The sequence below is a fragment of the Symphalangus syndactylus genome, chromosome 1, assembly GCF_028878055.3.
Source record: "Symphalangus syndactylus isolate Jambi chromosome 1, NHGRI_mSymSyn1-v2.1_pri, whole genome shotgun sequence".
Taxonomy (NCBI): domain Eukaryota; kingdom Metazoa; phylum Chordata; class Mammalia; order Primates; family Hylobatidae; genus Symphalangus; species Symphalangus syndactylus.
In genome coordinates, this window is record NC_072423.2 from 98,200,175 (window position 1) to 98,270,208 (window position 70,034).

Below are 70,034 nucleotides of genomic sequence, written 5' to 3' on the forward strand. Positions count from 1 at the left end.
CACTGCTCAATGGTCCCTGTTTAATTGGGAAAACCCACCGAACTCCATTATCATCTAGCCCAGAGATGCTATCAAGAATCACATGCCCTGCCGAGGTCAAACCGGAAAGTATATTTAGTGCTAGATGTTTGTGTATCTTTGCTAACCTTTAGAAAGAGGAAGAAGCTGGAGCCTGGTTCCCCATCAATGGTATCAGCTCAGCTAACTGACCCCTGATTTGATCTTAAAGTTAGGACAAGGAATTTGCACTGTATAAACTCATTCATGTCTTATTCATTCTTATATTCTGTTGGTTTGGTTGCCTTCAATTTCCTAGGACGCATTTCTGTTTGAAAGTTTCCAGTCTTCTCCCAGCCAAATGGAGGGGCAGCAGGAATTCAGCCCATATTGGTCACAACGGGTTGGGAGGAGTTGAACCAAAGAAGCATCAGTACAAAATCAGAGCCTCAAAGACTCCACGGACACCAATGTGTAGCATATGCTCGCAAAGACACTGTGCTGAATGCGAGCCCAGGGGTACCCTGCAGGAGCAGAGAGAGGGTAGGAAGCCTCGGCTGTGGATATTATTTATCCCTCCCCTACCCCACCCCACTACTCCATCCCTCCCTCCCTCACCCTATCCTGCTTCCACCCCACCCCTCCTGGTTTTCCACATCACACACACACACACACACACACACACACACACACACGAGTTTGTCTTCTCAGTAGCCTTCTGATCTCGATGATTTAGGAATCCAGAAAAATGCACAAAAGCAGTCATTAGCCAAAAAGAACCCATGTGTTCCTGGTAACATTCAAATGACCCTGGTACTCAGGAAGGTTTCTTGGGGCCATCACTCTACCTGGAATGGCCATCACTCTTCAAGCCCAAACAGGTTTTTAAACACTTTTGTCCATTCATTCCTTCATTCCTTGCTCCAACACATCTGTGCAAAGCTCCTACAGTGGACAGTACCCCAGGACACACGTGGTTTCCCTCCTGCCTCAAAACGTTTATAGTCTAGGGCAAGCCTGTCCAACCCACGGCCCACAGGCCTCATGTGGCCCAGGACGGCTTTGAATGTGACCCAACACAAATTCGTAAACTTTCTTCAAACATTATGAGATGTTTTGGGGATTTTTTTTAGCTCATCAGCTATGTTAATGTTAGTGCATTTTATATGTGACCCAAGACAATTCTTCTTCCGAAGAGGCCCAGGGAAGCCAAAGAATGAGACACCCCTGGTCTAGGGCATGGATAATATCAAACACTGCTATCTAGCAAATATGAAACTCAATAGCAGGGTGCATTTAGAACTAGAAGATAGCCAGGCGCGGTGGCTCATGCCTGTAATCCCAGCACTTTGGGAGGCCAAGGCAGGTGGATCACCTGAGGTCAGGAGTTCGAGACCAGCCTGGCCAACCTGGTGAAACCCTGTCTCTACTAAAAACACAAAAATTAGCTGGGTGCGGTGGCGGGTGCCTATAATCTCAGCTACTTGGGAGGCTGAAGCAGAAGAATCGCTTGAACCCAGGAGGCGGAGGTTGCAGTGAGCCAAGATCACGCCATTCCACTCCAGCCTGGGTGACAAAGCAAGACTCCATCTCAGAAAATAAAAAAGAACTAGATGATAAACATGACCAGTGACTTTTATCTCCAAACTCCCAACACCAGCCATAAAAGGGCTCTTCCCAGCTGCCTTCCAGAGCGCCACCTTCCTGGCCCTTCCCAGCCTCAGGAGTGTTTGCAGCATGCCTTTAATGATGGCTCGTGGTGACCATGCCCTTCGGTCACAAGCAGAGGTTTGCAAGGTTATCACATTAACTGTGCCTGATCCCTTGCACCCAAATTACAGGCTGAAGCCACAAAATTGTCTCCCAATCAGAGGCCTCTTGCCGAACGCCCCCCCACACACCAAGGCCCCTTAATCAGAGTTGAGAGGATGTGCCGGTGAACTCTGCAACAGAGAGAACGCTGATTTTTCCAATTGTGCAAAATACCTCAGCAGTCTCCCTCTAATTTTCCTTTTCATGTTCTTTTGAGGAGGTTTGTGTATTGCCAGTCAAGGTTCTATGGCAAAACAAAAAACAAAACACACAAAAAAGCCCACAACAGCGAAAACAACGACGACTAAATACAGAAAGCAGCAGAGAGCTGCCTGCTGAGCCTCCGCCTGGGCTGAGGCTCCCTGGGAGTCCGGCTCCATCCAGCCGTGGTGCTCCAGTTGGGCATCTTAGCATGAGAAGCTGGAAGTACATGATCTCGGTGTTTTCATGACTTGTCACGAGCTGCCTTTGCAGACAGACCCCCTACCTCCTGGCACTCCATGCCTGCTTCAAATCTCAAGCCAGTCCACCTTCTCCAAGGAGAAGCCACGTGGGATCCCTCCCTCTCCTGAGCTCCTAGAGAGCCCAGGATTGCAGTGGGAGGGAATGGGTGGTCACTGACTCTAGAGGAAGTCACTGTTCTGTAGAGCAACACATATGGTGCCTGAGACACGTGGGCAGCTGTGGGTGGCAGCTGTGTGCAGCTGGCTGCGATGTGGCGAGGTGGGACCGTGGTGGGGTCTTGTGTTGAAGGTCCAGGTGCTGTGCACTTGGGGGCAGGGGCACCACTACAAGAACAGCTGAGTCCCATGGGCTGGAAAAGAGGTGTGATAGGCCCCCGGGGGTGGGGAAAAGTTGACTTGGGTGAAGAGGGTCTTGGAACGCCAGGTAGTGATTTTAGAACACCTTCAGGGCCCCCGGGGAGCCACTGAGGGTGCCTGAGTGCAGAGTAGCATCATGAGACAAGTCCTCGGGTGTAGCCTGCCAGGCAGGTGGGCAAAGGGAGTGGTGACATACAGCAAGCTTCACAGGCCCGATGTCAAGCTGTGTGATGAGCGTTAACAGCAGCTGACACCTTCTTCAGCACCAGCTGTGTGCAGGGCCTGGGTCGGGGCACTTTACAGGAATTGACTTGTTAAGTCCCCCATTGTTATCGCCCCATTTTACAGGGAAGTAAAACAAGGCACATGGAGAAAGCAACTCAACTAAGACCATGCAGCCAGCAAGCAGCGGAGCTGAGACTGGAAGCCGGGGGTCTGGCCCCAGAACCACACATGTCATCACTGCACAGCCTTGCTTGGCTGGGCTGTAATCCATCAGCAGACCCGGGAGGCAAAGAGGAGGACAGGCCTGTATGCTTGCTTAGAAATGAAAGGACTGAATCAGGAGCTGGAAACATGCCTCTCCTTTTGTATTAGTTATTCACTGCTGTGTAACAAGCTGCTCCAAAATGTTGTTTAAAACAATGCCCGATTGCACCACTGCACACTCCGGCCTGGGCGAAAGAGTGAGACTCCGTCTCAAAGAAAAAAAAAAAAAAACAATGCCCATTTGTTATTACCTAGGTGATGTGGGTCAGGAATCGGCGTGGGGCTTACCTTGGTCCCCTGGCTCAAGGTCTCTCACAAGCTGCAATAAAGGGCTCTTGGGGGGCTGGAGCCATCTCAAGGGTGGACTCTCAGGCTCACGCCTGTGGCTGTCAGCAGCCTGCAAGGCCTCGCTGGCTGTGGGTTGGAGACTGCAGTTCCTGGCCATGTGGACCACCCAGAGGACAACTCACAACATAGCAGCTGGCTTCTCCATGGGCAAGGGCTCCAAGACCGCCAGCAAGGCAGACAGCACAGCCTTTTCAGAACCCGGTCTCGGAAGGGATGTCTCATCACGTTGCCTTGGAAGTCACAGGCCTCATCCACACTCAAGGAGCAGGGGATTGCACAAGGGCACAAGTGTCAGGAGACAGGACTATTGAGTGCCATTCTAGAGACCATCTGCCACAACTTTTAAAATCAGAGCTTATTTTATAGTTCTCTTTTGCTATTAAAAAAAAATTCATGATCAGCATTGAAAAACACAAAAATTTCATGATCAGCACTGAAAAATGCAAAAAAGTGTAAAATAAAAACTCTCCAGCTTTTCTGTCTGCTCTTTCGTCATTAGCCCTCGTTGGACCTCCTTTGTCCCTTGCCACTGCTGTGGCTCAGGCTGGGTCCCACTTCATCCCCCAGAACTGGGACTCTTCTCCTTGTCTGGGTACTTTGTCCTCATGCACCCCACACCCCCAGAAGCCCCCCATCCCTGCATTTATGACCACTGACTCTCCTGTCTCTTCCATGAATGCAGACAAACCATCCATGTTCCCAGGCAGAGCCAGCTCTCTGCCTGTGCACCGGGCCCCGCCCCACAGCCTCCTGAAGGACTTTGCAATGTTTGCCTCTCCCCTGCATCATTTTCCCTTTCTCCTGGAATGTTCCCATCAACAAACAAGTCTGCTGCTATTTCTCCCATTGAAAAGAAAATAACCCCCCCGCCCCCCCGTGACCCATTCTCCTCTCCAACTTCCTTCCCTTTCCAGCAAAGCTGATTTCTCCCCTGGCAGCTCTGCTCTCAGACTTCCTGCTCCTCCCCACAAATCCTGACCCCACTAAGGGCCACCCCTACTTTGCCATTGACTGTGTATCTGTGGCATCACTGTTGTTGCTTCTTATTCTTCATGGCAGAGGACAGGCTTCACTGAGGGCTAGGGGACCTAAGGGAATCATAATGTGGAAGGAAACAGGTTAAGTTCCACAATTTGAGTCACTGCCCATCATTCCTGGGAAGCACCACAGGAAGTTCAGCCCTGCACAGGGCCCCCTCATCCCTGTCCCTGTGCCCTAAGACCCAGTGTGGGCAATTCCAAGTCTCTTCCTCTCATCTAGAGCACTGCCCCCTTCAAGCCTCTTGCCCTTCCAATCTCTGCCGGTCTTTAAGGAAACCACTCCCACTGCCAATATCACGAATACAAAGTGGCTGAAATAAGGTATAATATATTTTTTCCTCTCATGTACAAAACTTGATACGCTGGCACTACTCTATAATTGAGTAAAGGGCCCTCATCAATGTGACATTCCTCATCCACATCATTCAAGAAAAGTCACTGCCATGTTTGCACCTAATCAGGAAGAGGAAAAGGAGAAGGGGATGGCATGCCCCTGCCTTTTAATGCCCCAACCCAGAAGTTTCAATCAGCAGTTGCTCTCACAGCCAATTGGCTAGGACTTAGTCACATGGCCATCCCCTGCTGCAAGGGATGCTGGGAAATTGAGTCTTTAGCTGAGTAGTAGGTTCCCAGTTAAAAACTCTATTGCTATGGAAGAAGGAGAGTATCAAAGATATCAAAGGGCACTGAGCAATGCCTGCCAACCCAGAACCCTATCCCACAGCACTACCTTTTCGAATCTGTGTATACAATGCTCCTGGGAGGAACTGAGGGAGACTCTGGCGGTCTAGCAGCCTTCAAAGTGTCCTGATTTGCCCTATTAGACAGCAGGCTGCTGCTGTATCAGACACACATGTGTCTCCCAAGGACCTCATCAATTCTTAGAGGTAGTGTGGTCAAAGTTCATGCTAAGGAAAACACAGTTGCCTTACTGCTTCTTACTCAGCAGCCACCCCACCAGCCCTGTGCCAAAAGCATTGTACATTAATGCTATAACTATCATTTCTCTTTCCATTTCCTCCTGCTTTCGGCCCATGCCCTGCATCTTAGGAGGCAGAATCCAGGCCTCCTGTGTTCCTAAGTTGTCATCATCCAGTGACACGAAGGCCTGCCTTTGTATTTACATGCAGCATCTGCCCTGGGACCAGACCAATTAAACTCTACCTGAAACCCAGCCTCCCATTCCACTGCCTGCTGGAAAGGAGGTCATAGGGAATTTAGGATCCTCCTGAGCCTGGTAACTGGGGGCTGCGCAAGGGGCTTCTCCCTCCATGACGGAGAGAATCCCATGTAGCTACTGCCCAATAAACCACAAGGGATTTGGCTCAGGTGTTCCCAGGAAAGCCAGGGAGCCTGGGGCCTGGAAAATACCTGGGTGTCTTTTGAAGTTGTTTCTGGTTGGATTCTTTTCTCTACTATAAAGGTAGTATTTGTTCATAATAGAATACAGTATGTGAAAGTACATAACAGAGTATAGAAAAGGAAAAAATTGGCCGGGTATGGTGGTTCATGCCTGTAATCCCAGCACTTTGGGAGGCCGAGGCGGGCGGATCACCTGAGGTCAGGAGTTCGAGACCAGCCTGGCCAACATGGTGAAACCCGTCTCTACTAAAAATACAAAAAAAAAAAAAGAAAGAAAAATAGCTGGGCATGGTAGCGCGTGCCTGTAATCCCAGCTACTCGGGAGGCTGAGGCAGGAGAATCGTTTGAACCCAGGAGGTGGAGTTTGCAGTGAGCTGAGACTGCGCCACTGCACTCCAGCCTGGGCAACAGAGCGAGCCTCTGTCTCAACAACAACAACAACAAAAAAAAAAAAAAAAGGGAAAAATCACTCTGATCATCCCAAGTCTCAGCTCCTATTCTTTTGCTAAATGTCCTTCAAACCAGCTATGTATTTATTTTGCTGAATTGATGCTGGTTTTATCTTTTGTATCTTGCTTTTTTCATTTAATGTTCTTCCATCCAGTGAGCACACCCTAATTTACCATTCCCTTCTTCTTGAACATGAGATTGTTTCTGGGGTATCTCTTGCAAATACAATAATTGTCAATGATGTAACAGGTCTCTATGCAACTTGCAAAAGTGATCAATCTTGGTGTCCTCCTCATCCTAGTTTTTGGTTCCAAGCAACAGAAACCAATGCTGGCAGATTTCAGCAGAAAAGGAAAATCAGATGCAGAAGATAGGCAGAACAAGGGAGGCAAGACAGCATGAATCACAATGGAAGCATGCTGCAGATCTTCTCTGATGAGAAGCCAGGGCCACCCCTCCCCACCCCAACACCAGACCCTCCAGTAAAACTGCAGCGGTCCACACCTTGTCACCAGAGCCCATGGCTCTATGATGGGCACCACAGATACCGCTGCTCATAAACCTGGATGCCTCACCCAGTTCTACACTAGAAGACATTTCCTACCTTTTCTGATTCTTCCCACCACCAGCTCCCAATTCAAAATCTTGATCAAAAAAGATGAAATGTATAAATAATACTATTTATAATGACATCAAAATATCAAGTACTTAGGAAGAAATCTAATAAAAGATGTGCAACACCCAACACACACACACACACACACACACACCTGCAATGAAATTAAGGACAATCTAAATAAACAGAGGTCTATATCATGCCCATGAATTGAATAACTGTTAGTAAAAGTGTCAATTCCCTCAAAATTGATCTATAGATCCAATACAATCCCAATCAGAATTCCAGCATCGTGTGTGTGCACACGTGTAAGTTGATTGTGAAATGTTTATGGAGCCCTAAGGGCCAGGAGTAGCCAGGACAATTGTAAAAGAGAAGTGGGTTGGAGGATTTAGCCCGCCAGATATCAAGAATTCGTAGTGTACAGCTTCCATGATGCTTCTGGGGTAAGGGCTGAAAAAGAGACCAGTGGAACCGGATAGAATGTCATTTCACAAAAAAAAGTAACTGTGAGATGACAGGTATGTTAAACTGATTCACTATGGTAACCATTTTACTATGTATATGTATCTTATAACATCATGCTGTCAAGTTTATTTCAAAAATAAATTTTAAATAAAATCTTAGCAGCGTTATTCATAATAGCCAAAAAGTGGAAAAATTCTATTTTTTTTAAAGTACAGAAACTTTATTCCTCAAAGGGGAAATAGGTTAATAATAATAAGAAGAATAATTAAGGCCAGGTACGGTAGCTCATGCCTGTAATCCCAGCACATTGGGAGGCCAAGGCCAGAGGATTACTTGAGCCCAGGAGTTTGAGACCAGCCTGGGCAACATAGTGAGACCCCATGTCTACAAAAATTAAAAAATTAGCTGGGTGAGGTGACAAGTGCCTGTAGTCCCAGCTACTTGGGAGGCGAAGGCAGGAGGATTGCTTGAAACCAGGAGGTCAAGGCTACAGTAAGGTATGATCGTGCCACTGCACTCCAGCCTGGGCAACAGAGCAAGACCCTGTATCTAGAGGGAAAAAATGATGAGCCTTGTGAAAGAGAAATGAAAACAGCATCCGCACATAAACTTGTACCTCTATGTTCATTGGCAGCATTGTCCACAGTAACCAAAGGTAGAAACCATCCTAAGGCCCATCGACTGATGAATGGATAAACAAAATGTGGTCTATCAACACAATTGATAGTATTCAACCATAAACAGGAATGAATGAACCATGGACACATGCCACATGTGGGCCTTGAAAAGGTGATGCTAAGTGGAAAAAGCCAGATGCAAGAGGCCACAGAGCATACGATTCCATCTGTTGGAAATGTCCAGAAAAGGCAGATCCACAGAGAAAGCAGGTTAGTGGTTGCCAGGGGCTGGGGAAAAGGGTGAAGAAAAGGGTGAATAACTACAAATGGGTACAGGGTTTCTTTGGCGGATGATGAAAATGTTCTCAGATGGTGATGGTGGCTGTCCAATATAACAAAATCCATCGAACTATATACTCTAAATGGGTGAACTTTATGGTATGTAAATTATTTTTCAATAAAGTTGTTTTAAAAAATAAAAATAAAAAGGTGAACCCTGCCATTTCTAGGTGCTTTGGAGTTTACCTTTTTTCTCCTTGCATTTTGGAGTCAGAGTGAGACAGCATCTCAGCTCTACCACAGCTGAATGATGTGGTGGGCTTCGGTTTCCTCATCTGTAAAATGGGGATAAAGGGCCTCTCCTTGGAGCTGCCATGAAGATTGAATTAGATGCCCTCTGTGAAGATGCGGGGCAGGTGGAGAGCACAGTAAGTGCCTCGGGGGGCCACGCCATCACCACCAGCAGGACTCACCAGTATCTTTGCCCAGAGAATAGCCGGGGTCTAGGGAGCAGCCAGGGTCTAGAGAGAAGGGCTGCTTCCCTGTGGAGGCTCCTAACTTTCCCATCTCCTCCCTGTTTCTCCCCTGCCCACCCCCCACTCCTGGAAGTGTGACTCGCTGCCTCCTCCTGCGACTCCCCTATATTGCATCTCCCCAGTTACTGTCCTTATCCCTCATCTCTTCTTTCCAAACAGCCTCTGTCTAGCACCTTGGAGCTTGCATGGGAATTCATGGCTGGGTGGATTCCAAGCTCGGCTTCGTCAGATGGCAACCAAAGGGCAGAGGCCTGAGGGGGCAAGGGAGCGCCAGGATCTGTCTCCCTTTGGAGAAGCCCAGGTTCACCTTCCCAGAAAGCTGCTCTGGCCTTAGCACCATGGCCCCTCCAGCCCTCATGCCCCTGGCCCTCAATAACCTTCAGTGGCTCCCTTCTTGCAGCTGTAATTCCCCTCTTGGGATGCTACAAAAGGGATTTCAGAGATTTTTTTTTTCAATAACTCAAAAGGGATGGAGTAAACAATGTATTTGCCCAGGACAAGGCAGCTAAGGGAAAGCCTCAAGCTTCTTTTGCCTTTGCCTGGAAGTATACCAACCCCCAGCCCAGAGGGCCAGCAGAGAACCAATGCTCAGAGCCTGGGGGCCCAGGGAATGCTTTCCAGGCTGGAGGTCCCAGGAGCCCTCTCTCCCTTCCCTATAGCAAGATACTAAGAGCAGAGGCTGGCCTGGCAGGCCGTGTCGAGGCCCTGAGCTCACATTGCCTTGGCAGCTTCTTGACAGTCGTGTCTTTTTGTTTCCAGCAGTGGCACTCACTGACCCACACCTTTGGCCAGTGTCCCTTGTGACTGCCCCCTCCAGCTTGAGCAGAATGGCTCCTATTACGCAATGGGTGCCAGGAACCCAGCCAGTCCATCCAGAGACAGGGCAGAGCCCTGGGCTACTGACCCTCTTGGGCCAGCAGAAACCCTCCCTATGGCTCTGCCTCTCATCCTGGCATTGACACTTGTGCCCTTAATTAAAGTGCTTCTTTTTTAAATTAACATTTCTACTCCTTTTGCAGAGTAAGAGAAAGAAGAGTTAGGGAGAAGAAAGAAGGAAGGATTAATGCGGTTAATTTTTTTTTTCATGTAAAAGTTTGTTCCATGATTTAAATCTCACGTCCACAAACAGCTCAGAAGAAGTCAGCATAGAGAAGCAAGCTGACAGATTATAAAGTCATTTGTAAAATCCTCTTTCTGAATATAAACTGAAATGTGTAATTAATTCCACATACTGTATGTGGCACATGGCCTTCATCCTGCATAAGAACAAATACATGAATGAATAAATCGAGCAGGCCTTGACACTTGCCAGGCCCTGTGCTAAATGTTTCCACATATTACCTTAATTACTCCTCACCGTGGCCTTGCGAAGAGAACGATCATAGCCCATTTTACAGATGGGGACAGAGATTTGTCCAAGGCCACACAACTAGTGGCAGATGTAGGTCTGTATGTGGCATTCTTGTTCAGTTTCGTAAATGTGGCTGCCACCTGCCTGAAATTTTGAGAAAAAAAAAAAAAAAAAAGTGGTTTGGCTTTGTATGAATTCTTGAAAAAGTAGATTTTTATCTTTATCAGCTTCTAAGCAAGCTGGATTTATTCTGACAATGTCCATGACATGGCTGCAGACCATCACTGTTGCCAATATCATGAACCTGAACAAGGCACCTGGTTTCTCTGTGCCTCAGTTTCCTTACCATTAAATGCATTTCCCTGAGAGTGTGTGAAACTATAAGTTAGCTGGAGGAAACACCTCACAGAAGTGAGAAGATGAGGATGGGTGGTGAGTGAAGGCTTTTTCTCCAAACCCTACAGGAGATGGACCTCAAAGCAAATGGCCATGCTTCCCTTAGACTGGGTGAACTGGTGCTGCTCAGGGCTAGAGGTGTGTCTAGAAGCATGGGGACCAATGCAAGCCCCCTCCACCCTAGGGCACATAACCTGTCTCTCTCCCATAGGATAGCAGGGACAGCTCTCTAAGCCAGGATTCAGCGAGATGGTCCGGGAGGGGCCTAAGGATCCCTCTGACTTATCCAAGCCTGGGGAGGCAACACAACCTAGCCTGGGTCTCAGGGGGCCCCAATCATGCCCTGAACCTCATGAGCCCAGGCAGGCATCCTGTTGGTTAAGGTCGGCCTCAGGGTCCAGGGATGCACTAGATTCTTTATCTTAAAGTGACTCTCAGGAAAAAGAAAAGAAAACAAAAGAAAAGGTAGCTATAGGCAGTTTCTGGACGTTTTCCTATTTGTTAAGCATCTTGCTCCGAGCTTTCCAGCCACAGTGCACTGGACGCCATCGGAAGGCTGCAGCTGCTATTTGGTTCTTTACCACCGCTGAGAAGGTGGAATGGTCACGCCCCGGTTCTGTCACTTTCTTCAGCCGGACAGTCGCCCTATTACAGATTCCAGTAGGGCCGAGCACACTCCTTCCTGCCCGTCTTTACAGATGAACATGCTATCGCTCCAGCAGTACAACACGCCTTATTACGTAAAAAAGCAGCCCCTACCTACCCGCAGGGAAGGAGTATGTTCGACACCACAGCTGGACGGGCGCTCGAGTTCAGCGTCGTCCTGGGAGGTCCGCATGCGCTCGGGAACCGTAATGCGCGCTTTTTCTAAGCTTTACGGTAAACGCGGACGCAGGGCAACCACGTGGCGGTGGAACTGAGGCCCGGCGGGAATGCGCGGAATGCGCGGCGCGGCCTCGCGCGGCTCCTGAGCCACGGCCCAGGGTCCGGCGGCGCGCGCTCTCGCCTCCCCCCTTCACCTCCCCCAGCCGCACCCCGGCCCTGGCCCTGCCACCCAGAACTCGCTGGGCAAGTCGCGCCCCGCGTGAACACCCAGGAGGGGCTTGGGGACCGAGCGCGGCCCATCAGTCCCTCAGACGCTGAGAACCCAGAATTCCCTAAGGGGTCCGAATCCGAGTCCTGCCCCCAGCCCTTAAGGCACGGTCTCCAGGGACCCCAGGGGAAGGGCGCGGGGCATTAGGTACGCAACCCGTTTCCCCGCACCTGGAAAAAAACTCCCTTTCCCTCCCCTCCCCTGCTTGTTGAGTGTCCCTATAACCAGAACTCTAAGGCGCCCCGTAATAACGACCCCGCTGTTCTTCCACCCACCCCCAAGTGCCAAGGCGAGGGATGGAAGCGCTTTCAAGCGTTCCAAGGGCATTAAGGAGCGAGCTGGAGAGGCGCGGGGATGCGGGGTCCTCCCCGCAGTCTTCTGGAAAGGGCGGAGGAGGGCGCGGCAAGTTCCGGAGTGGGGCATGCCGTGGGAGCCCACGAGGGCCTCAGCGCGGATCCTCCGCCGGAAAACCGGCTCCTGCGAGCCGCCGCCGCAGGTTTCCTAGGCCCCGCGAGTCCCGCAGCGAAGCCTGCGTCTCCGTCCGACGCGGGGGTCTGCTCAGCCTCGGGTGGGCCGCGGCCGGGCCTGACTGCAGGGGAGAAGGCCGAACGTGACCTCCGAGGTCACCCCCAGCCCGCTTTCTCTCCTGTGGTCGGAGGTGGTTTTCTTCTTGATCTGGGCGCCTACTCCCCACCACTTGGTCTGAGAGGGGCTGGGGCCAGCCGGAAGGCCAGGGAATCCCTGGTGGATTTGGGGGTTCATATTGCTCAGGGTACCAGGCGATGCGTTTTGAGGGGCGGGAGTCGAGGAATTAGAATCGCCTTTAACCCTCAAGAGTTGCGCCTTCAGCCTCGGGATCCCAGATGCGTCGTTGGAGCCAGGGCCGCCCCCCTACCTGTTGGGTTTGCGTTTTAACTCCAGCGCACACCTTGCCCGCAGCCTTCGGAGCTAGGGGAGGGGTCTCGTTTCCCCGCAGCCCGCCGGAGAGACTACTGGGGCGCGGGAGGGGCGGTGGTAGGGTGGTCTGTGTGTGGCTGAAACTAATTGATCTGGAGCGGAAACGGACGTCTGCGGTTGGGGCGATGGGCGGGGGGGGTGCGGCTGTCCATGTTCCGAGCGTGTGGCTGTCTCGGGTGGGCAATGGGGCCGGAGTTCGCCCCGGCCCACCTCGCAGTTTTGGGGCGCCCGGGATCGGCGCTACGTAACCGAAGCAGAGTTGCCATAGTACGTGGGCCGCCACGCGCACCCCAAAAGCGAGCAGTGTGGGGGGAAGGGGAGCTCGAGCGCCTTCGGAGCCCAGGGGCCGGCTTTCGGAAGCGTTTTCCCGAGCGACTTAAGGGCTTAACAATGGAAAACTCGCGGAGCCTGAGCCAAGTCCTTTCAAGTCGCCGCCAGGTATGCGGCTGCAGGTGACCCCACCTGGGTGCGCCCGCCCGCCAGCCGCCCTGGTGGAAAGGCGGGTGCAGGAGGTCGCTGGCGAAAGGTCGGGACTGGTCCCTGCACCACCCGCCCCTAACCCAAGCCCCCAGCCCCGCGGCGCGCAGCCGCGCTGAGTCCCGGGGTCTGCGCCGCGGCGCGCCGGTTCCTGAATGAACGCTCTCCCTTCCCCCGCCTGAATGAAGGTTCCCACAGCCAGGGACGGTGGCGAACACGCGCCTGCAGCGGAATTCGCTTTCTCCTGGCCGACCATCCGCCCAGGCCGCGGTCACCGGGGCAAGGGCCAGGGGGCGAGGAAAGCGTGAAGGTGATTTCAGTTAATTTTGGATTTTCTTTCAAACAACGTGGTTACCCTCCCGACTGGGCCACTTGCCCTTTTGTCTCCAAATGGTCACCAAGAAATAAGAACAGAGCACTTTAAATGAGCCCAGAATCCGCAGTTCCTGCTTCGTGGTGGGTTTTAAGAAGACAGTGCAAAGTAAAACTGCAACAGAAAAGTTTTTTAAAGTTGCTTTTCTCTTTGGAAAAAATAAAATGCTTTCTCTGCGCTTCTTGAAGCAATGACCCTCAAAAGCCCAGAGGTATTGGCCCCCTCGGGGGACCCGCGGGCCGCCAAGCAGGGTTCCCCCAGGTGGGGGCTGGGCAGCTGGCGCTCCCCGCCCGGCCCCAAATTCCAGCGTCTCCCCCGCGGGTTCCTGGACGGCTCTTTACGCTCGCTAACCGGGCTTGCAATTTTGCGCTCGTCCCTGAGCCGGGAAATCAACGAAGTTCCTAGTCGAGATCTGCCCGGTCCGCCTAGTAACAGCGCCGCGCCCCCATTGGCTCATGCTAATTCCAGTTTCCTCTGTCTTGCGCCCGGGATGGGGGGGTGAAGCTCCCTCCTGGACCCAGAGCCGGTTTTGCCGGAGTGGGCGAGCCTCTTTATGCCCTGCTGCCCCTAGCCGACTTCGGCCCGCTTCGCGCCTGGGGCTGGGCCAGGGCGCACGCGGGCCTCGGGGCCTCTTGCCCCCCGGGATGGGAGAGGCCGGGTGATAGCTCTGGGCCCCATAAATCATCCAGGCGGCCGCCGGGTCGGGATTTTATGAATGAAAAAGCAGCTGGGCCGCCCTCGTGCTCCGGCTGATGCTCTGAGGCTTGGCTATGCCGGGGCCAACGCGGTTGTGGGTGCTCGGGGAGTGGGGGGGCACGACCGTGGGTGCTCCCTGCTGGGGCCACCTATCGCTCCCCATGCGGAATCTGGGGGTAATTACCCCCCAGGACCCGGAATATTAGTAATCCTAATTCCCGGCGTGGGAGGGGGCGCGGGAGGAATTCACCCTGAAAGGTGGGGAGTCGGGGGGAGGTCGCATCTTGCTGTGAGCACCCTGGCGAAGGGGAGAGAGGGCTTTTTCTATCCGTTTTCTTTGAGCTTTTACTGTTAAGAGGGTACGGTGGTTTGATGACACTAAACTATATTCAAAAGGAAGTAAATGAACAGTTTTCTTAATTTGGGCTAGGTACTGTAAAAATAAAAACAAAAACAAAAGTTAAGACAGTAAAATATCCTTTTATTTTTAATGCACCAAAGAGACAACCTGTAATTTTAAAAACTATGTATTTTAATTTACATCTGCTTAACTTTGCGATAATATTGGGGACCCTCTCATGTAACCACGAACACCTATCGATTTTGCTAAAAATCAGATCAGTACACTCGTTTGTTTAATTGATAATTGTTCTGAATTATGCCGGCTCCTGCCAGCCCCCTCACGCTCACGAATTCAGTCCCAGGGCAAATTCTAAAGGTGAGGGGACGTCTACACCCCCAACAAAACCAATTAGGAACCTTCCGGTGGTCTTATCCCAGGCAGAGACGACTAATATTTCCAGCAATTTAATTTTTTTTAATTTAAAAAAATGAGTCAGAACGGAGATCACTGTTTCTCAGCTTTCCATTCAGAGGTGTGTTTCTCCCGGTTAAATTGCCCGCACGGGAAGGGAGGGGGTGCAGTTGGGGACCCCCGCAAGGACCGACTGGTCAAGGTAGGAAGGCAGCCCGAAGAGTCTCCAGGCTAGAAGGACAAGATGAAGGAAATGCTGGCCACCATCTTGGGCTGCTGCTGGAATTTTCGGGCGTTTATTTTATTTTATTTTTTGAGCGAGCGCATGCTAAGCTGAAATCCCTTTAACTTTTAGGGTTACCCCCTTGGGAATTTGCAACGACGCCCCTGTGCGCCGGAATGAAACTTGCACAGGGGTTGTGTGCCGGGTCCTCCCCGTCCCTGCATGCTAAATAGTTCTTGAAATTTACACGTGTTAATGAAAATGAAAGAAGATGCAGTCGCTGAGATTCTTTGGCCGTCTGTCCGCCCGTGGGTGCCCTCGTGGCGTTCTTGGAAATGCGCCCATTCTGCCGGCTTGGATATGGGGTGTCGTCGCGCCCCAGAGTCACCCCTTCTCGTGGTCTCCCCAGGCTGCGTGTGGCCTGCCGGCCTTCCTAGTTGTCCCCTACTGCAGAACCACCTCCACCTCACCCCCTAAATCCCGGGGGACCCACTCGAGGCGGACGGGGCCCCCTGCACCCCTCTTCCCTGGCGGGGAGAAAGGCTGCAGCGGGTTGATTTGCATTTCTATGAAAACCGGACTACAGGGGCAACTCCGCCGCAGGGCAGGCGCGGCGCCTCAGGGATGGCTTTTGGGCTCTGCCCCTCGCTGCTCCCGGCGTTTGGCGCCCGCGCCCCCTCCCCCTGCTCCCGCCCCCGCCCCCCTCCCGCTCCCATTCTCTGCCCGGCTTTGATCTCTGCTTAACAACAGTAACGTCACACGGACTACAGGGGAGTTTTGTTGAAGTTGCAAAGTCCTGGAGCCTCCAGAGGGCTGTCGGCGCAGTAGCAGCGAGCAGCAGAGTCCGCACGCTCCGGCGAGGGGCAGAAGAGCGCGAGGGAGCGCGGGGCAGCAGAAGCGAGAGCCGAGCGCGGACCCAGCCCGGACCCACAGCCCTCCCCAGCTGCCCAGGAAGAGCCCCAACCATGGAACACCAGCTCCTGTGCTGCGAAGTGGAAACCATCCGCCGCGCGTACCCCGATGCCAACCTCCTCAACGACCGGGTGCTGCGGGCCATGCTGAAGGCGGAGGAGACCTGCGCGCCCTCGGTGTCCTACTTCAAATGTGTGCAGAAGGAGGTCCTGCCGTCCATGCGGAAGATCGTCGCCACCTGGATGCTGGAGGTGCGGGGCTTCGGGCGGCTCTCTTAAGACTTCCCTGCAACTTGTTGCCCAGACCCACGTTTCTTTGCTCCTCACCCCCCTCCCTTCTCTCCTGCTAGAACTTTGAAGTTTGCCGTGGTGTTGCTAGGGATCCGTATTTTCAAAATAAAAATTGTGGGTATTTTCTGAAGGAGGAAGGGGTGGGGGTGGGGGTGCTAGAAGTTGCGTTTCGTGGGAGGGGAGAAGGGGGTCGGGGAGTGGTGCCTTCGGGAGAAGCCAGTGCCAGGGGCACCCCAATGGGCCCGAGGGTGCGGGCTGGCAGGCTGGGTGCGCTTTGTGCCCCCCGCCTGAGCCCCAGCCTGGCCGCAGCGGCCGGGAGACGCCAACTCCGGGGGGAGGGGGCATAGATTTGATTTTTAAATTAATATCCATGGACACGTATGCAAGGCCCGCTCGTGCCAGTATTATGCGCCATCTTTGCTCTTTTATTGCAAAGCAAAAGTGTTTATTAATAATTGGGGGCAGGGTGGGGGCGGGGAGCGGCCGCCGGGCGCTGGGGCCGCAGCTAGGGGCCGCGCGGCCGCCGGGAGCCCGCGGGAGGGGCGCAGGGACGCGGCATGGGTAGTTTTGGGGAGACCCCGCTCGGGAAGTGGGGGGCCTTTGTTCAAGCAGCGAGTCCCGGGGCGCCCCGAACGGGCAGCCTGGGCCGGAGAGCACGGCGAGCTGCAAGGTCGCGTGGCCCCCAAGACGCCAGGGCTTGATCCCCGTCTGCAGGGATCTCGGCTTGGGGGACCTTCTCCGAGCGAGCCGGGGGCCTGGGAGCACATTTTCAGACCTTGAGTGGGCGCCTGAGGGGCCCGCAAGTATTTTAAAATAATTTTTGAAAGTGCGGCGTGGTGCCCTTGCGAGAGGGAAACGCCGCCCGCGCCCAGGGGGAAGGGGGGGCCCCGGAGTTTGAATTCCTGGGGCTCCCCCCGGAGCCTGTAACAAACTCCCGACCCCCGGCCTGGGTAAAGGGTCGCCCGAGGGTCATTTTCAGGGTTTTTTTAAGCACTTAGTTATTTTTTTAATATTTTTAAATATTTTTTGAAAAGATGACGTCTGGGGAAATGCGGCGCGGCGGCCTGGGACGCCACCTTTGTGTCTTGCAGGCGCGGCGCCCAACCCCGCGGCCCGTTCCGCGGCCCCGCACCCCAGTTGGGTGTCGACCCCCAGTCAGAGGGACCACGGAGCTCCAGGGCGGGCCGGGGTCCCCGGGGCCGGCAGCCCGCGCCGCCGCGCACGCCGCCCAGCTGTGCCCGCTCCCGCCCCCACCGTGCCAGCCTCGCGGGGACTTTCCCTTTCAGTTTCGGGGAGGGTGGGTACTGGGGACGCGCGGGGGAGGGGGCGCATCACAGGAAGCTCCTGCCGCCCCCAGCCCCGACCCCTCGGCGCCCTCCAGACCTGGCGGCCCTGCCGAGGGCGATGGGGGGTGCGGGGGCGTGCGGGGGGGCGGCGCGACCTGGCGGCGGCGGTCACGGGCCCCGTGCCTCCGTAGGTCTGCGAGGAGCAGAAATGCGAGGAGGACGTCTTCCCGCTGGCCATGAACTACCTGGACCGCTTCCTGTCTCTGGAGCCCGTGAAAAAGAGCCGCCTGCAGCTGCTGGGGGCCACTTGCATGTTCGTGGCCTCTAAGATGAAGGAGACCATCCCCCTGACGGCCGAGAAGCTGTGCATCTACACCGACAACTCCATCCGGCCCGAGGAGCTGCTGGTAACCACGGGACCCCGCCACCCCCAGTCCCCCGCGAGCCGCACGCAGGACCACGGGGCCGGGGAAGGTGCAGGCGGTGGCGGCCGGCCCGCCTCTGACATATCTGCTCCTCCGAGGGAGGGCGTTCCCGCCGCCGGGCGTCCCTGTCCGGGGAACGGGCGGGATCCTAGCCGCCCCCGTCCCGCCGCCCCGTGTGCGCTGGCCTGCGACTCCCACCGCTTTCGCGCCCCGCGGTGTGGCCGAAAAATGGGCGGCGCGCGCCCTCCAGCGGCTGCACGAGGAGCGTCGCGCTCGGCGCTGAGTCTCCAGTTCCAGGTGGTGGGAGGTCTTTTTGTTTCCACTTGCAGTCTTTTCACGCGGCGGGCGCCTTTTCTGTTTTGATCTGGGATCGCGTGTTGCCCCAGCTCCCTTGACCCCCCAGCATTCGCCAGCCCTCCCCTCCAACCTCCAGGACCGCGCGAGACGCAGGGGCCAGTGCTCTGAGCCGGAGGTGCGGCGTGGCCTGGCCCCGTGCTGCCGGCGCCCCAGTGCTGCCGGCTTCCCCGCGCTCCCGGGCCGGCCCGCACCTCCCCTGATGGCCGCTCACCCTGTGTTCGCAGCAAATGGAGCTGCTACTGGTGAACAAGCTCAAGTGGAACCTGGCCGCCATGACCCCGCACGATTTCATTGAACACTTCCTCTCCAAAATGCCAGAGGCGGAGGAGAACAAACAGATCATCCGCAAACACGCGCAGACCTTCGTTGCCCTCTGTGCCACAGGTAGGGCAGGCCCGGCAGCCCCCGGCCTCCCCTTGAGAGCCGGCTCCTTAGGTGACCCTGGCCGGCTTCTTGCTCTCCACCTGGGTGCTGTCTGGGAAGATGTCCCCAGGCCCCCTCCTGCGCTGGAAAGCGCTCTTCCAGCTCTGGTGAGCAGAGGCCCTGGATTGTTTGTTGCGCTGGATGGAGGGGGATTTGCTCCCTCACGGCCACCATGCAGTACCTTGGGCATTGGTGTGGACAGCTCAGCCTGCCTGTGTCCCGCTGCTCTGGCCTCATCCTTCAGGCCAGGCAGTTTGTGGCCACTCCATGCTGAAAGGGTTTACCTTGGCCACAGGGCCACCTCCTTTCTCCACCCACCTCCAGCCCTTCTTGTGTCCTTAAGGAGCCTGAGCTGCAGGGGCCCCCTCCTGGCCTCTCCCAAGCTGGGCCACCTGCCAGAGGCGCCTCCAGGGGCGGGGAGAGCTGTGGCCTGCCTACACCACGTGCTCTGGGCAGCTGAGTGCAGGGGTGTCCAGCAGAGGAGCTCTGCTGCCTGAGGCCCTGCCAGGGGTGCTGCCAGCCAGCCAGGCTCAGCTAAGCCCTGGGGGGGCGCTTCACAGCAGTCTCAGCTTGGGCCGCCACTGTGGGCAGCAGAAGCACCCAGTCCTCACTTCCCCTGGCATGGCCCCAGAGGCTCCTCCCTGACATGGCCTTGGCCCCAGAACCCAGTGGGGACAGACACACACATACACAGGGTGCCACCTCCTGCTGTCCCCAGCCCTGCCTCTGACCCCATTGTGACCGCCTCCTTCCCTGGCCCAGGAGGCCTGGTTACCCTCATGGGGGGTCATGCCCCCATCCCACCCAGCTCTGCTGTGGCCCACCTTTGGTCAAGCCTCAGTCGTCACATCTGTTTGGGGGCTCACTCTGGGTGACCTAGGCCACAAGGCCCAGGGGCATCAAAGAGGCAGTAGCATCTTCTCCCCTCCCCAGAGGGTAGAGCCCCCCAAGCCTACCTCATTGCTCCCTTCTGACACTGGTAGCCCGCAGCTGTTATTCAGAATGGTTTCTGGTTTAGGCATGAGGCCTTCCCCACCTCCTCCACCTGCTTGGGACATGAGCCCCTCCCCACATGTTTCCAAGTGAGTCCCCAAAGTGGGCAGATGAAGATGCCAAGGATGTCGTCAAGCCTGGATGGGTCTGGGGTGGGGGGCATGCGGCAGACAGGGAGGCATATTCTCTGGCTGTGCTCCTCAGAGGAGACAGGCCTCCGGAGACTCCAGACAGCCTTTTATGGAGCTGAAAGTGGCTTCAGAGAAATGCAAAGTTTCCTGGAGAGAACATGGGGCGTGGTTCTTGCACAGCCTCCCTACAGGGTGGCTCCAGTGGTGGAGCTCCCCTCTCAGGACCCCTGGGTGCTGGTGGGAGGCAGTGGGCAGGTGCAGAGTCTCATCCTCCCCGCTACTGCACACCCTTTGTCTATGAAGGCGCCCCCAGCGGTGGGTGAAGGAGGAGGGACACTCGGGGACCCAGCTGTGCACGTGCTCTCAGTGGCTGTGGAGTCCACTCCAGAGTGGGCCCTGAGGGAGGTGCAGGAGGCCAGGGGACCCACCCCTGCAAAGTGCTCCAGGTCCTGACCCGTGGCCACCCCATGGAACGTAACTGAGCAGCCAGTGCCTTGGTCCTGCCGGACATCTGTGGAGACAAGAGTGACTTACGGCTGCTTAAAGTCAGAAACAGGTTGAAGGAGGTGGAGGCATGGGAAAGAGTCTAGGAAGGTGTTTCTGCCCTCCACGTGGCAAGGGTTACATTTAAAGGTGATGCTGGGGGTTCTCCCTGCACCAGGCATCCCTGGCCCCAGGTCCCCAGCAGGTATGCACATGCTGCATACACTCACGCGTGGGGGTTTCAGGGCAGGTGTGCCCTTGGCTCCGCGGGAGGCCAGGTGAGGAACGTCCAGTGCCGCGGAGCTTCCAGGACAGCTGTCACTTCCCTTTACAACCAAGCAGCGGATAGGGTCAAATCCTGGAGCTTTGGTGTCTAATTCTGGGTGGCTCCTAATATAAACACAGACAGCACCACACACTCTGGTGAGGACATGAGCTTCTGAAACAACGTGGCCCCAGTGACTCTGCTCTGCGTGTGCCCCTGGAGACGGGGGGAGCACAAGGTGCGGGGCCAGCTAGAACCTGGCTGTCGCTCCCTGCAGAAGCGGTTTCTGTGTGCGGTTCTGATTTGCCTCAATGAAAAGGTTTTCATTCATGGCTCCCGGCTCTCAGACTGGGTGGAACTGCTCCCATTTAAAGGGGAAAAGAGGTGGTTCGGCTCGTTAAGGATTTCTTTTTCTAAGTTGTTACGGCGCCCAGCAGCCGGCTTTGTCTCCCCTTCAGGGTGGCTGCCTTTCTTCCCAGCCCCTCGCCGGCGCCCCTCTCTCTTTAACAAGGCCGAAGTTGTTTATTCTCTCGGGATGAAGTCTCGGATGGGCCGCCGCACCCCTGGCGTCCCGTGGGGGCCCCTCTCCCTTTGTGCCTGGGTCGGCTCCCATTCAGCTCCCCCGACCCCCCTTGTTCCCGGGCGCTCAGTGGCGCGAGATGAGGCGATGGGGCCGACAAAGATGCCACACTCATCCCTGCCGACGTCCGGCTCCCAGGCCAGGGCCCCTGGTTCCTGTGCAGAATTCCTCATGGGTGTGACAAAAGGCTGCCCCCAGGCTCCGCTGGGGTGGGGGCCAGGCCGAGCGGCACATCCCACGCTGGCCCACCTGTCCACGGTAGGTGCATGACTGCCCTGAGGAGGGGAGGCTGGCGTTCCCCGCCACAAACCGGGACATAATTGGTGGCGAGGCTCTCTATGGAAAGAGCCGGTCTGCTGTTTGTCTAGGAGGTCAGTCACGGAGGCACTGAGACGCCCGCTACTGCAGCCTGGCAGGCGGATGAGCCCCAGTATCTGACAGTGACCAGAGGAGTTTTGTGCAGACCACAAAGGCTGATGGGCCGCCCTAGATTGGTGTCCCTCTTGGAAGTGGGCCCAGATGTGCAGGACAGTCCCCAGGAAGCCCCGGGTGAGGGGACTGGTGACTTCTTGGGAAAGCTGCTCCCTCTTGGGGCCCGGCTCCCGGCCCAGTCCTCCAGAGATGTCCCATGGTGACTGGTGCTAGGAACCCCACACCTCTTCCCTTACTTGGGAAGTCGCTGGAATTGTTGGGCTACATCAGACGGCCCAGAAAAGTGTTTTTGTCATCGGCCAGAAATAGGAGAGTTGTGAGTAGAGGGCCCGGGTGGAGTTGGGGTGTACTTGGTCTGTGCTCTGAAGGTCACTGTGACAGTCATGGTCCCATGGTAAGGGGTATGGATTGCTGGAACAGCTCTTCCTTCCCGAGTGAGCCAAGCCAGGCTCTCCTGGCACCAGGGCCTGAGCCGCAGCCACACCATCACAGCCGCCCTGAAGGCTGCCGGCCAGGGCTTGCCCCTCAAGGGACACAGGGAACCATCACAGCCGCCCTGAAGGCTGCCGGCCAGGGCTTGCCCCTCAAGGGACGCGGGGAATGGCTTCATCAGTACCCTGCAGCCTCATGGCCTGGCCCGGGTGGAGGCCTAGGCATCATCCATGCGATGTCCCTTCAGAATATGACTTGTCTCCAATCCCTGCTGCTGGGGGTCGCAGGTACTTGGGTTAGGGTTAGGGTCATAGAAGCGACATCTCTACGTCCTCATATTTGCGTCATCTAATTTTGTTTTTGTGAATAAGTGATAACATTCACAAGGCTCAAGGTGCCAAAAGGATGAGAAGGCAGTGATGTCCCTGTCACCTGTCCTGTGTCTTCCCGTGGCTTTCTCTTTGCTTGGTTATGTTTGAGTCAACAGTGGGGCTGACGTTCCAGGAGGGTCCGTGGGCCAGGCTCCTGCTCTCCTAGTGCCCAGGGATGGCTGGAGGCTGGGGAGGGCCTGGATGTGGAGCCACAGATACTGAGTGGTTCCCTTCAGGCCGGGCTGCATGCTCGGAGCCAGCACGCAGGGATGCCCAGATCCTGTGAGAGGGTCCCCTGCTCACAGCCTCCTTCCCTCTCTCCTTCTGCCTCAGATGTGAAGTTCATTTCCAATCCGCCCTCCATGGTGGCAGCGGGGAGTGTGGTGGCCGCGGTGCAAGGCCTGAACCTGAGGAGCCCCAACAACTTCCTGTCCTACTACCGCCTCACACGCTTCCTCTCCAGAGTGATCAAGTGTGACCCGGTAAGTGAGGGTGATGTCCCAGGCAGCCTTGCCGGGGCTTACGGGGGGAGACAGCTAGTGCCGTGGAAATGCCGAGGCTGGTGCCAAGGCCCCCAAGGGTGACAAGGTTGGGGCTGGGGCTGGGCCCCTTGGACCCCAAGCCACAGACTGACAGGGCGCCGGCTTCTTCCGCTGCTCCTAGAACTCGCTGACCGGCCGGGACGTCCTCACAGGCTTCTCACGTCCCCTGGGGCTTCCAGGAGCCGTAGAGCCTTTCTGGGCAAAGCGTCTGAGGCGGAGGCCCCAGGCGGCCCCAGCCAATGGTCCGTGTGGTGATGGTGTGTGGGGTTAGGCCCAGGCGAGCTTTGTTTGGGCCACAATGTGCGTGGCCGATAAATAGATGCTTGAAAAGGGCTCCTGTGAGGTCCGAGACACCGGACAACAGGCGGATAGAGACAGCCTTGTTGTTTACGGCCTCTTTGAGAGGCTGCTGCTGTTAAAACCCTGGGATGACTGTCTTTCTTCTTAAAAATGCCATTGTTTTATTCCCGATTCTTTTCTTAAAGAAAGAATTAAAATGACAATCAAAAGCGTTTGTGGCATTTACCAAATTAGGCCAGAGAGGTGGCCGGGTCAGCCGCCGGCCCCGTGGTGTGTGAGGGAGTGACCGCCTGACCCCAGCTTGGGGCCGGGTGGGCCTGCGAGGCCCGTTTTGGCTCTGGCCTGGGCCGCCTCTTGGTGGTCTGCCCTCGGGCCTCCCGGGGACTCCACACGGGTCTCAGCAGATGCTAACTAGGGTCCACCTGCCTGTCCCCTGCCTAGTGGTGTCTCTGTCCCGGGGACACCAGGAGTAGCGGCTGCCCAGCCCATGTGTGTCTCAGAAGAGGAAGAAGCATTTTTGCTGCGGGACACTGAAGTTGGTAGGGGCCTCCCTTCTGTGTTCTCGGCCATGGCCTCCCTTGCACCCTGCCCCGTGTTATCCTTTGGGGGTGGTGAGGTGTCCTCATCCGCTGTAGGGTGGAGGCCAGCAGCCTGCAGCTCTCTCAGGAAAATGGCTCAGAAACACCATCGAGGCCTCCAGAAGCCCAGCAAAGAGAAAGCCCCTCCGTCAAAATGAAACTCGCATCTGCACTTTTCATTTCAAACTCCACGCCCTGAGTGAAAACCGCTTCCCCGCCAGGGGTGTCTGTCTGCCCTGGGATGTTGCTGTCTTCAGGCAGTTGTGGGAAGTCGGGCACTGGCCCTTATCTAAGTAGAGACCATCTTAACTAGATCTCCGAGACACACGCCTCAGAGCTGACACACGGGGTGAAGTTACCCGAGGCGGAGTCCACTCTGCCTGATCAGCTAGTGACCAACGTAGCCGAGCCCAGACTCAGAAAAACCGTCCACAGCAGAGGCCCCTGCATTTTCTAGGGCATGTTTTAGAATTTTCTTTGGTGGGTGGAATGTCCATCTGTGTGAATCGGGTGCACAGTGCCGCACACCAGTGACTTTTCGCGGAGGAGCGTGCTGCCTCCTTGGAGCTTCTGGCTGTGGGAGAACAGCTTTGTCCACCGGGGTAGCCTTGCAGGCAGCCGTGGGGCCAGAGGAATGAGGGAAGGGCCTGGAGTCTAGCTGCATGTGTGACCCTGGAGTGGGTCATGGGCGGGGCGGGCCGCAGGTGAGGAATCCCTGGATGGGGCTGAGAATTGAAGGTGGCTGGTATTTTAGGTTGAACGTCAGGAGTCTTGGATCTCACCCCAGGCCTCTGGCTTCAGTTTCCCCATCTGTACAATGGGACTGTTTGTGCTGCCAGCCCGGCCAGCTTCATTTGCCATGATGAGAATTTTTCTGAAAGGTGGGAGAGGAAAGCCCTCCCTATAAAGGCACAGGGTGCTAAAATGTCACCACCCCCAGGGTCCACCTAAAAGTCTTTCTGGCCTGGGTCATCGCCTGTCATGCTATGCCTTTGTCCAGCCCCTTCTGGTTGGGAGTTCAGCGGCACCTGTGCGGCACATGGTGGGGCTGTGGCACAGCCCTGCTCCTTGTGGAAGGTCTGTTTCCTGGGCTGCCTAGAGACTTGGCTTGAAGCCCTAGTGTAGCTTCCTGGCAGCTGGGACACACACAGCCCCAACACATGGGGCCGGTTCTCCATCCAGAAGCCCCCAGGCAGTAAGCAGCCGCTTCGGGCTGCCTGGGACTTGCCCGTGGTGGAGCCTAGGAGAGGCCCCTGGCTGGGTGCGGGGTTCCAGATTTCACGGCTGCTCTTTCCCACTGACAGTGTGGCGTGGACGCTGCCAAGGGAGTCTGGAGCCCGAGAGGGTGGAGGCGCAGGGCTTTGAGGAGCTTCTGTCACACTCTGCCTGAGGGCGAGCACCTCTGTGGCCGCAGTGGGTGGATGCATGCTGTACCAGGCTGATGGGTGGCCCTGGGGCACAGGCCTGAGCAGGAGAGGATGGAGGGGAGGGATCCATGGTCCACGTCCCCCTGGCCACCCAGCATTCATCCTCAGTCATGCACGGCCTAAGGCTTTGACAGCCATTGATCATGGAAGGCCAGGTTCACCTCGAGGGCTGCCACATGGAGAGGTTAAGTCTGAAAAGGCAGGGTTCAAAGGGCCTCCTATCCAGATCAGATGGCACTGAATTCCCCAGGGAGCTGTCAGGGCCAGTGGGAATAGGAGGTGAAGGCGCTGTTGGGCATGGGGACGGGCAGGGGGTGTGCAGGGTGGGCGGGTGAGCATCTGGTGTCTTGTGGCTCCGGAGACCAGGCAGGAGGTGGAGGCGTTTGGTCCTGGGTGTCCTGACAGGCGATGGCAGCTCCCACATCTCGCTCAGGTTCAGAGCAGGCAGCATGGGCTGAGGGACAGTTTTTGGCTTAGTCTTGCTCTTACAAAGGCCTTCCAGGTCATGGCACCTGGGAAGGGGCCCTCGCTGCAGGCCCCTTCTAAGGACCCCTTCTTCCCGCCTCTCCCCATCCCGTCTCTCTCAGGACTGCCTCCGGGCCTGCCAGGAGCAGATCGAAGCCCTGCTGGAGTCAAGCCTGCGCCAGGCCCAGCAGAACATGGACCCCAAGGCCGCCGAGGAGGAGGAAGAGGAGGAGGAGGAGGTGGACCTGGCTTGCACACCCACCGACGTGCGGGACGTGGACATCTGAGGGCGCCAGGCAGGCGGGCACCACCGCCACCCCCAGTGAGGGCGGAGCCGGCCCCAGGTGCTCCCCTGACAGTCCCTCCTCTCCGGAGCGTTTTGATACCAGAAGGGAAAGCTTCATTCTCCTTGTTGTTGGTTGTTGTTTCCTTTGCTCTTTCTCCCTTCCATCTCTGACTTAAGCAAAAGAAAAAGATTACCTAAAAACTGTCTTTAAAAGAGAGAGAGAAAAAAAAATAGTATTTGCATAACCCTGAGCGGTGGGGGAGGAGGGTTGTGCTACAAACAATAGAGGATTTTATACCCCAATAATCAACTCGTTTTTCTATTAATGTACTTGTTTCTCTGTTGTAAGAATAGGCATTAACACCAAGGAGGCGTCTCGGGAGAGGATTAGGTTTGATCCTTTACGTGTTTAAAAAAAAGCATAAAAACATTTTAAAAACATAGAAAAATTCAGCAAACCATTTTTAAAGTAGAAGAGGGTTTTAGGTAGGAAAACGTATTCTTGTGCTTTTCCTGAAAAGCACAGCTGTAGTGTGGTTCTAGGCATCTCTGTACTTTGCTTGCTCATATGCATGTAGTCACTTTATAAGTCATTGTATGTTATTATATTCCGTAGGTAGATGTGTAACCTCTTCACCTTATTCATGGCTGAAGTCACCTCTTGGTTACAGTAGCGTAGCGTGCCCGTGTGCATGTCCTTTGCGCCTGTGACCACCACCGCAGTGGAGGTTTGTCGGGCACCAGCCAGCGTAGCAGGGTCGGGAAAGGCCACCTGTCCCACTCCTACGATACGCTACTATAAAGAGAAGACGTAATAGTGACATAATATATTCTATTTTTATACTCTTCCTATTTTTGTAGTGACCTGTTTATGAGATGCTGGTTTTCTACCCAACGGCCCTGCAGCCAGCTCACGTCCAGGTTCAACCCACAGCTACTTGGTTTGTGTTCTTCTCAATATTCTAAAACCATTCCATTTCCAAGCACTTTCAGTCCAATAGGTGTAGGAAATAGCGCTGTTTTTGTTGTGTGTGGAGGGAGGGCAGTTTTCTAATGGAATGGTTTGGGAATATCCATGTACTTGTGTGCAAGCAGGGCTTCGAGGCAAGTGTGGGCCACTGTGGTGGCAGTGGAGGTGGGGTGTTCGGGAGGCTGCGTGCCAGTCAAGAAGAAAAAGGTTTGCATTCTCACATTGCCAGGATGATAAGTTCCTTTCCTTTTCTTTAAAGAAGTTGAAGTTTAGGAATCCTTTGGTGCCAACTGGTGTTTGAAAGTAGGGACCTCAGAGGTTTACCTAGAGAACAGGTGGTTTTTAAGGGTTATCTTAGATGTTTCACAACGGAAGGTTTTTAAACACTAAAATATATAATTTATAGTTAAGGCTAAAAAGTGTATTTATTGCAGAGGATGTTCATAAGGCCAGTATGATTTATAAATGTAATCTCCCCTTGATTTAAACACACAGATACACACACACACACACACACACACACACCTTCTGCCTTTGATGTTGCAGATTTAATACAGTTTATTTTTAAAGATAGATCCTTTTATAGGTGAGAAAAAAACAATCTGGAAGGAAAAAACCACACAAAGACATTGATTCAGCCTGTTTGGCGTTTCCCAAAGTCATCTGATTGGAAAGGCATGGGTGTCACAAGGAAAGTTAGGGTACTCGACATAAGTTCGGTTCCGAGATATTCTTATCCCCTGCCCCTTCCTTTAAAAAACTTAGTGACAAAATAGACAATTTGCACATCTTGGCTATGTAATTCTTGTAATTTTTATTTAGGAAGTGTTGAAGGGAGGTGGCAAGAGTGTGGAGGCTGATGTGTGAGGGAGGACAGGCGGGAGGAGGTGTGAGGAGGAGGCTCCCGAGGGGACGGGGCGGTGCCCACACCGGGGACAGGCCGCAGCTCCATTTTCTTATTGCGCTGCTACCGTTGACTTCCAGGCACGGTTTGGAAATACTCACATCGCTTCTCTGTATCTCTTTCACATTGTTTGCTGCTATTGGAGGGTCAGTTTTTTGTTTTACAATGTCATATACTGCCATGTACTAGTTTCAGTTTTCTCTTAGAACATTGTATTACAGATGCCTTTTTTGTAGTTTTTTTTTTTTTATGTGATCAATTTTGACTTAATGTGATTACTGCTCTATTCCAAAAAGGTTCCTGTTTCACAATACCTCATGCTTCACTTAGCCATGGTGGACCCGGCAGGCAGGTTCTGCCTGCTTCGGCGGGCAGACATGCGGGCACAATCCCACACAGGCTGGCGGGGGCCGGCCCCGAGGCCACGTGCGTGAGAACCGCACCGGTGTCCCCGGAGACCAGGCTGTGTCCATCTTCTCTTCCCTGCGCCTGTGATGCTGGGCACTTCATCTGATTGGGGGCGTAGCATCATAGTAGTTTTTACAGCTGTGTTATTCTTTGCGTGTAGCTATGGAAGTTGCATAATTATTATTATTATTATTATAACAAGTGTGTCTTACGCGCCACCACGGTGCTGTACCTGTAGGACTCTCATTCGGGATGATTGGAATAGCTTCTGGAATTTGTTCAAGTTTTGGGTATGTTTAATCTGTTATGTACTAGTGTTCTGTTTGTTATTGTTTTGTTAATTACAGCATAATGCTAATTTAAAGAGACTCCAAATCTCAATGAAGCCAGCTCACAGTGCTGTGTGCCCGGGTCACCTAGCAAGCTGCCGAACCAAAAGAATTTGTACCCCGCTGCGGGCCCGCGTGGCCGGGCCCCTGCCCTGGCAGGGTCATCCTGTGCTCGGAGGCCATCTTGGGCACAGGCCCATCCCGCCCCACCCCTCCAGAACACGGCTCACGCTTACCTCAACCGTCCTGGCTGCGGCGTCTGTCTGAACCACGTGGGGGCCTTGAGGGACGCTTTGTCTGTCATGATGGGGCAAGGGCACAAGTCCTGGATGTTGTGTGTATCGAGAGGCCAAAGGCTGGTGGCAAGTGCACGGGGCACAGCGGAATCTGTCCTGTGATGGGCAAGTCTGAGGGTCTGGGCGGCGGGCGGCTGGGTCTGTGCGTTTCTGGTTGCACCGTGGCGCTTCCCAGCACCAACATGTAACCGGCATGTTTCCAGCAGAAGACAAAAAGACAAACATGAAAGTCTAGAAATAAAACTGGTAAAACCCCAGCGTGGTGCCTGACTCTTTGCTTCCTGGGCTGGCCGTGAGCCAGGGACGTGTGTCCTGGTGCCCTAGAACCAGGGCAGGGTGGCAGGCTCGGCAGATGTGGGAGGCCGCAGCCTGTCCTGTGCGCTGTGGGAAGTTTAGCAGCATCTTGACCTCCACCCACGGGATGACAGTCACGCCACCCACTGTGACAACCAAGAATGTCTCCTGACACTGCCACATCCCCGGGGGTGGGGTAGGGACAGAATCCAGCCAGGAGCAGGCACACCCCTCACAACTGGGAGAAAGCCCTCAGCACAGGTGTGTGAGGTGGGAAGTGGTGTCCTGTCCCGGGAGGCTCCAGAGAATAGTTTGCAGGCTGCCTGGCTAGGTGAGCCCACCTCTAACCACGCGAGACAACAGCTCCGGCCTGGGTGACGTGAGCGGTGCCCATTGATCAGGAACATCTTCTGCCCCTCGCTTGCCCCACCAGTTTGTCTTCCTAGGTTATTTGCAGATAGGAAAATAAATAAAGCCGGCATTCGTTAACCCTCTTCTGGCGCAAACTGCTGTTTGCTCTGGATGAATCATGGTCCTTTGGCAACGCCAGGCTCCAGGAGAGCAAAGCACCGTGTCAGGGCCATGATCCGGGGTGGCCTTTCACTGGGATCGTGGGGATCTGGAGGCCACCTTATAGGACACCCGTGATGCCCACCTCTGGATTTCAGGTGCACATGACTGGACTTAACTTCAAACCCCGGGGTGGAGGTGGGTAGTGGGAGTGCCCTGGGAAGGTGTCCGCAGACCTTGGTCACTGCTCCTGAACCCATCTGTGAGGTTGGTTTGTCCTCATCCCAAGCTAAGTGGAAGCTCGGGTCCCACACCACCGATGGGTGCTACTTGTCAGCTGCAGGTCGAATCTCCGTGGCCTTTATGAAGCACCTGCTGTCTACCCTTCCTGCCTTGTAGAGCACTTCTCCCAGGGCTCACAATGGGGCCGGGGTGGTCCGTGTGCTGGCTCCACAGGCGCCTGCCCTGGGAGGAAGGTGGGGTGTGGAGGGAAACAGTTGGCCCCTGTAGGTCTCCACCAGCCTCTCTCCTGAGGGTGGGGGCTCCAGGAGCCTTCCCCAAGGGAGCCCCATATTGGGTGGGTGGGGGAGCCTGCAGGGTGCCCCTGACAGGTCACATCAGCAAGAGCTCAAGGGACAGTCGGAGCCAGAGGTGACACTGGTGGCCACTCGGGTGACTTACAAGGCCCACCTCCTCCTTGCTCCTTGGGCAAATTACTCTGAAGGCAGGGACCAGGTCTGCACCATTGCAGCTGTCCAGTTCTAGGCAAGGGCCAGGTCCTGTGTCAGGGCTGGGGTCCTAGGGAAGCCATGTCCCCACCCCTGGCCTGCAGCTGGGTTTACATTCATCCCCTGAGAGCACATGGGTGTAGCAGGAGGCCTGTGCAGAGAGCTCCGACCATCACACAGGGCACCTTTGGTTGTTTCACAGAGCAGGCAAGGTAGCCATCGGGTCCTGTTAGGTTTGAGCAAGGATGTGGGGAAGAAGCTGGAGAGCCACTTTGCCACGCAGGGAGAGGAGCACATGGGTCTAGGGATCTACTTTAGTGTTTGGAAGTTTTTTTTAAGATGAAAGACGGATGTGTAGGCTGATAGGTCTGGCAGAGCCAAAAGGCAGCGATGCGTCTACTGGGAGAGATGCAGCCAAGCGCGGGGCTCATGTAGGCTGGCAGGGCAGGGCAGGGGCCCTGAGTGGGTCAGGTGGGTTCACAGCCAAGTGTGTAGAGAGGGCTTGGGCCCAGAGTGAAGCAGTTGCAAGCTCTCCCACAACCCATTCTCTCTGTCTCGGCATCTGTGGCATCCCGTGATGGGTGGGTCTGTACACACCCCACTCCTGGCTGTGCCACGATGGGGGTGTCTGTACATCCCTCACCCCTGGCTGTGCCACGATGGGGGGGTCTGTACACCCCCCACCCCTGGCTGTGCCACGATGGGGTGGGTCGGTACACCCCCCACCCCTGGCTGTGCCACGATGGGGGGGTCTGTACACCCCCCACCCCTGGCTGTGCCACGATGGGGGTGTCTGTACATCCCTCACCCCTGGCTGTGCCACGATGGGGGGGTCTGTACATCCCCCAGTGATGGGTGGGTCTATACATGGTGGTTATGCCACGAGCTCCAAGGCTGTATTAGTCCGTTTTCACACTGCTAACTAAGACATACCTGAGACTGGGTAATTTATAAAGAAAAAGAGATTTGATAGACTCACAGTTCTACGTAGCTGGAGAGGCCTCACAATCACGGCAGAAGGCGAAAGGCCCATCTTCCATGGCAGCAGGCAAGAGAGAATGAAAGCCAAGTGAAAGGGGAAACCCCTATAAAACCATCAGATCTCCTGAGACTTGTTCATACCATGGGAACAGTATGGGGGAAGCCGCCCCATGATTCAATCACCTCCCACCGGGTCCCTCCCACAACATGTGGGAATTATGGGAGCTACAATTCAAGATGAGATTTGGGTGGGGACACAGCCAAACCATATCAAAGGCATCGTCTGGCCACTCTAGGCCCTTGTTCCCAACTCTCAAACTCCACTGACATCACCTCTGTGCCTGCAACCCCTCCTGGGATTCAGTGAAGACCTCGTCCCTTGTTGGAGTATCTGTGCTGCCCAGAGGGTGACAGTAAAAACTGACCTTTGAGGAACTTCAGAGACAAAGCCTTCCGCAGTCAGCTCTCCCTGCAGCCCCTTCGCAGAAGCCTGTTCTCACGCGCCCCGCCACCCCTACCCGCTCATGAGGGGCCCTGCCCTGCCTCCTGGCCCATCTCCCTGCAGCCAGACAGTCCTCATCCATTCTTCATCCTCTGCCTCCAACCCCCGGCCTTCCTATCTCCCTTCAGCTCCGTCCAAGGTCCCTGGGACTCAGCCCCATCTCTCCCCAGCCTTGACCCCAATAAGCTCAATGTCTGCCCAGGAGCTCCTGACACACCAGACTGCATCAAGCTTCCTGTTCTGTGCTTGGCCCACTGCCTCGGTCCACAGGAACCTTCATCTCTGCTCTCACTGTGAGGACGGGCTCTCTGAAGGCTTCCCCACCCCACACCAGGCAGGCGGTTCTGGGAGTCTGGGATTGTCATGCCTGGGCACCTTCCTGCTCTGGCTGAGCCCCTCCAGGACGGAAATCTCCCAGATTCCTCTCTGCCTCCGTCTCCCCACCCTGGCACACAGTGGGTCCTAGGAAGGGGGCCGAATGGAAGGGAGGTTGTGTCGGCTCCTACAGGGCAGCCCCAAGCTGCTGGGCTGAGTTGCAGAGCCATGGGTCCAGCCTGACCCGCATGCCGGGAGCTGACTCCATGGCTGGAAGGGTCGGGGGTTCCCCAGGAGTCCAGACAGTACCTAGAGTTGTCACGAGGAGTGAAAGGCCCTGAGGGGACAGAGGAAGGAGGCTGGGCAGAGCAGGCACGTGGACTTCGGACCGCACTTGTGGGATAGCAGTGGGTAGGGCTGTGCAAAGGGTGGGGCAGTGCCCGTGGGAGTCCAGAGAAGCCAGGCCCAGTGGCAGTGGCATGCATCCGGCAATCCCTCCGGCTACCCTGCATGCAGCATGACCCTCCTTGAAGCACCCCAGGAAGCAGAGTCACAACCTCGCTCTGCCCAGCATTGGGGGCCTGGCCTCTGAATCTGGTGGGGAAGGCTGTGTTGCCTCCTGGCACCCGCTCCATCACCAGTCCCACCATAAGGCTAGTCCCCAAAGTCAGCGCTGCAGCCAGGGCCAGCGAGGGCCAGCAAGGGCAGGCCTGTGCAGGGGCTGCAGAGTGGGGTGTGCGTCCCGCACACTGGGCCAGCCTTGCAGCTCACAGGGCTCTGTCATCCCAGGAATGTCTTTGATCAAGAGTTTATGCAAGACGAGGAAAGCAAGCCCAGGACCTCTAATCCGTTCCCACAGTCCCCTGCCCGCCAGGGCCCCACAAGCCCAGCGCCACACCGCCAGGCCGGAGCAGACAATAGCCGGCGGACGGGTGGGCGGGCAGCTCCGGGGCCGCTGGCCTTGGGGCCCACATCCGGGAGCATTGTCACCGCCACTCACGAGGGCACACAAGGAGGACTGGGGAAGAGAGAATGCAGAGCCCTCTGCTGAAGGGGCTTCGGTGGGCCTTGAGCCTTTCAAAGACGGCGGTGTCCATTAATCCTTTTAATTTGCACCTAGCGGCAGCTGAGACAAGCCTCGCAACCCGCAGCCACTTTAAGAGCTGAGTGGTCTAACCCGAGGATCAGCTCCTATTCCAGACCCCGGGCCCTCTGAGACCGTCGGGGCAGTCCTCCTCGCCTTTGTTTAATCACGGGAGGAACCGCAGCTGGAGGTTACTGAGCACGCACTATATGCCTTGTGCTCAACACCAAACACAGTTTCTCTCCGAGTCTTGCAACGACCCCATGGGTTGGTGACAGGGAGGGGACACTCTGGTGACAGCCACAGACACAGCCCTGCCCTCCCAGAGCCTACACTCTCCCACACACAGTCATCCCATCTGCTAGGTAAGGGATTGTCAGGTTTTCCGGAAAGGGCCACAGAGAGAGGTTTCAGGCTTTGCGGGACACAAGGTCTCTTGCCCCGTGCAAAAGCAGCTGCAGCTGCTCTGTGAATGAGTGAGCATGGCTGTGTGCCAATAAAGCTTTATTTACAAAAATAGGCAGCAGACTGGATTCGGGCTGAGGGTGGTAGTTTGCCGACCCCTGTTGTAGATGAGTAAACCGAGGCCCAGAGAGGTAAAGTAACTGAGCCAGGACCGTACAGCTAGTGTGCAACCAAGCCAGCCTGGTGGGTCAGCCTCATGGAGAAGAAAGGGCTCAAGCTTCAAAAACGGAAATGCACAGAGCCTTCACTGGGCCATTTGCAGCCAGGCCCCACGCACACAGCTCAGGGCCCTGCTTCGCCAGCTCCACCTGTTTCGAGGCTCCCAGTTGGTCGCCCCTGCAGGTGGCACTGTGTCTTGGCTGCTGGCCTGGAGAAGGGCAGCCAAACAGGCCGGCAGTGGACATCTGAGGGTGATCAGCTGTTTAAAAAGAAAACTCACCAGCATGTATAGACACCCATTCAGCACACATTTTGGAGTAAAAGGCCCTGGGGTTGGATCTCAGATCTGCAACTTTCCAGCTCTGCGGCCTCATTTCTCTGGGCCTCAATGTTCACACCTGTAACATGGGTAAAGCCTGCGAGAACACAGCCCATGATGGGGAGTCGTCTCCATCTCCTACCCATGACAATGACAAGCACAGAATAGGGGCTCCATAAATCTCTGTCCAATAACTGAATTCTTTCTGGGATGCTGAGGATTCAATGGCTCAATGTGTGTGGAGCACTGCTGAGCACCGAGCTTGGGGTACAGCGATCACTCAGGGAACGCCATCATCCCCTCGGCACTTCCACATAATCACCATCACCATTCCACGCACCGCCCAGGTCTGGAAGCACAGGCCCCCATGCCACGGTGGCCGCCTGGGTGGTGGCACCAAAGCCGATCTTACTTCCCTCCTTTGGCCCATTAAGTAGACAGCTCTGGGTTTGCTTGCCACCACGGATGCCCCCTCCTGCTGTTGACAGCACCCAGATTTTGCTCCAGGGGAACCACCATTCCCAGATCTGTGGTTTGAGTGGGACCGACCCCATCCCCAGCTCCAGGCCAGGTCTTATAGACTGAAACCCAACTGCACATCCACACCCACCAGAAGAGCAGCAAGTTAATGGATGGGTGAGGAATCAAATAGAGCCATTGAGTCTTGAGGAGACATTTTCTGGGGCTTCTGAAAAAGAATGCTTCCCCCTCTTCCTTAGGATTCCCAGCAGGGAAACACAAGCCCAGCGGTGGCTCCCACTTGCCCTCAGTGGTGGCTGAGACCGGGGGTAGTCCAGGCAAATTCCTGAGGAGGCCCCACGAGCAAGGCCGGAAGTGTCTGGATGGTGTGGCCGGCACCCTTACCCTCCAGACCAGCAAACAAAGCCCAGGCAGGGAGAGGGGCCTTGTAGTTTTCTGTGGCTGCTGTAATGAATTTTCACAAACTCAGTAGCTTAAAACAACCAACATTTCTCTCACAGTTCCAGAGGCCAGCAGTGTCTGCAGTGCCCACTCTCTCCCAGCTTCTGGTGGTTTCGGGCAACCTTTGGCTCTTCTCAGCTGGTCCATGCTCAGCTCCAAACTCAGCCTCCATCTTCACAGGGCCATCGGCCCCATGTCTTCATGTGGCAGTCTCTCCTCTGTGCCGCCGGCTCCCCTCTCCTTAAAAGGACACCAGTCATATTGGACGAAGGGGCCATGCTACTCTAGTATGACCTCACCTTAACTTACATCTTTTTTTTTTGAGACAAAGTCTTGCTCTGTTGCCTGAGCTGGAGTGCAGTGACGCAATCTTGTCTCACTGCAATCTCCACCTCCCGGGTTTAAGTGATTCTCCTGCCTCACTCAGCCTCCTGAGTAGCTGGGAAATACAGTCACTGCCATCATGCCTGGCTAATTTTTTTATTATTATATTTCTAGTAGAGACAGGGTTTCACTGTGTTGGCCAGGCTGGTCTTGAACTCCTGACTTTGTGATCCACCCACCTCAGCCTCCCAAAGTGCTGGGATTACAGGCGTGAGCCACCGCGCCTGGCCCAATTTACGTCTTTAAAAAATCTACAAAGACCCTATTTCCTATTTCCAAATAAAGTCACAGCTACCAGAGGCTAGGACTTCAATGTTTCTTTTTGCGGATACAATTCAATTTGCAACAGACTTGGGCTCTTAAAGCCTGGAAGCAGGCTCCACCGTCCCCTCAAATTTTAGGGGCACATACTCACTAGAACCAGCAGAGGGACATCAACCCATGAGCCTCTAGCTCAGCAAGCATCACATACTCCACGTTCAGGTATCGCCCGAGATAAAGGCTTCCATCCCTGCAACCCAAGGCCCAGCTGCTCTGGTAAAGGGTGCCAGGGAGACACAGCCAAGGCACTATCCTGATGGGGGTGTCACCAAGGGGTAGACGCCAAGGCCTCGATGCCACCTGAGTTTACCAGCCAGGGAGAATTATGAAAAGTGTATGAGCAAGAAGTGACTTTCCTTATTGGAAGTTAATCTAAGAGGTCCCAGTGGAACCCTTAGTCACGCTGGCTTGGACAACTCACTGAACCCTTGAGGCCTGGCTCCTCGCCTGCAGGCCCCGTGTCCTGTGAAGCACCAAACATAGTGACCCATTTTTCTCAGATCATAAGAACTCTGTGACTTCAGTTTCCTGAGTCACAAACCAGTTCCTCATTTGATTCATTAAGGACCAGAATAACTGTGAGAATTAGGATAAACTTGCATGTTCACGACACTTTTTGGTATCTCCAGATTACATTGGTGTTTTCAGGTACAGTGGGAGAGACACCTCTGCGGTGTTGTGAGGCCAGATGAATGCTCGCAAAGCTCAGTATGGAGGTCATCTCCTCCTTTGCCCACCTTCTCATTCCCTCCCCTCCCCTGGGCTCCCAAAGTGCCAGGGGTGTCCCTAGGTCAGACCTGCTCACGGGGTCTGGGGCAGCTAAAGACCCATCCAGGCACTGCCTCTCCTACAGGCAGCCAGCATGGATCCTCTTCCATAAATTCACCTGCTTTTGCCTCAATCTGGCCTCAATCTGCTAGATCAGGGGGTCTCCCATCCCCAGGCTGTGGACCGGCACCAGTCCATGACCAGTTAGGAACTGGGCCCCACAGCAGGAGGTGAGCAGTGGACGAGAGAACATTACTGCCTGAGCTCCGCCTCCTGTTAGATCAGCAGCAGCATTAGATTCTCATAGGAGCAGGAACCCTGTTGTGAACTGTGCACATGAGGGATCTAAGGTGCGTGCTCCTTATGAGAATCTAATGCCTGATGATCTGAGGTGGAACAGCTTCATCCCCAAACCATCCCCACCCCCAAGCCCTGTCCATGGAAAAACTGTCTTCCACAAAACCAGTCCCTGGTGTCAAAAAGGCTGGGGACTGCTGTGCCAGATGCAAGACCGGTCCTGGAGACAGGCTGCAAATTCCCAGAAAAACAAGGCTCCGCTTCGGCGAAGAAGACATATCTAAAATAATGGCCTCAGGAAGCGAATCGTTCATGCAACCTGCTCAAGCCCTGCTGTGCCCCAACAAGCCTGAAGTTGGCCACTTACTGTGACCACTGGACTTGTCCTCAGCCGGGCCTCTTATCTCTGCAAACTGAGAGTGGTAGCCCTGCCTCCAGCACTGGTGGATAATCCTGGTAAAGGGTGGGCCACCAGCAGCCACTCAGCAAACAGGCCTCTTGTCCCTTCTTCCATATCTCCTCATTCTTTTCTTGCCACTGGTTACAGAAAAAAATGTCAAGGGGTGAATGTAAAATAAAGTGAAATGTGGTCATGTTTTAGGACAGCAGTGTGGCCCCTGGGCAGTTCCCTTTGACCATCCAGTGACTCTGAGAGGTGATTCCAAAGTGGAGAGTTCAGTGGAGGACTGACTACTCTTGCTTGTGCCTAGCTGTTAACATTCTAGAAAAACTAATTGAAATAACCTCAACTTTTACATGAAATGGCTTTCTCTTCTCCCGAGTCCCAATTCAACAGTCTATCCAGCAGCCACAGCCACAGGAGGCGACAGAAGGTGGGGGACAGTGGGGATAGAGATGTCTCGGGGAGGGTGGATTAGTAATAGCTGCCGATGGGTGGCTGGGCCAGGTGAGCAGGAGCTGACCAGTCCCCAACACAATGGGACCACTCTTGCAGTGGCTGTGTCTACACTGGGTTAAGGAGATGAGCTGGCGGAAATCTAAGGCACATGTCTTCCTTCATATCCAGATCCTAAATACCCTGGAGGAAGAAATAAACTGGCTGGATGTTGTGTTATAAATGATGCCGTGTTATAAATGATGTGTTATAAATGGTCCCAGACAAACTTTCACTTTAAAATATGCTATTTACTTTTTTTCCAATTATAAAAATAATACATTATCAAAATAGACAACTTACAAAACACAAAAATCCACCAAGGGAAACACAACAAAGGCCCGATCCCACCATCTAGAAAGAACGAGAGTCTTTCTGGTGTGAAGGCACCAGCACTGATGAAGGCACAACGAGGTGATGCCAACGCAGACTTCCCCAGACCTGAGGTGAGGCTACAAATGAGGGGTGCACAGCCACACGCAGGTTTAGAGTTTGGGAGGAGGAGACCTAAGTCTTGTCTTCAAAAACAAAAAGCAGGCCGGGAGTGGTGGCTCATGCCTGCAATTCCAGCACTTTGGTAGGTGGAGGTGGGTGGATCATTTCAGGCTAGGAGTTCAAGACCAGCCTGGCCAACATGGCAAAACCCCATCTCTACTAAAAATACAAAAGTTACTTGGGCGTGGTGGTGTGCGCCTGTAATCCCAGCTACTAGGGAGGCTGAAGCAGGAGAATCACTTGAATTCAGGAGGCGGAGGTTACAGTGAGCCGAGATCGCGCCACTACACTCCGGCCTCGGCAACAGAGTGAGACTCCGTCTCAAAAGAAAAACTGAAACAAAAACAAAGTGAGCCACTGTGGCGGTCCATCTGCCACTGCTCCCGTGGGGGTCACTGCTCTGGCTCCTGCAGTCAGCAGCTTAGGCAGCACAGCACAATGCACTAGGACATTTGGGAATGGTTTTAAAACTGAAGTGGATTCATGGCGACTCCTTAATAATGTCGTGGACTGCTTTCAGACATGCTTTCTGGAACATGAGGGGTGGGGAGAGCCAGAGTGTGGGGACTCGGTGACCCTGGGGTGCACACAGGAGGATACGTGAACACGTGCCATCGCATATGACCACTCACCTCGTGGGGACCCACCGAACCATCCACTCTGCTCATCTGTGCCCACCCCACTGCCTCTGTATGACGCCTCATAAGGACTGACAGAGACAAAAGAGCTCCTAGGAGAGGGGAGAATGCAGGAGCCTGTACACATGGTTCTCAAAGTTTCTGCAAACATAACGGCGGCCTAACATTTGGTCTTTGGTTCAAAATATTTCCCCCCTTCACCATTTTTTAATGCTGCAAAGCCCGTCGCCCCTCTGGGGACAGTGTGAAGGATAGGTCTGGGTCCCCTCAGGATCGGGCTGGCCTTTCTTCCTCTCAGCCAGATGCCTAGGCAAACTGGCCACCACAGACTCCCCTGTGCTCCGTGAGGCTCGGCAGGACCCGTGCAGCCTGGGAGGGAGGGCAGGGACTGCCAGTGCTGCAGGTGCCGTACTGTGCATCCTGGAGGCAGCTGTGCCTGGTGGCGGTGAGGCACGGCCTTGGGGCAGAAGTCCTAGCTCTGCTGCTGAGTGCCTTTAGACCAGGCAATCCCTTCGCGTCTCACCTTCCTCCTCTGTAAAATGATAATAACACCCACCTTGCGGGCTCCTGAAGGGATTAAATAAAACACGGGAGGCACGTCCCGCAGCGCCTGGGGCACAATCGGCCTCAACATGCGGCACAGCAACCGTCCAAACCTCCCACGAGCCTCGTTCAGGGACAATCGTCTCTCTCGTTGCAAAATAATAATAATAATAAAAAAATAACTGCCTCAAGTCCAGGCTTGGGGACTGACCCTATCCAGAACCAACCCCAACCCAGAACCAGCTAGGCCTATGCTGCCGGAGAGGCCAGGCCTGCATGCGGGCACAGCGGGGAGCAGCGGTGTGAGGGCTCTGCCAGGGATGGCTTCAGCCCAACAAAGGGCATGTGTGGAGAGGCCCCAAGGCGGGCACCGAGGTGACACGGGCAGAAAATCCCAGGGAAGGAGGCCCTCCCACGGCCGAACCGGAATCCTCACCCTCCCACTGAACAATGGCCTTCCCAGCACCGTCTGGCCCTTCACTGCATTCCTAAACACATCACACACACATCTGTTCCTCGATGTTCGGTCTCTGTTCATCCATCTTCCTCAAAATGAAAGTCCAGAACCTTCTGCACTAATTTTAAAGTCTGGCTGAACGTTGAGTAATGAACAAAACTGAAAACACAAAAGAAAAGAGATGGTATTTTTAATCTTGTGCATTTCTACTGAAAAATGAGAAGATAACTCTATCTCTAGCTATAGCTTTTCCTGTCTACGTGGCCAGCCCATAAATGAGTTCTAACTCCTATTCTCCGGACTGTCTTCAGTTTTCCCGCACTGCGACTCAAGGATGAGGCGCCTCTACGGACAGCTCCGCGGTGCACAGAGCTCCAGGCCACTGCCGCAGTGGCCCCGAGAGTGCGCCGCCCCGCCTGGGAAAGGCACAATCAGGCGCTCCCAGCAGGAGGAAACACACAGTGCACGCACCTGTTTAAATTTTCCTCTGATTTTGTCTAAGTCTTCATGGAGTTTATCGTAAGTAGGGTCATCATAAGGGAATTTCTGGATCATTCCAATCAATGATTCTAAGACCTTCATCTTTCTGCTGTAAAGCACAGAAATACAGACTCTCAGTCATGTGCACACAACAGGCTCAACTTACGCAACAGCTATGCTGCTGGCTTACTGAAACCCAGCAGGTGCGCTAAGAATGCCTTCGTTCAAAAGCTGGATGATTATTCTCTCATTACACGAAATCATATTTATTTACCTAGCAACGTGCTTAGGCCCATACCCAGTGCCTCTACAGCAAGTGTGTGCTAGCTTACAGACATGCCTCCATTCCGACCACAGGGCTGAGTGGCTGAGGCAGCCTGAAGCCCTGCTGACTCTCGAGGTCACACACGCAGAAATAGACAGAACTGGGCAAGAGGGACTGGGGCTGGGCACGAGCAGGCCTGCTCTGGGTCTGGGGATTTTCCAGGATCTGGAATCTTTGTGCTCAAAGCCTTCCAGAGTTCAGCTGCAGGTAAACCAGCAAACCCCTCCCTCCAAAGGCAGAAATCAGTACCGTCCCCTCCCCAGGGAGGACAGAGCTTTGCTGAGGAGGCAAGGAGGTTCTGCAGAAAGGCTGTGCACTCAGGAGACAGCAGCCCTGGGTGTGACGGCTCCCCAACACCTCTCTACCTGCTTTCCACCCTGCTGGCCTCATCTGTAAAATGGGGGGCATCCCAGGCTCCAGATGGTGAGAAATTAATTTCTGTTGTTTATTTTTTTTTTTAATGGGGAGAGTAACAGCAACCTCACAGACTTTCAAGAGGATTAAATAACTGACATGGGCCGGGCCCGGTGGCTCACCCCTGTAATCCCAGCACTTTGGGAGGCCAAAGAGGGTGGATCACCTGAGGTCAGAAGTTCAGGACCAGCCTGACCAATATGGTGAAACCCTGTCTCCACTAAAAATACAAAAATTAGATGGGCGTGATGGTGTGTGCCTGTAGTCCCAGCTACTTGGGAGGCTGAGACAGGAGAATTGCTGGAACCTGGGAGGTGGAGGTTGCCGGGAGCCAAGATTGCACCACTGCACTCCAGCCTAGGGGACAGAGTGAGACGCCGTCTCAAAAAAAAAAAAAAATTGACATGAAGCTTGGACTCTAGCACAGAGTAGGTGCTCAATAAATGTTAGTCTCTTGGTTTCCTCTGGATCCTGGAGACCAGGGCTCTCACCCACGGGGGTTTAAAAATAATCCACACATGTGTCCATCTTGTGGGGCCAGGTCTTTTCAATGAACCACGGGTGGTCCTGAGAAGCATGCTGCCCCTGTGCCGCATTGGACCATGTGAGTGGCCAGAGCAGGCAAGATACTCGATTAACGGGAATTTTAAAGAACTGACGGTTAGGATGAATCAACAGCAATTCAAAGCAACCAAGACCTCCTGTGTATGTGCAAACAGCTGGTGCTCCTGGATACAGAGAAGAGCAAGTTTTCCAGCAGCATCCAGTTGACAAGAGCTAACGATGGCTACCTCTCTGAGAAAATACAAAACTGTGAAAGGTCAAAGCAAGTCAGTTTTAGCAACAAAGCACCTGGTTTCCAGGGAAACCAAAGGGAGACGCCAAAAGGTGGGAGGTAGATGTATGCTAACCCGATGCAGAGGACCACCCACTTTCCACTTGGCAAGCGGTGACTTCTCTGGTCAGCGATGCTGCTCAGACACACCCAGCCGGGTGCACCATCAGAGGCAGGCAGGTGTGAGCAGCTCAGGGCTAATAAAACGAAAGTGACGGTGCCAGAGCCCCCATGCTCAGCCCTGGCATGCGCTGGTCTGCAGGAGGGTTTCACCAGATTGCTGAAGCCAGGGACAGAAGTGTCACGCAGTTTACCGGAAAGCTAGTTACTCAACGGAAAGCGCCATCTTTCGGCCTGAGATGCCGCTCTCCATGGTTTCTTTGGTGTTACAATGCCCAGCATTTTGCTGAATGACAATGCAGGTGGCAGGTGTTTTTCTCTTAACATCCTTATTTGGAAAAATTTACAGGTAAAACATGCAATATCAGCCCTTCACCATTTAAAACAAAACAAAACCTGACATAGAAGATCCAAATATCCGTGAACCACTGCTCTACAATAAAGCCTTAGGTTCCAAAGAGACCTCTGGGTACTACTGGATGGGATGAGGGCGGCTGCGAAGGGGGTCTGGCAGGGCTTCCACTAGCCCCTCGTCAACCAAAGTGGTCCTTCTCTGTTAACTAGACTGAGCGTGCTGCTTTCGGACGTCAGCAAAACTGTTTTGGGGTAAGGGCTGGCAATCTCCTGGGATGGGACCACTGACACACAGCTGAGCACTTCTGCAGGAGCTGGTAGATTCTGCCGCTGTGGGAGAAGGGAGACGGGTAGAGAACTCCAAGAACATACATCCTTTTGTGGCCTGGAGTTGAGAGCCAGGCTCAGCTTTGACTGCCACCCAGTGGCAGCACAGGCTGCCAACGATTCCCCTGGGATCCCCAGCTGCCTGCTGCTGCCTGAGAACCAAGAGGAAAACGTCCTCAAGTGCCCCTCTGCTAACCCAGAATCCCATCAACTCCCAACTGCTGGTGCAAATGGAGCAGAAAGAATTACCCGTATCAGTTGCAAGCATCCTCATTCCTAAACATTTGAACATTCAAGATATTCAAGGTATTTCTAGAAATTCAAGATATTTCAAATAAAAGCACAAGTCACGTGGTCAGGGCGAGTGTTATCCACTCTCCTTGTGCCCCTCCCACGCTACGCGAGGCCACCAGGTGTCAGAATGACGCAGAGCACCAGCTCAGGTCCCGCGCTTGCTGCCGCCCATGAACAGCAGAGTATCCAAACCATCTCAAGGGTTCATTTCCAGCTTCAGAATGAAGATAGATAAAGCAGGGCCACATGGGGCTTCAGTAAGTACAATGCAGGAAGAAGAGTTTTTGTTTGTTTGTTTTTGAGAAGGAGTCTGGCTCTGTCGCCCAGGCTGGAGTGCAGTGGCATGATCTCGGCTCACTGCAACCTCCGCCTCCCGGGTTCAAGCAATTCTTCAACCTCAGCCTCCCGAGTAGCTGGGACTGCAGGCACACACCACCACACCGGGCTAATTTTTGTAATTTTAGTAGAGACAGGGTTTCACCATATTGGCCAGGCTGGTGTTGAACTCCTGATCTCGTGATCTGCCCGCCTCGGCCTCCCAAAGTGCTGGGATTATAGGCGTGAGCCACTGCGCCCGGCCGAGAAGAGTTTTTAAAAAAGGCTAAAAACAATTCAAATGACAGCTAACACTTACTGAGTGTTGACAAGTTCCAGAAAGGAGTTAAACACATTTAAATGTATTTTCTTGTTAACAGACTTAGTTGGCTACATTAAAAAAACTGATGACACTGGCGTCCTCATCTCTGAGCCCAAGTCATATAAAACTGTTATAATTTGGTTTTTTTTTTTTTTTTTTGAGACTGAGTCTCGCTGTGTCGCCCAGGCTGGAGTGCAGTGGCGCAATCTCAGCTCACTGCAAGCTCCGCCTCCCAGGTTCACGCCATTCTCCTGCCTCAGCCTCTCCGAGTAGCTGGGACTACAGGCGCCCACCACTAGGCCCGGCTAATTTTTTGTATTTTTAGTAGAGACGGGGTTTCACTGTGGTCTCGATCTCCTGATCCGCCCACCTCGGCCTCCCAAAGTGCTGGGATTACAAGCGTGAGCCACCGCGCCCGGCCTATAATTTGTTTATTAGAAGCTCAGGGGAAAGGTGAATGAGAAAATACAATCAACGTCAACATTATTTTATTGGTAGGGTATCTAAAAGCCACGTGGTGCACTAATGACTCCAGGTAAAAGGCAGGAGCATAGAACTCTTGAGAAGCAACAACAGCCAGTGTTCATCAAACACCTAAAATGTGCCCGGCACTTTCTATTTAATATTTCTGTTAAATCTCCTAACAACACTCAAGCTTGACACTGATAATTTTCTCCATTTTACAGATGAGGAACAGACAGACTGATTACTCAGGGGCATGTTGGTAACCCGTGGAACTAGAACTCCTGGTTCCTACGCTGAGAAAGAAAGACATCTCCACCTTTACCTGTCCTTCTCAGTGGTGCAACTGTGCAGTAGACATTTCCATGCAAAAGCAAAACCTTGGTAGCACCCAATCTGTGAATGTGAAAAATATTTAAGAGTGAAATTGATAAGCAACTAGCTACACTTTCATTACCAAGATCTCAAAACAAAAGGTGGGGGCAGAAGGCAGCGGTGCTTCTCACACTATTGTTCTGGAAGCACCTGTTGAGCATTAGGCAATGGAAATTAAGAGATTAGGTCATCGGTGGGGCAGCCAGCCTCCCAGATGCCCCAGTCCTCATCTCCTGGTATCCATGCCCTGTGCAGGTCCCTTGACACTCCACCAGGGTGGCTTTCGTAACCAACAGAATGTGGAGGAACAGCACAAAGCTCCTGAGTCTAGGGATAAAAGCCAATGTCACTTGCCTCACCAGCTCCCTTGGACCACTTGCTCTTGAATGTCACGAGGACACACAAGCAGCCCCATGGAGACATCCATGCCCACAGTCAGGTGACAGCACCACCTTGGAGGCAGATCCTCCAAGTCCAGTCAAGCCTTCAGGTGACACGGCTCCGGCTGACACCCTGAGCCAGGACCAGCCAGCAAAGCTGCTCCTGAGTTCCCAACCCTCAGAAACATGTGAGATCATCAATATTTGCTGTGTTAAGCCCATGAATTTTGTGGTGATCTGTTTCACAGCATCGAACATCCAATATAGTCATAACTGCCTCAACTCAGACTTTGCCACTAAGGGCCACTTATCTGTAAGGGCCAATCTAGGACAAAGGGCAAGAAGAGAAAAGAAAATCATAAAGTTAATGAAATTTCAACGTAAACATAAATGGAATATTTTCACATGACAGAGGGCACCCATTCTTTGCACAATGATTCAACTGGCTTAGTACATAAGCCAGCACCATGACACTCCCAAGTAAACTAAGGAGACCAGGGACTTGTTTTCTCTTATCTAGCCTGCATAACTTAATTGTATCTACCCACAGCAAAATGAACTCTCAGTTCAGTACTAAGAATACTTCTCCAGCAACAGTCCATCTAGTCCATCAACTCCCACACAAAGGCACTGTGATTTTTTTTGTTTGTTTGTTTTTTGGAGATGGAGTTTCACTCTTGTCACCCAGGCTGCAGTGCAATGGCGCAATCCTGGCTCACTGCAACCTCCGCCTCCCAGGTTCAAGCAAGTCTCATACCTCAGCCTCCCAAGTGGCTGGGATTACAGGCATGTGCCACCATGCCCAGCTAATTCTGTATTTTTAGTAGAGATGGGGTTTCACCATGTTGGTCAGGCTGGTCTCCAACTCCTGACCTCAAGGTGATCACCCACCTCAGACTCCCAAAGTGCTGGGATTACAGGCGTGAGTCACCGTGCCCATCCAGCACTGTGATTTTAAAAGACCTGACAATTCTTACTCCATCACACTGAATATCGAAATAAATTATAAATTGTAAATGAAGAGGCTTCATCTCCAGATGGGGGTTCCCACTTACCTCAGACCCGATTTTGGCTCCATGCAGCGTGCCATGCTGTCTTCCCTCCATCACACCCAAACTACTGCCTTCTTCATAGCCTTCCCGATACCCTTCCCCATGAAACCTGTGAAGAAGCATGCTTCATCAAATCAACAGGAGAAAGAATACTCTTTCCAGAAAAACTTCTCTCTCTTGTATTACCCAGACCCAGTAAGACAAGCCAGAGTAAAAATTCAAATCAGAAGACACAGATTCCAGTCCCTCACCCCTAGAGATTCAGTACATCTGGAGCAAGGCCCTGGAATCTGCTTTTCTTTTTTTTTGTTTTTGAGACAGGGTCTCTGTTGCCTTGCCTGGAGAGCAATGGTATGATCACAGCTCACTATAGCCTCAAACTCCTAGGCTCAAGCGAGTTTGGCCTCTCAAAGTGTTGGGATTACAAGTGAGGGCCACCACACCTGGCCAGCAATCTACTTTTCTTTTCTTTCTTTCGGTTTTTTTTTTTTTTTTGAGACGGGGTCTTGCTTTGTCACCCAGGATGGAGTGCAGTGGTGCGATCTCGGCTCACTGCAAGCTCCGCCTCCTGGGTTCACGCTCTCCTGTCTCAGCCACCCGAGTAGCTGAGACTACAGGCGGCCACCACCACATCCGGCTAATTTTTTGTATTTTTAATAGAGACGGGGTTTCACCGTATTAGCTACGATGGTCTTGATCTCCTGACCTCGTGATCCGCCCGCCTCAGCCTCTCAAAGTGCTGGGATTACAGGTGTGAGCCACTGCGCGCAGCCTTTTTTTTTTTTTAGACGTAGTTTCGCTCTTGCTGCCCAGGCTGGAGTGCAATGGCGTGATCTCAGCTCACTGCAACCTTCGCCTCCCAGTTTCAAGCAATTCTCCTGCCTCAGCCTCCCAGGTAGTTGGGATTACAGTACAGGCTTGCGCCACCACACCTGGCTAATTTTGTATTTTTAGTAGAGACGGGGTTTCTCCATGTTGGTCAGGCTGGTATCGAATTCCCGACCTCAGGTGATCTGCCCGCCTCGGCCTCCCAAAGTGCTGGGATTACAGGCGTGAGCCACCGCACCTGGCCTGGAATCTACTTTTCAAATTCTCCTAGGTAAGTCTGGTTTGCAGCCAGAGTTAGGGGGCCAAAGTTCTGTAAGTGTTCAAGTAGCACTAGCCCAAGTCAACCGCTTCCAAAAAACTGCAACATACACAGGGTTTGACATCACATTGGTAGGGCAACAGAAAGAAATGGCATCAGATCATCACAAAATGTACTTCGACTGGTACCCGGAGTAGCACTGACCCTGAGGCCCAACAGTGGAACTGGCACTATCTTAACCTGCAGTCACCAAACATGCAAGGAGTGGGCTGCAGCGCCCCATGAAGCAGGGTGCACAGCTCCCCACTTATTAGTCGTGTGACCCTGGAAAATGACTGTGCCTCCTAGTCTGTAAATTCCGAAGAATAATAGGATCCACTTACTAAGTAGGGCTGAAGTAGATAACCAGGGTGGAACGTTTAGCTCAATGTCTGACTCACAGTGCGAGCTAAATAAACGTCAGCGGCTGACTGCTAAATGTTCGGCCGCTTTCTTAACTAACATCTATGGACGTGTCTTCTGGGCCGGGCATTGGAAGTCAGCCAGGAGTCAACTCACAACTCCCCCACTATCGCAGCACGAGGGGCTCCCCAGGGGCTCTGGAGGGAAAGGGGTGTGGTCGGGCACATCTATCAGCATATCCATGAATACTGCCGTATGTCCTATGATTAAGGAACCAGAAAAAGAGGCAGCTCCCAGATGGCAAAGGTCTGTCCTCCCAGAGGACCGGGAGGCCTCGGAGGAGGGGAACCACTAGGTTGAGCAGATGCTTGGGGCAGCCCTGACAGGGAAGGCGGGTCTGGAAGAGCAGCTGGGCACGTGCCCCACCGGAGCGGGCGAGGAGAGGAAGACCAGAGCATCAGGCCCACACTTGTCCCTGCGTCCATGGCCACCAGGCGCTCCCCAATGCGCACGCCCAAGGGACGCCAGGTTCCAGCAGCCGCTCTGGGCGGCAGCCGGCGGCTAATCCGCTGGGAGAGGACCAAACAGAGCGGGGTGCGGGCCGGCCTCGCCACCCACCTCTCATCCGCCATCACGATGCCATCGAATATGTCCTGACTGCCAGCCATTGCGGCAAGCAGCCCGCCCTTGGCCCCCGAGTTTCTGCAGCCCTGCGGTGCCGTCGCAGGCCCGGCAAGTTCAGGCACAAAAGCTCCGTTTGGGAGGAGACGAGATCCACTTCCGGAAGCGGTCGCGCGGGGCAGGCCGGGTAAGAACGGCACGCGGGAGGGTCCAAAGCAGCCTGTACATGGCGCATGCGCGGCTGCGGCGGTGAGCGGGGCCGGGCTCGAATGAAGCCCCGCCCTGGGGTCCCTTCGCCCTGCCCCGCTCTGTCTGTCCGCGCTGGGAGCGTCCATTGGCCGCGCGCGGGGAGAGCCGACCTGCATTTTATCACTGCAGATAGAACCGAATTTCCCAAAGTGGCTCCGAAAGAACCAAGGAAGAAATGGGAAGTCATCAGCTGGGCGCGGTGGCTCACGCCTCCCAGCACTTTGGGAGGCCGAGGCGGGCGGATCACCTGAGGTCGGGAGTTCGAGACCAGCCTGGCCAACATGGTGAAACCTCGTCTTTCCTGAAAGTACAAAAATTCGCCGGGCATGGTGGCAGGCGCCTGTAATCCCAGCTACTCGGGAGGCTGAGGCAGGAGAATCACTGGAACCTGGGAGGCGGAGGTTGCAGTGAGCCGAGATCGCGCCACTGTACTCCAGCCTGGCGAGAGAGCCAGACTCCGTCAAAAAAAAAAAAAAAAAAAAAAAAAGGAAAAGAAATGGGAAGTCATCAAAGAACCGACGCCTCAGGAGGCTCCGGGCCAGGAGGCTCTGCATGTGGGATTTTGGGGAGAAATTTGTCGGTTTTAGTTCTCATATTTGTCATTTCCATGAGATGTGCTTTCTGAACACGATTTTTATTTTTATTTTTAATTTATTTATTTATTTATTTTTTGAGACGGAGTCTCGCTCTGTCGCCCACGCTGGAGTGCAGTGGCGCGATCTCGGCTCACTGCAAGCTCCGCCTCCCGGGTTCACGCCATTCTCCTGCCTCAGCCTCTCCGAGTAGCTGGGACTACAGGCGCCCGCCACCACGCCCGGCTAATTTTTTTGTATTTTTAGTAGAGACGGGGTTTCACCGTGGTCTCGATCTCCTGAACTCGTGATCCACCCGCCTCGGCCTCCCAAAGTGCTGGGATTACAAGCGTGAGCCACCGCGCCCGGCCCTGAACGCGATTTTTAAAAAGCGATTTCAAACTCTAAGCGACAACGGAACTCAGATGAGAAACACCAGAAGCATTCCTAATAAAGTCAGTAGTAAAACCTCACGTGACCACTGAACATCTTTCTACCAGCCCTGGCCAATGCAGTAAAACATGAAGCAAGAAGTGGAAATACCAAAAAAAAAAAAAAAAAAAAAGGCAGAAATACTATTATTTGCAGATATGATGGCCCACCTAGAAAACCCAAATAGTCACCTAAGACATTCTCAGAACCCATAATCGCAGCAAGTAGTTATGTGTATGATGAATAGGGAAAAAAACACTTTCTGTTATTCCAACAATAATTGTTAGTAACCATAATACATTTCTTAGAAATAAGAATTTCTAACAATTTAAGCAGGACCCATATAAGGAAAACTACAGCTCTACTATGATTGAGGACTGGAAAACTGAACAAGTGCAGTACCAAAGAAAATTCCATGAGATCTGGTAAAATGTGTCAAAATCCTAAACTTTTTCATCCGTATGAATAAACTAATAAAAATAACTAAGGTGTTTTTGAAAAAAAAATGATTTTCATATCAGATATGAAAAGATAAAGTGTCAATATAAATATTGTGGTATGTTGGTTCAAGAAGAGACAGACCAGTGAAATAAAGTAAATAGACCAGACAATAGACTCTCATGATGTAAAGCCTTCTCATGTGGTAAAAAGAAGAATTACAAATTAATTGGAGAAAGGGAATATCAATTAATAACTATAATGGAAAATTGGTTGTTTGGGAAAAGCTTGGTTCCATTTATGCCTCACACCATTCATCAAAATAATTCCAGATGAGTTAAAGAGTTAACTTAAAAAAATAAAGCACATTGGCTGGGCTCACCCATGTAATCCCAGCACTTTGGGAGGCCGAGGCAGGTGGATCACCAGAGGTCGGGAGTTCGAGACCAGCCTGACCAACATGGAGAAACCCCATCTATACTAAAAATACAAAATTAGCCTGGCGTGGTAGCCCATGCCTGTAGTCCCAGCTACTGGGGAGGCTGAGGCAGGAGAACCCGGGAGACAGAGGTTGCAGTGAGCTGAGATCACGCCATTGCACCCCAGCCTGGGCAAAAAGAGTGAAATCCGTCTCTAAATAAATAGATAAATAAACCACATTATTCTTGTAATCCACTTTGGGAGGCCGAGGCGGGTGGATCCCTTGGTCAGGTGATCGAGACCATCCTGGCTAACACGGTGAAACCCCGTCTCTACCAAAAAAAAAAAAAAAAAAAAATTAGTGGGGCATGGTGACTCGTGCCTGTAGTCCCAGCTACTTGGGAGGCTGAGGCAAGAGAATGGCGTGATCCTGGGAGGTGGAGCTTGCAGTGGGCTGAGACTGCGCTACTCTACTCCAGCCTGGGCGACAGAGCGAGACTCCGTCTCAAATAAATAAATAAATAAAATAAAATAAAGTACATTAAAAAATCTAGGTGGAACATTCAGACAAGCATGAAGATGCTCCTTTAACACATAAAAGCCATGAAGGAATTCTCAGCAAGCAAAACCAACATTTTACCACGTAAAAATGCAAACTTGTGTGTACCAAAAGTGATAAGAAACAAAATTTAAAGTTAAAGAACAATATGGGGAAATATTTGTCATAAATATTGTAACTAAAGAAATAATATTTCTGGTAAAGAGTTTATTTAAATATATGTATTTATTTAAATAAATACATCCTGACAGGGGGAAAAAGACTTGAAACATTATTCACAGAAAGAACAACAGCTGGCCAATCAGGAAAAGCAGACGCAGCCTTACTAGTAACCAAAGTAATGCTAAGAAAGAATAATGAGATGCATTTTTTACCTTTTAAAATAGTTTAAGTTCTTTTTGTCCTTTTTTAAAATTAAAAGATACTTTTATTGAGCACAAGTTCATAAATTTAAGACACCTCTTGGTCAGGCAGTTCAAAAACATAGGAAGGGCATCATATATATATATATATATATCATGATATATATATATATAATGTTTTTTGTTTGTTTGTTTTTACTAGCTGGGTATGGTGGGTCACGCCTGTAATCCCAGCACTTTGGGAAGTCAAGGTGGGCATATCACCTGAAGTCACCAGTTCCAGATCAGCCTGGCCAAACAGTGAAACTTCGTCTCTACTAAAAACAAAAATTAGTCGGGTGTGCTGGTGCACACCTGTAGTCCCAGCTATTCTGGAGGCTGAGGCAGGAGAATTGCTTGAACCTGGGAGGTGGAGGTTGCAGTGAGCCGAGATCGTGCCACTGCACTCCAGACTGGGCATCAGAATGAGACTCTGTCTCAAAAATAAAATAAAATAGGTCGGGCGAGGTGGCTTAAGCCTGTAATCCCAGCACTTTGGGAGGCCGAGGCGGGTGGATCATGAGGTCAGGAGATCAAGACCATCCTGGCTAACACAGTGAAACCCCGTCTCTACTAAAAATACAAAAAATTAGCCGTGCGTGGTGGCGGGCGCCTGTAGTCCCAGCTACTCGGGAGGCTGAGGCAGGAGAATGGCGTGAACCCGGGAGGCGGAGCTTGCAGTGAGCCGAGATTGTGCCACTGCATTCCAGCCTGGGTGACAGAGCCAAACTCCGTCTCAAAAAATATATATAAATAAAATAAAATAAAAAAGTTTTTTGCCCCTGGACCTAGTCATTTCACTTCTAAGACTTCATCTCTAGGAAATAATCAAAGACAAGTAAAAATATTATGTACAGTGTTGTTCAGTGCAACACGATTTGTAACAGTCAAGGCAAGGAAAGCAGCTTACATTGACAAAATGGTAGAATTATGACATGTATTGTAGGCTACTCATGTTGAAGACTCCTAAGCAACCATTACAAATAATATTTCAACAAAAGTAACATCATGTAAAATGCTAATGATATTTCAAGAAAAAGAAAAAAAAACCCCTCTATCTGAGGCTGCAGTGAGCTATGATCATGCCACTTCACTGCAGCTAGGCCAGGGCAACAGAGTGAAATCTCATCTCAAAAACATAAAAAGAAAGAAAAAGAAAAAGAAAAAAAAAAAAACTCTACGTATACTCAAATTCCAATCACACTAAACACTGCTTCAAACGAATGAAAGGTAAGGTGACTCACACGTATAATCCAACACTTGGGGAGGCCAAGGTGGAAGGATTGCTTGAGCCCAGAGTTCAAGACCAAGTTAGGTAACATAGTGAGACTCCAACTCTACAAAAAAATAGAAAAAAATTAGCCAGGCGCGGTAGTGCGCACCTGTAGTCCCAGCTACTTGTGAGGCTAAGGCAAGAGGATTGCTTGTTCTCAGGAAATTGAGGCTGCAGTGAACCGTGATTGTGCCACTGCACTCTAGCCTGGGCAACAGAACGAGACCCTATCTCAAGCAAAACAAACAAACAAACAAATAAAAAAACAGAAAAGAAAAAACTTAAAGAGAAAAAAGAGTGAAAGCAAGTACACCAAAATGTTAATAGAGAATATAGCTAGATTTTGGAATGACAGTGATTTTTTAACGTCCTCATTTATATTTTTTGGAACATCTCGTGTTTGTTTGCACAATGAATATAAGTTATGTTATAAGCATAAAAAAACAAAAATGTTTTTAGTGGATGAAGTTAAATAGACTTTGTATTATTTTGTTCTGAAGATGTCTTTAATTTTTAGGTTTTTTAACAAGCAAATGAAATCACAAAACACTTGGAATATAAGAAAAAGGGTAAGAGAGCAAGCCAAAAAAAAAAATAAGTTCACCCTGTCCACCAACTGATTTTTGCTAATTTTGTTATTTTTCTCTTGAATTTTCATATAAACATAATTTAACATATAAACAATGTAATATCCTTCTCCCTGCCCACTTAACATTAGATTACAAACATCTCCCAAATAAGGGAACTGTTCTCTTATCAGTACATATTTAAAGCACATTTTTGAGCATAAATTTCATTAGCTGAAATAAAATAAAATAAATATATCTTTTGGCATAGGAAAATAGATAACGTGGTGAGAAAAATAAATGACCACTTACAGAATAAAGCCCGTGGACATGGAGACTTATACAGAAGAGCGTAGGTTTTAATTTCTAACTTTAAAAATATTTGCAAAGCATTGAACGATTATTTGTGCTACAAAAATCAACACTATTGATTCAAATTATTAATCTGAAATAAAGCTTTGGGGAGATTTTCTGTCCCCAATCATCAATTTGTTAATCGGTTTTGTTCCTAAAATATTTATTTTGAAGCCAGACTGTCCTAGCATTAAAGACAAAGAAGGGCCGGCTGTGGTGGCTCACGCCTGTAATCCCAGCACTTTAGGAGGCTGAGGTGGGTGGATCATCTGAGGTCAGGAGTTTGAAACCAAGCTGGCCAACATGGTGAAACCCTGTCTCTACTAAAAATACAAAATTAGCTGGGCATGGTGGCTCATGCCTGTAATCCCAGCTAGTTAGGAGGCTGAGGCAGGAGAATCGCTTGAACCTGGGAGGTGGAGGTTGTAGTGAGCCAAGATCGTGCCATTGCACTCCAGCCTGGGTAACAAGAGTGAAACTCTGTCTCAAATAAAAAATAAATAAATAAAATAAAAAATAAAGGTAAAGAGCCTGATTCCATTATCCTGGATTTCCAATAGTCTATTTACAAATTGCTTTATTTTCAAATAAGGACCAGATTGTTAAAATAGGGCCTTTGTGGCTGCATGCAGTGGCACACTCTTGTAATCCCAGCACTTTGGGAAGCCGAGGCAGGAGGATTGCTTGAGGCTAGGAATTTGAAACCAGCCTGGGCAACATAGTGAGACCCCATCTCTACAAAACATTTAAAAATTAGCTGGGTATGGTGGCTCACACCTGCAGTCTTAGCTGCTTGGGAGGCTGAGGCTTCATTGAGCTATGATTGTGCCACTGCTCTTTAGCCTGAGCAACAAAGGGGAGATGCTGTTTCAAAACACATGCGTGCACACACACACACTGACACACACTGACACACACACACATGCACACACACAGACACACACACATGCACACACACGCACACACAGACACACACACAGACACACACTGACACACACACATGCACACCCAAACACACACAGACACACACCGACACACACATGCACACACTGACACACACACACATGCATACACACAGACACACACAGACACACACACACCGACACACACATGCACACACAGACACACACACACACAAACACACACACACACGCCTTTGAAAGTAGAAAAAGTCAGTTTTAAAGTCCAAATATTCAGGTCAACATCCTTAAATAAGTTGCAAATTTTATGTTTTAGCAACTGAACACATAAAAAGCGTAGGAAGAATCTGAATTAATATCTCCCCTTAGCTGGGCGTGGTGGCTCACTAATTGTATTTATTTCAGTGGTTTCAAAATACTATTAGTAAATATTTAACTTATAACAAAAGGTATAAAGGAGATAATATAATCACCTCCCAGGAATCTACCACATTAAGAAAAAAAATTTTTTTAAATAGAAATGTTGGCCGGGCACGGTGGCTCATGCCTGTAATCCCAGCACTTTGGGAGGCCAAGGCGGGTGGATCACCTGAGGTCAGGAGTTCAAGACCAGCCTGGCCAACATGGTGAAACTCTGTCTCTCCTAAAAATACAAAAATTACCCAGGCATGGTGGTGGGTGCCTGTAACCCCAGCTACTTGAGAGGCTGAGGCAGGAGGATTGCTTGAACCCAGGAGGTGGAGGTTGCAGTAAGCCAAGACTTCGCCATTGCACTCTAGCCTGGGCAACAAGAGCAAAACTCTGTCTCAAAAAATAAAAAAATAAATTAATTAATAAATTAAATAAAGTAGAAATATTGCTTACATTCTTGTGAGAGTTCAAAGAAAAACCAGGTCAATATAACTAAAGTGAAAAACAAATTCATCGAAGTTTAATATTAAACAGTGTTTACTTACGAGAATACATTTTTTAAAATTTTATATTAAAATTTTTAGCTTGTAGTCCCATGCTCAAAAAAAAAATGAGGACATTAAAAAAATTACGACAATTCCAAAATCTGGATATAGTGTCCATTAACATTTTGGTGGACTTTCTTCTAGCAGCAAAATATTAGGTAGTTTTCAAACCAGACCAAACCAAACCTGACAATATAAATCTACAGTTGTTAACCTAGAAACACATCCATTTTATCAGGAAAAAAAAACAAGTTAAAAACAAAATATCATTTGTTCTTATTTTGGTTCAAGGAAAAGGCCCATAGCAACGGGTTTTTATCTACGTATAGAATAATCTGCAAGGACCGCACCCCTGAGGTTGCAGTGGTCACATTTGGGTGATGGATTATGTGTCATCTTAATTATTTTCCTTTGTATGTTTCTGTATTTTGTGATTTGGGTTTATTTTTTTTACAGCATGAAGCTGTTGGATGCAGTGGCTCATGCCTGTAATCCCAGCACCTTGGGAGACCGAGGCGAGTGGATAATCAGAGGTCAGGAGTTCAAGACCAGCCTGGCCAACATGGTGAAACCCTGTCTCTACAAAAAATACAAAACTTAGCCAGGCATGGTGGCATGGGCCTGTAGTCCCAGCTACTCAGGAGGCTGACTTGGGAGGATCACTTGTGCCCAGGAGTTCCAGGCTGCAGTGAGTCACAATCGCGCCACTGCACTCCAGCCTGGGTGACAGAGCAAGACCCTGTTTCAAAAAAAAAAAAAAGCATGAAGCAAGTGCGGCTTTCATAATCTGGAAGAAAAAGAAGCAGTTTTAAATTCTGAAAAGGGAGTCATTAAAAGAGTTCACTTCAAGGAACTAAAGTTTCATCTCATGCTCTATTCATCATAAATAAATAACACATTTGGAAAAGGAGGCAAGTTGCAGGCAGGCCTCAAATCCAAGTTTGACCCCATGGGGCAGGCAGGAGGAGGAGAATGCGAGGCTTGAGTCACACTCAGTCTTTCCAGCTGAGCCTCCTCGCTGCTCCTTCTCTAATAGGTGTGCTTGGGTTTGGGAGCCTGTCAAATGCCATTTTCTACCTGCTTCCCTGGTAGCCATAGCGCAGGAGACCTGGGTTGGTGTGGAGGTCTGGTGCTGTGAGCAGTAACTGAGAACAGGGCTCCTCTGGGCACCCACCTGGCTGTTGAAGGGCTCTGGCCAGCAGGGCTCAGCCTCTGCCCATCCCTAAGGTTCCCAGGGGAGTCTTCTTCAGGCTTCTAGAGAAGAGATAACATTTTGGGAAAGTGACACAAAGATCTGGCAACAGTACCTGTATTGGGAGTGGACTGAAAGTCTGAGAGGAGGCCTACTTTTCACTGTCTAACTTGCATTAGTCAGGTTAGGCCAGGCTGTGCTGCAATAAGAAATAAGCCCTGACATCTCAGTGGCTTAACCAGGAAGGGCTATTTCCCACTTCCACGAAGTCCACTATGGGTGAGGCAGCTCTCCTCCACCTTGCAGGAACCAAGGCCCCCTGATTGCCCCAGTAGGGGAAGAGACAGAGGAAGCAGGCTAGCTCCTAGCTGCCTTGTCCCAGGAGAACACTTTATTTCCATTCCATTGACCAGAACCAGTCCCAAGGCCCTAACCAAGCTGCAGGGGAGCCTGGGAAATGGAGACGAACCCACGGACGTTTGGTCAGTTCTGTCTCTGCCACAATGCTTTAATGCTGCTAGGATTTTATTTTGAACCCTGTAGATATGTGGCTTCTCCAATGTAAAAAGAAAAGGAGAGAAGGGAGAGTTGTTATCTAATGTGTATATTATATATTATGTTATATATTCTATGTATGTAACAGGTGGAATATATCAGTCACCTCTCCTCATCCAATTGAACAAAATGCAAAACACAGTAGATGCTGTCAAAGAGATATGTCATATCCACATTTTACTGAAAATAATAGCAATTTCTCCAAAATTGTGGTTCCTGAAGTAAATAAAGATTTAAAACAAATGATGAAAGTTTGAATCTTAGCAGATACCGAAAGTGTAGATCTTACTTTGCACAGGGTTTAGCACATAACAGGTGCTCAGTAAATGGTTGTTGAGTGAATAAGTGAGAATGCAGCGTGGCAATGGGAGGAGAAGGCCCCTCTGAACCGTGGGACGGGGACAGGCCTGTTTGCCATGGTGTTTGCCCATGGCTTTTGAGTCATCTCAGTAGAGAGGGTACCTGGATAAACAGTTTTCTTTCCAGAGCTCAAAGACCGTTTACCAAAACTGGGCCCAGCCCTTTAGGGCTAGCTGTATTTCCCTGTTTGTGTCGAGGAAAGGGGGAATGAGGGATCCAACCTGGGCTTGGGGCTGCCACCTGCTGGATGCAGTGGCTCATGCCTGTAATCCCGGCACCCTGGGAGGCCAAGGCAGGTGTATCACCTGAGGTCAAAAGTTTGAGACCAGCCTGGCCAGCATGGCAAAACCCTGGAGAGGGAAGTGAGGCAGCCAAGGATGCATAGTGACTACGAGGGACCTAGCCCTGCCATGGCCTGAGGCATTATCCCTCTAGGTGGGAGCGTGTAGGACTCATGCACCCCCCCCCCCCAGGGAGGCTCTAAGAGAGTCCCCCATTTGACTGACACCCCTTATTTCTTAGAAGGCCGTAGCCCGGCTTGGCGTGATGGCTCACACCTGTAATCCCAGTACTTTGGGAGGCCGAGGCGGGTGGATCACCTAAGGTCAGGAGTTCAAGACCAGCCTGGGGCCAACATGGTGAAACTCTGTCTCTACTAAAAATACAAAAATTAGCTGGGTGTGGTGGCGGGCGCTTGCAATCCCAGCTACTCAGGAGGTTGACGCAGGAGGATCAATTGAACCCAGGAGGCGGAGGTTGCAGTGAGCCAAGATTGTGCCATTACACACCAGCCTGGGCAATACAGCGAGAGACTGAAAAAAAAAAAAAAAAAAGAAGAAGAAGAAGGCCCTAACCCTGGGGCTCCACTGTCTGTCTTCAAAGGGCTGTGGCCTTCATCCGGCCTCGGGCTGCTCCCTGGCTTTTCCTCTCCTCTGCCCTCCGCCTCCCCTCCCGAGGCTGCAGCCCCTCCTCCTCCACAAGTTCCCTCTCATCCCTGCAGCCTGGGGGAGCTTCCTCCTTTCTGCCCTTGGTGGAGCAGAAATTCTTGCTGGGCTCCTTCCCCCGCACCGGGAGTGCTGTGAGGAGTGGCCTTGCTGTTTCCATCTTCTTTCTTCTGCACTGACCGTTCCCTCTTCCCAACTGGACAGCAGCATCCCAGAGGTAGGACTGTGGCTCCTTCTAAACCTTGGTGCCCCCAGCTATGCCCAGTATGGGGTCTCCGGTATGAAGTCTGGTGCAATAAAGGGTGAGCAGTTCTCCTTACCCGCCTTCCCATGTCCTCCTCCGGTCAGTGGGCTGTGCTGGTCCAGGAAGCCAGGGATTTTTGGCTTCTGAGATGCAGTCTCCACCACTCCACATGTTTTTTTGGTTTTTGGTTTGTTTTGAAACAGAGTCGCGTTCTGTCGCCCAGGCTGGAGGGCAGTGTCTCAATCACGGCTCACTGCAACCTCTGCCTCCTAGGCTCAAGCGATCCTCTCACCTCAGCCTCCCAAGTATCTGGGACTACAGGTGCATGCCACCACACCTGGATAATTTTTACATTTTTTGGTAAAGATGGGGGTTTCGAATTCCTGGGCTCAAGTGATCCACCCACCTTGGCTTCCCAAAGTGCTAGGGCTACCAGCGTGAGCCACTGTGCCCTGCCAAATTCCAAACGTTTCTTGACAGTGTTAGTGAAATTCATGTTCCTGCACCTCAGTTTGCTCATCTGTAAAATGGAAGTGATATTGGTACCCCCTTTTCAGAATCGACATGAGGATGAATACTTGCATATAGGAAACAGAAGAAATGTATTGATAGATAAATATAGTTAACATAATAAATTCCTAACACATGAACAGGAAGTTGTGGAGATGATGGAGCCTGCCTCTCCCCTGCCCTTTGCTGAGGTCCAGGCACACACAGTAGGGGCTTTGTTGATGTTTGTGTATATCCGATGTTCTTTTGCTTCCTGAGGGCTTGTCAGCAAAAGTTGCGGGGGGCGGGGTAGAGGGCAGCTGGTCAACCATCAGATCAGACTGCGGGAGGGGCGAGCGTGAGCGCGCAGCTGCTGGGTGCGCTTGGGGCAACCTCGCGGCTTCCGAGTCCCTGGCCCTGAGCGGGTAAAGGGGCACCGAGGGCACCTTGCAGACCGCGCCCTGCACACCCTGACCCTCGGCCTTGCGCGGGGCCCATTCCAGTCACCGCCACCGGGGGCCGCCATTGCGCCGCGGACAGCCCCGCTCCTCCGGGGAGCCGCAGAGCCGCCTCCCTCTGGGGCCCTCTCTTCGCCGCTCTGGGACGGTGTCCCTGCGGCCCCTAGAATTCTCTTCTGAATCTCCACTGCCCCAGCCAGATGTCATCCTTGTAATCAGACCTACGGGAGATCGGACGGTTTACTTTTTCTTTCTTTCTTTTTTTTGAGACAGAGTTTTGCTCTTATTGCCCAGGCTGGAGTGCAGTGGCGCGATCTTGGCTCACTGCAACCTCCACTTCCTGGGTTCAAGCGATTCTCCTGCCTCAGCCTCCCGAGTAGCTGGAATTACAGGCATGCGCCACCACGCCCAGCTAATTTTGTATTTTTAGTAGAGATGGGGGTTTCACGATGTTGGCCAGCTGGTCTCGAACTCCTGACCTCAGGCGATCCGCCCTTCTCGGCCTCCCAAAGTGCTGGGATTACAGGCATGAGCCACCGTGCCCGGCCCGGACTGTTTTCTTAGATCCTCACTTGAAGATCCTAGCAGTCTGCTTTGGAGATGGACATTGTGGGCCTCACTGGGGAAGACACTGCGCTCTCGGACACACAGCTCCTAGGGCCAGGTGCCCCTCCCACCTCAGTCCCCACCAGACCCACCCCTGCCTCCTCTACCCCATTAGGCTGAGGCTGATCAGAGGGGCCCTGGCCCACTGCCCGGGTCCCTGCTCAGAGGCCCCACACAGCTCATGGGGAGAAGGAGACATGGGCCCAGTGACAGGTTACCCGGCTCTGATGGGAAAAGCGAGGTCGTGGAGCCCTGCCTGTTCTGGGTGCTTCTGTTTGTCAGCCTGCTTGGGTCTGGGCTGTCCCCTGAGTCTCAGGCTCCTAATCTGGGCTGGCATTGGGCCCCAGGCTTCAGCCAGGTCTAGACTCCCCACCAGCCACTCAGGCATCAGTCACTCCACTTGGGACCCCAGGAGCCACAGCGCAGGACAGCTGACAAGGAAGGGGGCCCCCACTTCACCCTGAGCCTGCCTTAAGCCTCCCATGCCTGGTGAGGACCCCACCAGCCCCAGTGTCTGGGGAAGGCAGGACTCTCTGAGACAGGTGGGGGCTCCCAGCACCGGTAGGTGTCGGTGGCCAGGAAAACTCAAGGCCTGGCACCGTCACCATCATTCTCAGTCTTCCCCAAAGTAAGGTGAGTATACGTGGTGCTGATGAGTCAGACTCCATGCCCAAGTGTGCATTAAAATTTCCCTGGGGAAAAATAGAGAGTGTAATTTGGCAGGCTCTGGGGAGATTTTAGAGGTGCCTTGCAGTTCACTTATGTCTTTCCACTGCCTGGTCAACATGGTGAAACCTCATCTCTAGCAAAAATACAAAAATTAGCAGGGCATGGTGGTGGACTCCTGTAATCCCAGCTACTTGGGAGGCTGAGGCAGGAGAATCACTTGAACCCAGGGGGCAGAGGTTGCAGTGAGCCAAGACTGCACCGTTGCCCTCTAGCCTGGGCTACAGAGTGAGACTCCGTTTCAAAAAAAAAAAAAAAAAAGGCTTAAAAAAGTTTTTTTAAACAGCCTCACCCATATGACTTCATTTAACCTTAATCACCTCTTCAAAGGTCATATCTTTAAGTACAGTTATACTTTGAGGTACACTGGAGGTTAAGTTTTTAACATACAAATTTTAGGGGCACAATTCAGGCACATATGACTGTGTATATAGACACCTATACACACACACACATATATATATACACATACACGGTTTTTGAAAAAAAGAAACTCAAACTGAAGAAAAAGGTTATAGTAGAAGTTCTCCTTCCTACCCTGTCCCCAGTCCTCTAATTCCTGTCCCCAGAACCACCCACAGTTTTATTGTTTTCTATACTTCTTTCCAGAGAGGTTCTCTGTGTATATAAGCATGCATATATATATATATACACACCCTTTTTTTAATTATTATTTTGAGATGGGGCCTCACTGTGTCACCCAGACTGGAATGCAGTTGCACTATCATAGCTCACTGCAGCCTTGAACCCCTGGACTCAAGGAATCCTCCCACTTCACTTCCCAAGAAGCTAGAACTACAGGCATGAGTCACCACACCTGGCTGATGTTTACATTTTTTTATAGAGATGACTTCTCACTGAATTGCCCAGGCTGGTCCCAAACTCCTGGCCTCAAGTGATCCTCCTACCTTGGCCTCCCAAAGTGGTACATGCTCTCTTAAATGACAAATTATATTATACTATAGACAGTATCCTGAATTTACTTCTTCTACTCCACAATATACCTTCAATAACAAACCAACTGTGAAATTGCCAAGACTCAATATAACAAAGGTTTATTTATCCACTGTTCTCCTCCAAGTCCAGCACAGGTCACTGGAGGTTCTGCTCCATGTGGTCACGCAGGGACCCAGGCCTAGAAGGTTCACCAGCTTGTGACACAGTCATTGCAACCTCTTCCACGTGGCTTGGTAGAGAAAGAGAGAGTGTGAAGAATTCACAATTGGTTTTTGGTTTCCTTTTTACATAAATATCTCAAACATACCCAAGTGTAGGTAGTGTAAACAGACCCCCATATACCCATACCCAGCCTCAGCAATGATCAATATTTCACTGTTCTTGTTCCAACAGTGACCTCATTCCCCATGCCCACCATTTTTGCTGAGTCATTTCACCTGTATATACTTCAATGCATATCAAACAGATAAAGAGTTTTTTTTACATAACCATAATACATGATCCCACCTAGCCAATTAACAATATAATTCAGTTTCCAGACCATTTCCATTTATTTCAACAGTTAAAAACTGTCTTTTTAAAGTTTTTTTTTTTTTAACAGCCTCACTTATATGACTTCATTTAACTTTAATCACCTTTCAAAGGTCATATCTTCAAGCACAGTCATACTCTGAGGTGTACTAGAGGTCAGGTTTTTAACATGTGAGTTTTGGGGACACAATTTAGTCATGTGTGTGTTTACACACACATATACATGTATGTACACACACACACACACACACACGGTTTTGGAAAAAACAAACTCAAACTGAAGAAAAAGGTTATAGTAAAAGTTCTCCTTCCTACCCTGTCCTCAGTCCTCTAATTCCTGTCCCCAGAAGCACCCACAGTTTTATCGTTTTCTATACTTCCTTCCAGAGAGGTTCTCTGCATATATAAGCATACATATGTATATGGCTTTTTTTTTCTTTTTTTTTTTGAGATGGGGCCTCACTCTGTCACTCAGACTGGAATGCAGTGGCACTATCATAGCTCACTGCAGCCTTGAACTCCTGAACTCAAGGAATCCTCCCAGTTCACTTCCCAAGAAGCTAGAACTACAGGTATGCGCCACCACACCTGGCTGATATTTACATTTTTTGTAGAGATGACATCTCGCTATATTGCCCCCGCTAGTCTCAAACTCCTGGCCTCAAGTGATCCTCCCACCTCAGCTTCCCAAAATGGTACATGCCCTTTTAAATGACAAATTATATTACACTATAGACGGTGTCCTGAATTTACTTCTTCTATTCCACAATATACCTTCAAAAACAAACCAATTGTGAAATTGCCAAGACTCAATATAACAAAGGTTTATTTATCCACTGTTCTCCTCCAAGTCCAGCACAGGCCACTGGAGGTTCCGCTCCACGTGGTCATGCAGGGACCCAGGCCTAGAAGGTTCACCAGGTTGTGACACAGTCATTGCAACCTCTTCCACGTGGCTTGGTGGAGAAAGAGGGAGTGTGAAGAATCCACATTTGGCTTTTGGTTTTCTTTTCAGTTTCTATTATCGACATTTGAAACATACCCAAGTGTAGGTAGTGTAAACAGACCCCCATATACCAATACCCAGCCTCAGCAAGGATCAATATTTCACTGTTCTTGTTCCAACAGTGACCTCATTCCCCATGTCCACCTTTTCTTGCTGAATCATTTCACCTGCAGATACTTCAGTGCATATCTAACAGATACAGATTTTTTATGTAACCATAATACATGATCCCCCTAGCAAATTAACAACATACTTCAGTACCCAGACCATTTCCGTTTATTTCAATAGTTAAAAACTGTCTTTTTAAAGTTTTTTTTTAACAGCCTCACCCATATGACCTCATTAATCAACTCTTCAAAGGTCATGTCTCCAAGTACAGTCATACTTTGAGGTCCACTGGAGGTTAAGTTTTTTTGTTTTTGTTTTTGTTTTTGAGACGGAGTTTCACTCTTGTTGCCCAGGCTGGAGTACAATGGTGGGATTTTAGCTCACTGCAACTTCCGCCTCCTGGGTTCAAGTGGTTCTCTTGCCTCAGCCTCCCAAGCAGCTGGGATTACAGGCATGTGCCATTACGCTGGGTTAATTTTTTTGTATTTAGTAGAGACGGGCTTTCACCATGTTAGTCAGGGTGGTCTCGAACTCCTGACCTTAGGTGATCCACCCGCCTTGGCCTCCCAAAGTGCTGGGATTACAGACGTGAGCCACCGTGCCTGGCTAAGTTTTTAATATATGAGTTTTGGGGACACAATTCAGTTATTTATGTGTGTGTATACACACTTATACACACACACACACACACACATACATGGTTTTTGAAAAAAGAAATTCATACTGAAGAAAAGGGTTATAACTAAGAGAAAAGGTTTTACACCTATTTTGTTGAACTGAAAACCAAACAAGGCCCATGTGTTGAGTTGTTGGCTCTGTCTCCTGGGTCTCTTTATTTTCGACTTCAGTGATGAGGCTGCAAAGGAGGAGAGCAGCTCAGAGAGGACACGAAGGGGAAACCTGAACCGCGAGAGGTTTACAGGGAAGAATGAAAGTGGGTGACGCTTTGCCTTAAGCCATAAATGAAGGCAAGGGAGATCAAGCAGGCAGTCTTGACGTTAGCAGGGAAGTGAAAAAGAAGATGGAAGAAAGAAAGGAATGGCCAGGGAGGAAGGAAAGGTGGGAGGGAGAGTGGGTAGGATAGGGTAGAAGGAAGGTATCAACATTCACACATCATTATCAAGAACAAGGAAAATTTCAACTTCAGTGTGAATAAACAATCATCGACAAATGCGGAGATGAATGAGATGACAGAATGATTAATAAATTGTTGGACAAGGATTTTAAAGCAGCTATCATAAAAATGCTTCAACTGCAATTATGAATTCCCTTGAAACAAATGAAAGCGTTAAAAATCTCAGCTGCCGGGGGGAGCGGGGAGGGACAGCATTAGGAGATATACCTAATGCTAAATGACAAGTTGATGGGTGCAGCAAAACAACATGGCACATGGATACATATGTAACAAACCTGCACATTGTGCACATGTACCCTAAAACCTAAAGTATAACAACAACAACAAAAAATCTCAGCTGTCGGGCGGGCATGGTGGCTCACACCTATAATCCCAGCACTTTGTGAGGCTGAGGCAGGTGGATCACTTGAGCTCAGGAGTCCGAGATCAACCTGGGCAGAACAGTGAGACCCTGTCTCTATAAAAAATACAAAAATTAGCCAGGCGTAGTGGCATGTGCCTGTAGTTCCAGCTACTCGTACTAGAGAGGCTAAGGTGGGAGGATCACATGAGCCCAGGAGGCAGAGGTTATAGTGAGCTGTGATCAGCCACTGCACTCCAGCCTGGGTGACAGAGCTAGGCCCTGTCTCAAAAAAAAAAAAAAAATCTTAGCTGTGAAAACTTATCTTACAAAATGGATTATTCTTGTCATACCCAACTAAACAAAGTCAAGAAGCCAGGGGGAAAAAGCACTCCCAATACATAACAGTACTTCAAAAATGTAATTCTCTGCAAGCCTGGCTGCTGAAACTGCCTACTGTAACCTGAAATCAGTTTTACCCAATAGCTGCTGACAACCTACTGCAACCCTAAGACTAGGTTTACTCACCGCCCTCGCTCACGAATCAGAGCTTGCCAGCTCCCCAAGACCTCCTTCACGCCAGTGAACTTTCTTGAAGAGCAATAGGTAATATTTCTCCTTTTTACAAAACCTTTAACCTTCCCTTTGTTTTCTGGACATATTGAAGACTCTCTAGTCTGTATGTGTGCCCCAAATTGCAATTCTTTCTTCCTAAATAAAATGTTTTAATTTCAGAGATTTGTCTCTGTGTTTTACTGGACTTTGACACAGCAAAGAAATGGAAATATGGAAAAGAACCAAATGGAGAATTTAGGATTGAAAAATACAGCCGGGCGTGGTGGCCCATGCCTGTAATCCCAGCACTTTGGGAGGCTGAGGTGGGTGGATCATGAGGTCAGGAGATCAAGACCATCCTGGCCAACATGGTGAAACCCTGTCTCTACTAAAAACACAAAAGTTAGCTGGGCATGGCGGTGCGCACCTGTAGTCCCAGCTACTCGGGAGGCTGAGGCAGAGGAATCACTTGAACCTGGGAGGCGGAGGTTGCAGTGAGCCAAGATCATGGCACTGCACTCCAGCCTGGTGACAAAGCGAGACTCCGTCTCAAAAACAACAACCATCACACACACACAAAAAAACCCAATAACAACAACAACAACAAAACCTTTCTGGATGAGCTCAACAGTCAAGCAGAGATGAGGGGGATGGAGTCAGTGAACTTGAGAACAGAGTGATCAAATTTACATCATCTGAACCACAGAGAGAAAGCAGACCAGAAAGAAAATGAGCAGTCCCAGGGCCTGTGGAACAGCAGCAAAACAGCGAAAATTCCTATCATGGGAGTGTCAGAAGGAGAAGATAGATGAGTGGGGCTGAAAAAGTAGCCAGAAAAATAGAGGCTGAAAAGTTCCCCAATTTGGTGAAGACATAAACCTACAAATTCAAGAAGCTGAATCAACCCCAAATAGGAACAAAACAAAGAAATACATGGCAAGACACATCATAGTTAAACTTACGAAAACTTAAGACAAACTCTCGAAAATGCTCGGAGAGAAATGACCCTTTACTTACAGGGAACACCAGTTGGAACAACAGTGGATTTCTCATTGGAAATCATGGAAGCTAGAGGAAGCGGCACATCTTTCAAATACTTAGAAAGCGGGGAAGAGGGGAAGAACTTTCTGAAAGCATCCTTCAGGGTTGAAGAGAAAATTCAGCTATTTTCAGATGAAGGAAAACTAAGAGAATTTGTTGCTAGCAAACTTACCATTTAAAAAATGGTTGAAGGGGGCCGGGCATGGTGGCTCACGCCCGTAATCCCAGCACTTTGGGAGGCCGAGGGAGGTGGATCACGAGGTCAGGAGTTCAAGACCAGCTTGGCCAAGATAGTGAAACCTTGTCTGCCTAAAAAATACAAAAATTAGCCAGGCGCTTTGGCAGGCACCTGTAATCCCAGCTACTCGGGAGGCTGAGGCAGGAGAATCACTTGAACCCAGGGAGCCGAGGTTGCAGTGAACTGAGATCACGCCATTGCACTCCAGCCTGAAGAGTTGGGTGCAGTGGCTCATGCCTGCAATCCCAGTACTTTGGGAGGTCAAGATGGAAGGATCGCTTGATTCCAGGGGTTCAAGACCAGCCTGGGAAACATAGGGAGACCTCATCTCTGAATAAAATTAGCCAGGCATGGTAGTGTGTGCCTGTGGCCCCAGCTACTCTGGAGGATAAAGTGGGAGGATCTCTTGAGTCCAGGAATGCAGAGGCTGTAGTGAGCTGAGATTGTGCCACTGCACTCCAGCCTGGGTGACACAGTGAGACTCCATCTTAAAAAAAAAAAAAAAAAGAAAAGAAAAGAAACGAAAATGGTCAAAGGAGGTTCTCTAGGCTTCGAAGTTCAGAAAGGAAAGAGGAGTATCAGACTGATTAAAAATAGGGGTAAAATATGAGATTGTCTTCTTATGCATTTTAACAATCATATTTGATGCCTGACACCAAAAATCATGGCATCTGATGTGGTGCCCAATATATGCAGAGGAAAGACTTAATGATAATTTAAAAGTGGAGAGAGAAAGAGACCTAAGTAAAGGTAATGTTCTTGCATTTCACTCAAAATGCTGAGCTATTGATAGCCTCAGATCATGGTGCGTTATGCAGACAGTCATGTATGTACACAACCATGCAATGCTAACGATGGGGATACATCCTCAGAAATGCGTCACTGGGCGATTTCACCATTGTGCGAACATTATAGAGTGTGCTCGCACAACCCTAGATAGTGTCGCCTGCTGCACACCTGGGCTATGTGGTACAGCTGATTGCTCCTAGGCTATACACCTGCACAGCACGGTACTGCTCTGAACACTGCAGGCAAAGGTTGCACAATGGTAAGTATTTGTGTATCTAAACATATCTAAAAACATAGAAAGGGCATAATAAAAATATGGAGTTGTAATGTTATGGGACCACCATTGTGTATGTGGTCCACCATCAACCGAAACATCATTATGGAGTGCACGGCTGTATTGTAATACCCAGTATCTGTCTGTCTGTCTCTCTCTCTCTCTCTCTCTTGCCCTCTCTTTCTTTGCCTCTAGTGGCAAAAGGTACACCTTCTCTCCTCAGTCCCCTAATTGAGGTTCCTTTTTGGTCACCTTGACAGTGGGGGAGGGAGTCTGAGACTAAGGCAGGCAGGATGCTGTCTCATGTCCTCCATAACTGAATGGACAATTTCTGCATCTGGGTGGCCCTGTCCCCACCCACTCCCTCTCCTTTTTGGTCTTGTAGAACATTTTTGGGTGTCATTTCCCAATCCGAAGAGGGAAGGTCGCCCAGCGGATAGTGAATTGTAGGAACTTGGGGGAATACCTGTGCCATGGGTTTTCCTCTGGGGAAGTGTCTCTCCCCTTTTTAGTCCTAGCATCCCACGAGGGCTGATTCTTCTCCGGGCTACAGAAGGGGACACAGCCCAGCTGGTCAGAGCCTCCTGTGCCCAGCTGGGATGAACAAGGGACACAGGAAGGATCCCTGAGACCCGATCTGGGGCTCTTGCTGGAGTTGTTGGTAAAAGAAGAGAATTGTCTATCATTTCAATTGAGGCTGCTGGGGCCATCTTGTCACTACAAAGGGAAAAGATGCTTGAAAATGGACAGACAGACAGACGATGCCTGGTGCGGTGCTGGTTCCCAGATCCCGCATGCCTAAAGCCCAGCACCACCTGGCCTTCTCAGTAAAGGTGAGCCGATAAGTTCCCTTGTTTTTCCTACCTCAAGTCAATTTGAGTTGTGTTTTCTGTCACCTGCAACCACGAGAGTGCTAATGCCGGGGTGTTGGGTTCCAGCCCCCTCCTTGGATGAGAGGCCTTTCCCAGCCCCTGGGCACTTTGCCAGAATCCCCAGGAGTCAACAGGCCTTGAGCCGATGAAAAGGCTCTCACTTTACAGATGGAGAAACAGGCCCGAAGAAAGAGTGGGATTCACTCAAGGCCTCCCTGCCCATGGGATCTTTTGAATTCCATTTTGGACTCTCACCAGCAGAGAGTCTTGTTCAATGGAAACAGTTTTTTGCCCCAGTCCTCTCTCATTTTTAACTCCATGTCAGTGGTGTGGGCCTAAAGTTAGGCTTGCCAGACAAAACACAGGACACCCGATTCGATTTGAATTTGAGATCAGCAATGAATAACTTTTTAGTATACATATGTTCCAAATATTGCATGGGACACGTTCCTACTAAAGAAATGCATTGCTCATCTGAAATTCTAATGTAGCTCTGGATGCTGTATTTTTATGTATTTGGCAATGCTATCTAAAGCAGGGACAGGGGATGCAGGAAGAGGGCAAGGCTATATCTTTATGAGGAGCAGGGGAAGAGTCGGGGTAGGGTGGGTGCTAAGATGCAGACTCAGAAAAATAATCTTCCCATCTCCTGCCAGAATGCCCGCATCACCCACAGTCTGTCATCAGGGTTTTTGCAGCTGCCAGGTCAGTAAAAATGTGGCCTGGAGGGCAAACATATTAACCATCAACAGTCTAGTGTGAATTACTTTATGTACATTTACTTGTTATCCTCAGCTGTGTGGAAGGAAGAAGACTCCAGAGAGGGAGGTGCTGAGAAACCTCTTTCTTCATTTTCTCCCTGAAGTGCTGGTCTTCAGAGCACAAAGGATGGAATTTGAACTGGTTCCCTGTGGTTCTCTGCACACTAGAACCACAGGGGAGCTTTTTTTTTTTTTTTTTTTGAGACGGAGTCTTGCTCTGCTGCCCAGGCTGGAGTGAAGTGGCGCAATCTCGGCTCACTGCAAGCTCTGCCTCCCGGGTTCATGCCATTCTCCTGCCTCAGCCTCCTGAGTAGCTGGGATTACAGGCGCTCACCACCAAGCCCGGCTAATTTTTTGTATTTTTAGTAGAGACGGGGTTTCACTGTGTTAGCCAGAATGATCTTGATCTCCTGACCTCGTGATCCACCCGCC

General features: G+C 51.4%; 3 protein-coding genes across 3 annotated transcripts; 1 reads left to right on the forward strand and 2 right to left on the reverse strand.

Annotated features, from left to right (window-relative positions):
- Window positions 1-15,420: 15,420 nt before the first annotated feature.
- Window positions 15,421-29,297, forward strand: CCND1 (cyclin D1). Its single transcript, XM_055271170.2, has 5 exons — window positions 15,421-16,318; window positions 17,835-18,050; window positions 18,650-18,809; window positions 22,869-23,017; window positions 25,970-29,297. The coding sequence occupies exons 1-5, from the start codon at window positions 16,121-16,123 to the stop codon at window positions 26,132-26,134; spliced, it is 888 nt and encodes a 295-aa protein (XP_055127145.1). The 5' UTR covers window positions 15,421-16,120; the 3' UTR covers window positions 26,135-29,297.
- Window positions 29,298-31,378: 2,081 nt separating this feature from the next.
- LOC129478911 (uncharacterized) lies at window positions 31,379-38,132 on the reverse strand. Its single transcript, XM_063635879.1, is given in 2 exon segments — window positions 31,379-32,252; window positions 32,254-38,132. Coding segments are annotated over 2 exon segments (840 nt in total). The 5' UTR covers window positions 33,021-38,132; the 3' UTR covers window positions 31,379-32,179.
- An 81-nt stretch (window positions 38,133-38,213) lies between these two features.
- LTO1 (LTO1 maturation factor of ABCE1) lies at window positions 38,214-48,476 on the reverse strand. The gene is made up of 5 exons (XM_055271191.2): window positions 48,279-48,476; window positions 46,175-46,280; window positions 44,690-44,760; window positions 40,588-40,705; window positions 38,214-40,275 (listed from the first exon to the last, which is right to left on the reverse strand). The coding sequence occupies exons 1-5, from the start codon at window positions 48,326-48,328 to the stop codon at window positions 40,207-40,209; spliced, it is 414 nt and encodes a 137-aa protein (XP_055127166.1). The 5' UTR covers window positions 48,329-48,476; the 3' UTR covers window positions 38,214-40,206.
- Between the last annotated feature and the right edge of the window lie 21,558 nt (window positions 48,477-70,034).

Excerpts from the sequence above, each read along its gene's own strand:
- CCND1 (XM_055271170.2), top strand. The coding sequence starts at position 16,121 with ATGGAACACCAGCTCCTGTGCTGCGAAGTGGAAACCATCCGCCGCGCG. Across the intron at positions 16,319-17,834 it reads TCGCCACCTGGATGCTGGAG|GTCTGCGAGGAGCAGAAATG; the intron begins GTGCGGGGCTTC and ends GTGCCTCCGTAG. Across the intron at positions 18,051-18,649 it reads TCCGGCCCGAGGAGCTGCTG|CAAATGGAGCTGCTACTGGT; the intron begins GTAACCACGGGA and ends CTGTGTTCGCAG.
- LTO1 (XM_055271191.2), bottom strand. The coding sequence starts at position 48,328 with ATGGCTGGCAGTCAGGACATATTCGATGGCATCGTGATGGCGGATGAG. Across the intron at positions 46,281-48,278 it reads ATCGTGATGGCGGATGAGAG|GTTTCATGGGGAAGGGTATC; the intron begins GTGGGTGGCGAG and ends GCTTCTTCACAG. Across the intron at positions 40,706-44,689 it reads TGCACCACTGAGAAGGACAG|CAGAAAGATGAAGGTCTTAG; the intron begins GTAAAGGTGGAG and ends TGTGCTTTACAG.